A 72,089-nucleotide genomic window follows, 5' to 3' on the forward strand; every position below is an offset into this window, starting at 1 on the left:
TAAAGCCATATTTACTGAGTACATGATATATGCCAGGTATTGATGGGGAATGGGGATGGACACACAAAAATACTTGAGAATCTGCCCTCTAGAAGGCAGGACTTCAAAGGAAGTCAGGACTTCCTTCAAAGGAAGGTAGAGACTTGCAAAATAATAATCATAGTACACTACAATCACTAGAACAGAATTAATAAAAATACAGCACACAAATGATGTCAAGGATTCCAGCAATCTAATCACCCCACCAGCAGCTTTGAAAAACTGAATAAAAAATGGTATATATAATCCTGATTTACAAACTCTCTTTTCAGTCATCCTTCAGCCGCCCTTTTTTCCAGAATCCTACTTAAGGTCACATGACTGTCATCTTCCTGATGACCTAAAGATAGCTTTTTTTATTCCAAGTGATAAACAGTTTCTTTGTAACTTTCAAGTAATGTATTTCAAGGAATTACATAAAAGGAGAGATGAATTTTTAATCCAAGGGTCAGTTTTTTTTTGGAAAAAGTAAAACACCTAATTTTCTGAAGTATAAAATCTGAAATACCGTTTTCTATAAAACGATGATTTTCAACTAAGTTTAGCATTAACCCTCAACCATGACAGCTTCCTACTTCTGCTTTCAAATCAGTGTAAGAATGAATCATTGCCAATTATCATGAATGATGCCAGCTAAGGAGGGGAAATATTTGGTGGGATGAACAAGGGCTAACAGAGAATAAGAATCCAGAAATGAGCCAAAAGAGATTTCTTCTTTCATTCACTAAAGGTCCCAAATTCTTAGATCAGAATTTTAAAAATTTATACTCAAACTAATGGAATTGTAAAGGTCCCAGACCTTTTTTCCACTTACTTTTTCTTTATCTATCCAAATAAAATATACCCAATCAACAATATTATGTGCCACTTTGTTGTGTATAGACTTCATAAGGATTCCATGGCATTGTCTTCACATCTCTGATTATCCACATTTCTAAGTGATCTTTCTGAAAAGCCAAAAGTATCTGTGTAACTTCTTTTAGTAAAATTCTTCTTTGGTTCTCGTGAGGATGAAATCCTTGTTTTCTAAGGGTTTGAGAAATGACCTGTCTAGTTCTCCTGCTCCCTTCACTCTGCTCCCTCACCCACCCTTGCTAAAGCTATGCTATTCTGTACTGTCTCTACTAAACTGTGTCCCCTAAAGTGGTAATACCCTGAAACCAGCTGTGACTTAGATGCATCCACCCACATCCCTCTAGGAACTGAATTCTTAGCTCTACCCATACCCACACATTCCTTCATCTGAAATTCCTTTCTTTACTCTTCTCAGATGAAAGAATTAAACACTCCTATCCTAAATCCCACTGCATTTGAAGCCCAACTTTCCAGAATTTTTATCACAGTATATTGTAATTGTTAATTATCTCTATTTCCTCCTTGTATGAGATTTGTATTTTAATGACTAGCAGAAAGTAGGCATAAAATAGGCATGTACAAATAATGAATTAATAAATGAGTCAGACTTCATAAATTATCTGAAATATGCTTCCTGCTACAGAGATTGAAATTGAAATCTTAAAATTAATATGGTTTACCAAAAATGTTCTAATGAAGTTTTCCTGGAATTATTATTTTTTTATTTGCTGTCTTACTCCTGTGAATACTGTAAAATATTTTCTCCCTATGCTGTGATTTCTCCCTTTATGTGGCAGTTCCCTACATGTCTCCTCAGGCCACATGTATATTCTTGTATTTCAATGACAAAGATGACATTTAGGCTGATCTTTCTATTCTCAGACTTCTAAAGAAGATTTCAGCTTTTGTGTAATATATATTGCTCTTCTGTTTCCCTTGCACATGTCTCCACTGGCAGAACTGCCAATATTTATTTTAGGAGAACAATAGCTTTTTAAAATGAAGGAAAATAAAAATATGGGGCTTCCTTCAGCTGAATAGGATCTGTTCACCATAATAATACTAATACATTCCAAGCATTTCAAATACCGAAGAATGCTTCTCAGTGCTAGATTAAAAATCTATAGAAACTAGACTTCTAAGTAGTTCCATTCCATGAAATACCAAAATGTTTGTGTTTTTCTCAGAATACTCTGTGAAGCAAATGCCAAGATAGAATTTGATGTGCAAGTGATGTACTGGGGAGCTTGCCTATGAAGGCAAATAAGAAAGGAAAATAAGTAGGAAAAGAAGGCTAAGTAGGGAGCCGACTGACTTATATAAGTATCTTCCCTTTGTGACAGGGAAGAATGTAAATTTGGAAAAAAGATATTAAACTGCAGTACAGTTCTAAGAATATATGGCAAGGCCAATGGGAAGCCCTAGAGTCATAGTCACCATCAAAAACAATACCATACTTCCCAGGAAATAGCTTGCCTTAGTATTCCTGCTGAGTTCAGTGATTAGTTGGGAGCACTGGTAGGGAGTACTGCCTCAGCTTAAATACATGCTGGATGTCACAACGTAAACTATAAACTGGGGCAATTAGTTTCCCATTGTTAGATCTCAGGACCCATGTTCAAGGTTGCCATGGTATGTTTTATATTAAATGACTCAGGTCATTGAGGAATTACCATTTTGCGACAATCATTAAATCTTCTATCCATAGTTGGTATTTAATTTTACTTTCTGATGATAGAATTTAAAAAAATGGTTGATGCTACAATGAATGGACCATTTTCCTATGTATTTCCAATCAGAAAATGTGGTCGATCTTATTCTTAAATATATATCCTCACTGAATCTCACAGGTACTTAATATCAGCAATAATGGATATTAAAATAAACATTACCATGTGTGCATATCTATTTTTAATGAACTGTATACATATATATGTCTTTATCATTTTATGCATGCTAATTTGTAAAAACCACTGATGAGTAGATGAGAACATAATGATAAAATGTTTGATTAGATTTTATCACCACAATTAAGGTCATTTTAAAGATTTTTAATGAATTCAAAATTGTGAATTCAAAATCATATGCCAATTACATGTATTTTAAAATATGACTCAGATAAATAAGCATTTCTCCCTACTCATACTTTTTATCACATAAAGCATGAATCAGCCCTAATGAGTTCCCTGCATTTGTAAACGTGTCTAAATGTGTCTAGTTTTCAAAAGTGCTCATAATTTGAAACTTTCTGATAAGATTACTTGTGACGTTAAAAATTACCTCAAAATTTTAAAGGTTACATGAAAATACTGATGTTATGAATGCAATGAAATATAAAAGATGGCACTATTATGAAACCACTAATAGCCTTTGTTCATAAAGAATGTGGTCAAAGAGTGTTAGCCACTAAGAGAGAAAGGCATATTTAGGGGTTAACTCCTATATTAATGCAACTACCAAAGGTTCTTTCCTTTTGTTTCAGTTAAAAATTGGAGAAACTTACCAAGAACCAAACAAGATCACCAGGATCACCCAGCAACTCTCTTTTTTTTAGGCTACTGGAATAAACTTGACTCATTGTAATATCGAACTTAGCTTGCCAAGAGTGCTTTTGTCCTCCATTTTAATCTTTTTACCTGTGCTCTATGACCTTGAGCTGAGAATGCCCAGAAAAGTTCTGCCACCTTTCTTTCTTGAACTATGACCCTAAACTAATATGGTGAGAAATGTACATCCTAAACTGAGCATGCTCAGGAATGTACTCACTCCTAAAGTGCCTTTCTGTATGAATATGTATAGATTCCCTAAGTAAAATCTCTGTGCTTCTTCCTCAAAGGTAGTATTGATTTGCAGATAACTCAATAGGTCTCCATAATCTCTGTGGGTAAGGAGATTCTTCATTCTTTTATCTTTTGGTCATTCTCACAGGATGACTCACTCAGACAAGAACACATTGCATTCAGTAACAAGATGAAATTTGTTTGTGTTCTATAATTTTTTATGGATTGTTTTAAGACTTAACTGATATTTGTAAATTATTTGGCACTGCTTTCAAGATTTCTGTCCTTGTATTCTCCTTTATGAACTTCAAAGTTCTTCTGTCTCTTTCACCTTTCTTAGGATAACTATTGCAATTTACTACAAAAATTTATTTTCCTTTTTTTGCTTTGCATATCTCTAAAGATAATTGCATGCCTATAATAAGGCAGATTTGCAAATGATCATTGTGAATCTGAAGATTTCCTACTAACTTATATGTTTACTCTTCTTTTATGTATATCCTTACTTTGCAATTGTATTTTCATCTATAATGAAAATACAAACTGTAACAGGCATTTCCCTGAAAAACTGAAATGCTTTTATATTAGTATTATTATGTTTTTTGTTTTATTATATAGTTCTAATGCTTTCATTATAGAAAGAAAATTAAGGAACAAATATTTTCTTTACTAGAAAATTCCCATTAAGATATAATCTATGTTTTAGGTCAGAAATTTTATTAAAATTATACCACAATAATATTTTAAAAATTTTATATCAAATATACATATCATTATTAAATTAGCCTTTATATTTTATTTTATTTGAATATATCTTTAGAAATAAAGACTTCCCAAAATTCACAAGATAATTTTAGTAAAAATAATACTATCCTTTTTATTAATTTATAAGAATTTTTAAAGTAAGCATAAATTTACTATTCTGTTTTTCATTCCACATGCTTTACGGTCAGTCTGAAAAAAATATATATATACATGCTGTATACACACACACACACATATGCGCATACACACACACATAGATATATCTACACACTCATGTATTTATTTACTTATTAAGGGAGTTTAAAAAATTCATTGGTCTTGGATTACATAAGCCTGTGCATTTTTGACCAGGGTAAGCATTCTTGTTTTATATAATTGCTAACATATAGAAAGCTAAAATTACAATTTGTTCTTTGAACCATAGCTCACATTTCTTCTTTGTTCTTTGTGGATCTACCTCAGGATTCCTCTAATGAATTTACATTCATTCCCAAATCTCTTGCCATCTGAAACAGGAAGCACTTCCTCAAACCAATGATCCCCATTTCTTTAGAATTCTCTTTCTGTCTTCAAAGAAATATTTCCTGAAAGCTCCTTATGCTGGCTGTGATCACTTTTCTATTTCTATCCCACAGAAATCTTGCTTAACTTATTCACCTGGAACTGTCCTTATAAATCCCTGGCTTACCTCCTACTTGGCAATTCAGCATCTCACCTACCTACGTAACTAAATTAACTTTGGATCACTTCCCTTGTTTCTCATTTTAATGTCAATGCATATCTCTTTTTCTAATATTTTTTGTTTCTTTTAATAAGTAAACCAAATATATTCTTTATATCTGCATATTTTTCTACTATTACTTGCCCATTTCCTTCCCAATTAATTCCTTCAAAAAACTGGGTATTTTCTTAGACTCTGGTTTTAGATATCTCTAGGGATGTATTAATTAACAGTTGGGGAATCGAAAGTAGAGGAATTCTCTCTGTCACTTCATCGCTGTATTTTTAGGTTGTTGCTATTGGTGATGATGATTAGCATGCAGACCTTAAGTCATTTTGTTGTTGTTTTAAAATTCACTACAGATAGTACACTCTCTTTACTGCTTATACACAAGGTGGACTGATACTTGCCCTGTCACTGCTCCCTGGTGTCTGACCTCTTCCCTTCACTCTATCTTAATTGTCTTAGCAGTGTCAAGTACCCTCAGTGCTTCCACTATTATCTCTATGCCCTTGGCTTGCTAACCAATATACCCAGACTCAAACAATGTTCTAGACTCTAACCAGAGAAGAAATATCTACTCTGATTTCCCACATCAATCTAAATATGACCAATTTGCAAATAATATCATATGCTATATTATTATGTATTAAATAACATAATTTAATATTAATTGCTGAAAACTTCTGGGAGTAATTATGCTAAAGACTAAATGCTTTATATAAATTATTTCATTTAATCCTCATAGCAATACAATTTATTAAATATTATCTCCATTTTACCCATCTACATTCTAAGAGAGATTAGTGAAGTTGCATAGCTAGTAGATATCAGAAATCAGAAATCTAGTAAGTGGCAGAGTCAAGTTTTGAAAGGAAGCAGTATGACTGGCCAACATTTTCTCCTTCCTTCCTTTTTTCTTCCTTTTCTGTGTTTTTTTTTCTTTCTTTCTTTGTGGTTTTAGGGATTGAACTAGGCAAGCACTTTATCACTAATCTACACTCCAGCACTTTTTATTAATAAAAAAATTGATTTTGAGTCTTGCCATGTTGTCTAGGCTGGCCCTGCACCTGCAATCCTCCTGCTTCAGCCTCCTGAGTAGCTGGGATGTACCAACATGCCTGGCTTCTGTTCATTTTTTTAAAACTTTACTTTCAATTAATGTCTTTCCTTGGTTTCATCTGCCCTCATTATTTGCTATTTGAGCTATTGTAGAGTCCTAATTTTAATAGGAAGCTTATATAATTATTGAGAACGTTAGCCTGAAAGCCAAGCTCCCTTTATATTCTTAAGCATTGTTATCCTGTGCAAGTTACTCCATCTTTCTGGGCTTTGATTTTCTCATTAATAACAAGTACATAAAAATAGCACAACAACATAGGATTACAGTACTTGGACATATATTTTTATTTGTAGTATGTCTCATTGGTTTTTATAACCACTGGTTATATTTACCTGTCTGTCTATATATTGTAAGCTTCTAGTGTTATACTATTACGTGTTTCTCATAATGTTTCTGGTAGACAACTTTTGAAAATATTATGTAAATGGTTGTGTACTGGCTATTATGTTAGTGTCTTGCCATGCATCAAATCTGTGCAAAACATCCCTGTTCATTATTTTTTTTGGAAGAATACAGGTAACCAAATGAAAAAATACAAGGCCAAAATAATTGTTGGTTTATAAAAACTATATCTGAAAGATAATATGATAATCAAAATATTTGTTCATAGATAAAGAAGTACTCCCATCCCTAGTCCCAAATAGGCTGCTATATCTAAAAGACTGGTACATATGTTGATTATCATGTGCTAACCAGTGCAACTGTCCTCTTTTTTGTTTGTTTGTTTGTTGCCAGTACATGCTTTTTTAAAAAAAATATTTTATTTGTTCTTTTTAGTTATATGTGACAGTAGAATGACATATCATACTGTCCTCTTGATTTTCTTTCATCAGGTTATTTTGCCAGGTTTTAGGTAATGTTAATTGTTGTAAAGAATCCTTTTGATTTATTTAGATCTGCTGGAGGCATCAGTACAGTCTGCATGTGAGTCATATTCTCATTTTCAAAATTAAAATTTACTTCAAATTTTCATGGTTGTTCTTCTTAATCTAGATTGGCCCCAATAAAGTTTCCACAGTTTTCCAACTGACCCCAGTGTACTGGACTTTATAATTTTAGTTCATGAATTTGTCTACAGTTTACAAGTTCAAATAGATTAGGTTCTTGTTTAAGGCCAACTTCAAGTGAAAAATTGTCAAGTATTCTGGCCTATCCTTTTTTCTTTCTATTTTTGATGATACTGCCTGTAGATCCTATTTGGAGCTTGTGCTATTCTTGATCTTGGTTAAGCTATTTGGCTGAGAGCCTGAAGTGGGTAAAACTAGTTACAGCTAGTAGAACAGGATGCCAAGATGTGTGCACACCATCACTCACTTCTCTGGCCCCCCTGTGCTGGCAGCACACCCCGAAGGTTGCTGATGTTGTTATGCACTCAGCTGGGCTGAGTCAGATTTTCACTCCCACTGTTCCCATAGACTTCTCTTCTGTTTCCCTCTCAGTGTCCCTCCTTTCCTGCCCATGCACACTCTTCTCAAAGGAAAATTTCATGGATTCTTTTATTGAAAAAATATAAGCAATTTTTTACATGCAGTAAAATTCAAATCTGGACAAAAGTTGGATATTCACAGCCTTTCTCCCTAGCTCCAGCCATCAAAGGAGAACTTATTGGTTATTACTTATCAGGTATTATATCTTTGATGTTCAGGGAAGAATGAAGGAAGAATGTTGGTTGGACATTTCCCAGAGTATCTAAATTGATTTTCGTGTACAAGAAGCTACTTAAAGCAAAAGGAGAAATATCTTAAGATGTATGGTAGGCTTATGACCCTAGGGAAGGAGAGGTATTCAGAGGGGTTGGAGCTTGCAAGGGGACATGAATGGGGCCAGGACAGTGTCATTGTGTAAGACTTAGGAAAGAGAGGAATAAGGATGTATTCATGTCTTCTGAGATAGTACACCCCCCTGTGGTCTCCTCAAAAGCCTTTTACTAAAGACAGTATTTTGAAGAGGTTGTGAGTTAGGATTTTATTTCATTTGAATGTAATATTATTTGGGAATAAATCTTAATGTGGGTATCAATACATTCCAGTTTTATTCTAGTTACATGTGTTAATAACAACAAAACACTAAAATTCAATTAATGCTATTGAGTATTATCTGAGTTAATTTTTTCCTGTCCCATAGGTCCATGAGTAAATTCTTGAATTGTTTCAATAATAAAAAAAATTTACAAATATTGAACTGTTTTTTTTTTCCCTGTCTCTGACTGGTCAAATTTTCTCTTACCCTTTCATCACATTACTAATGATTACCCTGGTTATAATTTGGTCAGTCATTAATCAGAACACAATCATGTTTCTGAATATGATGGCTTTAGTGTCACTTGGTTTTTAGCTCTGCAAAATGTGCACTTTCTATATCCTATGGAAATCTAAACATTTAAAAGAAAAAACTTTTCCAGATAATATGCATCAGGTGTGCATGTATATGTGTACTTGAGATTGCAAACATTTCTAAAGTTAAATATTTCCATTTTCATTATCATATTTTCTTCAAAAGCAGATATAGTCCAGTCCAGTATTAGGTTTATTGTTTTTGTTGAAGTTAATAAAATATGTTTTTTTATTTATAAGAAAATTGTATCAATAATCCCATACATACCCATGTTTACCTGTAAATAATTTGAATCAATCTTTTTCTCACATATTTAAAAAGTTAAGTTTCACCATCAAACCTCAACACTGATGCTTATTCAAACTTCACCTAATATATCTGTCACAGCTGTGCTGCTGAGCTCCACAAATCTCAGAGGTTTCCCATATGATGTAGTTACATCACCGCAGTTGCAATCTTCTTTGCCCTAGGTAGTATTTTTGGTATGTGTTTAAGTAGTTAAGCCTTTCTGTCTTAGGTATAAACCTGCTATCCTATTTTAGAGTGGTAATACATTTTTGTGAAAAAAATTGTGCCATGGGAACCGACTTAATGTATTGAGCATATAATGCGTTTTTATTTAAAACTGAAATTCCAGAATTATTCCTTGCTCATTTATAACATTACCTTAGATTATTCTCTGCATGTTTCAGTTGTTCTTATTTTTGCATCATCTTTTGTAAATTTTTACATTTGCTTTCTTTGAAAGGTGTACTTACAAGTTCAAAGGGGTTGTTCATCCTTTATAAGGTTGTAGCTGTGATTAATGTAGCTGTTTTCTAATTCATGTGCCTTCTTAAATCTCCTGAACTCTGATCATCCACGCTGCCTCTTTCACATTTTCCCAGATTTTGGAACACACATGTGCACACACACACACATATACACATGCATTCAGCCTTCCATTTTCAATCTCCTGGTTGATAATGTTAGTGCTCTTCAGAATCATTCTTATCCACGTGTCTTTTTTTTGGAGTTTTAAGTAAAAACTTACCATTTCTGACTACTTCAGTGAGAGAACAGTGGTGGACTCTTGGAGAACATGTAGAAATTGATTGTGTTCCCTTTGTGGCTGTGCAGAGGTGACACTGGGGAAGGGGCTCTGGAGCAGCACTCAGCTAGCAGCCAGATGATGGGAAGTGGTGGAAGTGTGGGTGAGGGGCTTTTCAGAACCTCAGCTCAACCTGCTCTGAGTCATGTGTCTAACTCCTGGGATTGCCCCACTGCCTCTGCAGACCTGGCTGGGCACACATACATACTCATATACACTCAGCTGTTAAGAATACCTGAACTCTGTGCAGTTTTGCCAATCATGTTTGTATTTCAACATGCATTTTAAATGAGTTCTTTGTTCACTAATACTAATATTACATACTTTCTTTCCTCTGTTTCTTTGGATTCACAAAATGAAAAGTAAGACTAGTATTTCTACACAAATATTGGGACATAACTAACTGCTCACACCCCAGTGTATCTCAGACTGTCTAATTTTTGATCCAGATATTATCAACATTGGAAATTGAATCTAATATTTTATGCTGTATTTTAAATAATTTGATAATCTCAATATGACCTGGGCACAGTAGAAAGGTTTGGTACATGTGTGCCCTGTAACAATAAAATCAGAGAAATTCCCACATCCGTCTCACCAAGCATTTTTCCTTTCTCTATGGTAGAGCAACCAAAATTCCCTTTCCACTGTTATGAAATGCAGTGTACATGTGGCCAGGCATCACCCTCTGGACACACTCTGGGCATGTGGCTCTGACTTGGCATCTGCTGACTGCTGCAGTCCTGACTTGGATAGCACCACACCCATTCCTGGGAGGTCAACCTTGGGTTTGCCCACGATTTCACATGACAGTGTTCCCATTAACCTGACTTGTGTTGTTTAGCATGGTGTCCTACAGGTTTATCCAGATTGCCACAGATGGCAGGGCCTCTTGGTTTGTATGGATAAATAGTTTTCCTTCTGTTCATGTTCCACAGTTCCTGGGCCCATCCATTTGCTCTTTGCTATTAGGTTGCCTTCTGATCCTGTGTTGGAAAGTGTCTGATGGCACTGCATTACCTGGGAAGTGTGACCTCTCCTCAGCATCCTGGTCATCTTTCGTTGGGTGGCCTCACATTGGCATTGCTGGGTCCACAGTAGCTCCAGTTTTAACTTTCTGAGGAACTTCCACACCGTTGGCCATCAAGACTGTCCTGATTTATTTTCCATGCACCATGTACAAAGGGCCCCTTTCTCTGCATCCTCACCGGTTCTTATTTTTGGTTTAAGCTGTTCTAACAGATGAGGCAGCCCTGTGTGATGGTTTGGTCTATGTTTCCTGGAGCTTTTCCTGGAGCTGCAAATTTTCCACATGCCTGCTTGCCATTTGCAGTGCTGGAGTCCTTTAGGTGCCTGTGATCTCTGGGGTCCCCTCCAAATCATCTTTACCCAGTCTGTGGGATTTTTTAAAAGTATTTTTTTATTTTCATTATATTTTTGAGATGTGAATGAGCCACACACAGCCTGGATGTCCATTAACTTTCTGAGACTCTGGGAGGTTTCCTGATGCCGTCTGTTCTATAAGGTCCTTCAGACATTTTCACCAGCCACCATCTCTAGAGTTTATGACTGATAATACAGGAGTCTTGCGAGAGGGAAAATGTATGGGAAGAAAAGTCCAAGGACAGAAGGCACAGCCTGGATTACCCTGTGTCCCCAGATGTGTGTTTTCCTCTTGCAAACCTGTAAGAAACAACATGATGTAAGATTGGTAAAAACTTAATGGGCTCAAATGTACAAAAGGGACACATTTTTTTTTAAAGAGCAGAATGAACATATAGTAAAGGTTAAACCGATAGTTATAACTTTTGAGCTGCAACTTAATTCTGCTCACAGTACTTTAAAAAGCAGTTCTGATCTCCATGTCCTGCCTAGAAGAGCACCCCTGGCACTTCCTGTCCCTCACGTCCTACACATTTGTGCCCCTGCCATCCTGGCACCATTAAGCTCTGGCCATCAAATTCACCACTCACCCTTTAGAACACCATCCTGATCCCCCTCATGGTCATTTTATGTGATCCTGCACTGTCCAAACACAGCTGTCCCCACAGCCCTAACTGGTGCTCTGGAAAGCACATCCCCTGGCTACTTCCTGCTCTATTTCTCCCATAACAAAAACCTAAGGTGTGGAACATTCTCTACTACTCACTACACTATTGCCAGCAGTGTCTCATAAATGCAGGTTTGCAGTGATAGTGAATGTAACATAGATGAGTGAGTGAAGGAGGAGCTAACAACCATGGCCAAGGATTAGATAGATGAGGTCATCCTGTCCACTGACACTCACTGTGGTTTCTAGCTGTGACTAAAACTTAATGGTAATTTGCAGCTGAGGCATTTCAGTTTTAAAATTGTGTTGAAAATTCCCGATTTGATCAAACATCTGACTAAACTATTTGGCTATTTAACTCAATGTCCAGTCCTCTCCAGAACCCTAGTATTCTGTCTTAATAACTAAACTTTCTCACTCTGAGCAGCAATTGCAAAGTGTCCACTTGTCTCATTCCATCAAAACCAAACTTTCTAGTTGCTGCAAGTCCAGCTCACCAAAAATTGCCTGATGTCAATCATACAAATAATCATAACTTATTAGTGCTTTCTACATAGACAATTTCACATGGTCTGCCACACCACTGTGACTCTCATCAGCCCATGCATCTGTTTCCCAGATCAAACACAAGCCCATGGATTAAACATGACCTTCTCTGTCAACTTTATGCTGGTGAGCCTCTTTCCTCACAGTTGAACCTCAGGCCTCCTCTTTGCTGTCATCTCCATCATCTTCTCTGTGGCCATGAGAGCCAATGGGGCTGTGATTGACTGGATTCCTGATCTACGTGGACCCCAGCTGCACATACCCATGTATTTCCTCCTCAGCCAACTATGCTTCATCAACATGCTTTACATGTCTACCACTATCCCCAAGATGCTGGTGGACTACCTGGTTGGCAAGGGGACCATCTCCTTTTCTACCTGCACTGCCCAGTACTTTCTCTACCTGAGTTTGTGGAGGTCAAGTTCTTCCTGCTGGGACTCATGGCCTATAAAGCTACATGGCCATATGCAGACCACTGCACTACCCTGCTCTCATGAGCTGCTGCATTTGCTGTTTCGTCCTGGCCAGCTCCTGGTCTGGTGGTACTCTGGATAGTTTCCTCCTCATGCCCACCACCATGGGCCCCCCATTCTGAGTCTCCCACAAGATTAACCACCTTTTCTTCAATGTACCCATCATGCTGAGACTGCACTGTGATGACAAGGCCACCTATGTAAGGGTGATGTACATCTGCTGTGTCATGATGTTATTTATCCCTTTCTCCATGGTGTTCACAACTTATGCCCAGATCTTTCTCATGGTGAATCATATGATATCAGCAGAGAGGAAGAGAAAATCCTTCACCACTTGCTTATCACACATGATGGTGGTGACCTTATTTTATGGGAACACCTCCTATAGGTATATGCTTCCCCAGTCCTGCCACATCCCACTCAAAGATAAGATCTTCTCTGCCTCCTACATCATCCTCATGCCCCTGTTAAGCCCTCTCATCTACAGGCTGAGAAATAGGGATGTGATGGGGGCCTTGGGGAGGGTAAGATCCTGCCATGGAGGAGCCTGCTGTGTGATGAAGGATGGACTCTGACATAGAGAACCTGTATGTGTGTCCCAGGGCACCTAGGTTGCACCATGAATGGTGTAGGCCATGCTGGCAATGGTTTCCAAGGCCACTTCTGCAGAGTGCTCCTCAGGATCCCTCCCATCAGAGGCCTGGCACCTTGGGGATGTGCACACATGGGTGACACCAGGGTCCTGGGAAAAATGGCTTGCCCTTTTTTTGTTCCACTGATTCCAGTTTTTCTCTGATTCCAGTTCTCTGGTTCATGTGGAGAATGTCCCCAGATGTCCACTTGATATTGTATACCCTTCACATACTTGATGTCTTCATAATGACATTATAAACTGTCCATTGTTAGATTGCAAGGAACATTGAGGGATGTCACCATCTGAAGGTGACTGGGCATTGCAAAACCTCCAAGGGAACCCTACTCAGACTCACAAGGGGGTTTGAGGATCCAGTTAACTTTACTTTGAGTAGCAACTGAAAACTTTCCTCCTTTATCTAAATTTGGTTCTGGAAAATTGTGAATCATGAGTTCTTCAGGAAGTCAACAATTCATGAAAATATGTATTTTATATATTGCTTAAGACTAGAAAAAAATGCTAAAGCAGATATACTTGTCTGTTTCAATGAGAGGATTTCTGAGGGAGTAATTAATGCATACCTTTGAATAGTAGTTGATTTTAATGCAAATACTATTTGCAAAACCATTGTATAACTCTTTATATTTTTTGTACCTACCAGTCAGTCTCTGAGGCAGTGCACATTCAGATTACTTGGTGGTGTTGAAAATGGATTATGGAACCTGAAGCAGAAGCTACCCAAGTCATCTTACCAAAGTCACTGGAATCATCTGTTCTCATCTATTTACACCAAGTGTCAGGTCCTGAAGGAAAGGGCACAGCAAAATATTGCATGGAGTTTAACATATGTTAATATGTGTTATATTGTATTACCTATATATTATGCCTATAGAAGTAGTCTTAATTTTCACAGTTTTTGGGAGAAATCTCTCTTTAGTACCAGTTACACAACTTACCTAATTTATGGTTAACTGTCACTTAATATACTGTGAAATGTGAGCACTCAAAATAGATTGAAATTAACAAAGACCATTTGAGGGAAAGTCCTTGTTTTTTGACTGATGCACTAATATAGCAAAGAGAAATCCCAGAGCGATATGTCTTAACAGAAATGATCAGTACTAGGCCAAAAATAAAAGAGAAATTCAAGAATCCATGAAGAAAGGGTTTCTGTATATATAACCAATTGTAAGCAGAAGAAATGAAATATTGAGGTGTGATGTGGTGTGGTGAACAGGAATGAGAGCAGACCTTTTATATTTTATCTATGCTGTATGATTTCTTTGTAGAATGCAATAAACAAAAGCATCATTGCAATGTTGTGAATATTTTCCCATCACTAATATTCAGTCTGTTCTCTGTCCAGCTATATTACTTATGCCAGACTGTGCAGAACAATGCAGAAAAAAAAAACAGTCAGATGGAGAGGACAGGAGACAGAAAGCCACTATTTTGGTTTTGGAGAAGGTAATGTATAGCTTGCATTTGATTTTCATGAGGGAACTTTGTATTCCTGTCTTGGTTTGGTGATTTTAAACACTTTGATGTTCCACTTCTCCAAATTCATTTAGGTTTATTGCAAACCTAAACTTTCCTTCCTAACAATCAAATCTGCTGGATTCAGATCAAATCTACCCATTCATCTCCTGTACATTAGTCTGTGACTGTCCATCAATTATTACCTGTGCATCAGCAGAGTGCTGATTACTGAGTTGTCAATCAATTACAAATGGCTTTGTTCCTGTCATAAAATATCAGTTAATCTAATCTGACCTTGGTTGGTTGTAATTCATCCTCCAGCTTCAGTTTCTTCCTCAACCTTATTTCTCATCAATCTACAAAATATTAACCATTCCATGCATGCAGGTTATTTTCCCTATATACACCAAGATTTCTAGACTACTTACCTCCAAGGAAGAAACAAAGAGATGAGGGATGTATGGAAGAATGGAAAGAAGAAAGGAAGAAATGAAGGAAGACAAGCAAATGTCCCTTTTATCGATTTATTGAAATTATATCAAATTGCTGAAATTTTCCATTAAGACTCAAATGATAATTCAATGAAATTTTGACATTTAGTCAATAATACTATTAGGGAGTGTGTGTGTGTGTGTGTGTGTGTGTGTGTGTGTGTGTGTGTAAGAGGGAATCAAACAGGCCCTAATGTATGTATCAGTTATTGAACTATTTAAGGTCCATTCCTGGATAATTCACTTTTCACGGCTTGGCCTGCTTGCATGGCACTGGTCATCTGCATGTTCCTATCTGTGGTGATTGTCTATTATTGTGCATATTAACACCTGTGCTTTCTGAAGGTCTTTTCAGTGTCTTTGCCATCTCTTGCTTAGCTTAGGGACTTGTGCATCACTTTTTAGGCTCACCTTCCCCTCTGTGTCTGAGGGTTCCCTCCAGCTCTTAGCACGGATTATAAGCACTCTCCACCATGCTCAGAGATACATGGACAAGTAACTGCCAGGGTCTACTAAAATAAGGGCTGTTTCCCACATCTTATACTTGACTGTATTTCTTTCAGAAAATCCTGAGGAATCCCATGGATGTCTCCAGAAGCTTCCCTGGAGACAAAACCTGGTGCAAAAACCAGGTGCACCAGGGGGTGGGTGCAGGTCTAGATGAGGACTTAAGGGGTCCTCTAAGAAGCTGCAGAGAGCAGCAGGGAGCTCCACTGCCACCTGCTTTTGGCAATTCCTCCTCATCCAGAACTGTTGCCTAGATTCTGATCTGGGTCACTAAGAGTATTTATTATATGAAGGATAATCATATTGAGTTTGTTTTATTGCTTTTGTTTGTTTCAAATGTTTTCTTGGTTATTCATAACTTTTACTTAAGGAGAGGACAAACAGAATTTTTCCTTTCTTCATTTTTGTGTTACATTAAAATTAAATAATCGGGAATTTAAAGGCTTAAGAAACAAACTAGGTGGCATGTTGCTAGCACTGGGACAGAGTCTTTGCATGATGTTCTGTGGGAAAATCCCCTACATGAAAGCTGCTGGCTGCAGGGCACAGAGTTTCCAGCTTACCTGGAAAGAGCAAACTCCAAGTTCTGCCTTCTTCACACACTGCACATCTATAAAATGACTGTGATCATATCCTCCCAGAAACAACTCAGTGCTTTCCAGGCTTGGGAAAATAGAAAAAGATACATCAGGCAGTAAGGAGGAGTGGGATGTGAAAATCACTGTGGCAGTGTTTTAAACAAATCTAATGGAAACCATTAGTATACGTTTAAATAGAGCCATTCTCGTTGAAAACTGAAAAGTCTATTTTATAATTTTATATTTTATTTGTTCTAATTAGTTGTATATGACAGTAGAATGCATTTTTACATTTCGATAGATAAAACATAAATAGAACGTAATATATAGTTCCAACTACAATGATATTTACAAACACAAGGTATAATTCCATGGCTCCTAATGTGTTCACAGAATTGTTCAATAATGACATAATTTAATTTTAGGCATTGACTTTTTTACTGTTGCTGGAATTGAACCCAGAACCTCATGCATGCTAATCAAGCATTCTATCACTGAGCTACACCACAGGTCCTTGTTTTAAATTTTGGTTTTGAGACATGGTTGTGCTAAGTCACCCAGATTGAATTCAAACTTGTGATCCTCCCTCTTTAGTCTCCTAAGTACTTGGGATTACAGGTGTGTACCATCATGACCAGACATCATTAAAATATCCCTTATCAGCATCTTTCCTGGAATCTACATATAATTTAATATTACATTATATATTTTTCATTTATTTTAATATTAATATAACACAATTCCATGTGTTCGGTGTTCTGCTTTGTCATTCCTAATAATGATTTCTATCTAGATTTATGTAGATTTTACAGCATATCTTTCACCACATCAAGAAATTAAAATGGGGGAGGAGGCCGGAGATCCGCCATGGCGGCATGGGACCCTGTAAGCGGTGGTGGTGGCGGCTCCCAAGCGGGGCGGCGGGAGCTGCGTGCTGTGCTGCAGGGATTTGGAGGCCACAGCGCTGGGCCACTCTGACCATCTGGTGTGCTACTGCTGCTCCACCAAGATGCCAGTGCTGTGCGAGCCACAATCCCCATCCAGCAGCTGCTGCATGAGGAGAAATATGACATCGACTTTGCAGACGGAAAGGTTTGCATTGTACATGCAGCTGTTGCAGCTTGAGTGCCCGCAGTGCCCCCAGCTGCTGCCCTTCGGCCTCTTCGGGGACCTGGAGCAGCCCATGCGGAAGCAGCATGAGCTTTTCTGCTGCAAGCTGTGACTGAAGCACCTCAAGATCTTCACCTATGAGCGCGAGTACTACTCGCGCAAGGACCTGGCTCGGCACCGCATGCAAAGGGATCCTGATGACATATCACATCGTGGACACCCGCTCTGCAAGTTCTGCGATGAGCGGTACCTGGACAACGATAAGCTGTCGAAGCACTTGCACTGAGACCACTACTTCTGTCACTTCTATGACTCAGATGGGGCCCAGGACCACTGCAAAGTGCTTCCTGTGTGAGGAGGGCCGCTGCAGCACAGAGCAGTTCAGCCATTCCTTCTGCACCTAGATCGACCTCAAGGCAAACCCGACTGCCTGTCACAGTCGCAGCCATGCTGAGGCACGCCAGAACCTGGAGATTGACCTGAAGTTCAGTTTTGCACCACAGCACTCACGTCATAGTGAGGGGATAGTCAGCAGTGAGGACTACGAGGAGGTGGACAGGTACAACCGCCAGGGTCAATGGGGCTGGGCCAGCTGGCGTGGAGCCTAGTGGAGCCATCGAGGAAGCTGGAGGTACAACAGGGAAGAAGAGGACTGAGAAATGGCTGCTGCCATCCGGGCACCAGTGGCTGCACAGCACGAGGAGACTCCCAGGAAGGAGGACCGGGAGGAGGGTGGCAGTCCTAGGAAGGAAGAGGCCGCACCAATGAGCCCCGTGGCCCAGGTGCCTAACCGGGGTTCAGGGTGAAGGCCCAGGTCCCAGGGAGGCCTCAGCAAATAGTCCTGAAGGCCAAAAAGACTGCCTGGGCCTGGGCCCAGGGCTCACCCCCCAAAGCACCCTCCTCCCCACTCTAAAACTCAAGGATGAAGATTTCCCCTGTCTCTGTGCTTCTACTTCCTCCTGCTGCACAGTGGCAGCCCCAGGTCTTGAGGGGCTAGTGCTGGTGTACCCTGGTCCCACCAGGGGTAGAAACACCTTCCAGGAGGAGGACTTCCTTGCCCTGGTGTGCTCTGCATCCAAGCCCAGTACCACCCTGTCAAGACTCATTTCTGCCTGGAACAGCAGTTGCAGCAAGAAAGGGGCTCCACCCACTCCAGGGGTCCAGGCTGACCCTGGAGCAGCTAGATGTCCAGGAAGGCTGAGAGGGGAGCAGTGGTGGACAGAAGGGTGGCCTGCCCCCTGGGAAGGAGCAAGGCAGTGGCCAAATATCTCTTCTTCTTATGAAAATCTATGCAGTGTTTTTGCCTAGAATTAAGTATAGTATGCTTAATCCTCTCAACTACTCCCACTCAGTAGCAGAAGTGTGTGGATTAGAGATAGTCCCAACAAGTCTGAGGAGAGGACATTTTATGAGAGAGTGATTAAGGACCTTGGAGCTCCTAAGGGGCAGTTCTTGGTTGAGGTCACAGGCTGTGGCCTCCTGAGGGTTAATCTGAGAGAGGATTGGCCTGTGCCTACTGATGCTGAGGTGTCTCAGGGGGATGAGAGCTTGTAGGTACACCTCTGGTGAGGAAGGAGTGAGAAGAAAGGACATATTCAGAGCAACTATAGCCCGTGTCCATCAACAGCAGGACATGTTCCAGGATGCACACAGAGTTCTCAATTCAGGTTAAGTGAGACAGGACCATAGATCTACTTCTGTAGCCACAGACACCCACCCATTTCCACTTATAAAGGAATCACCAGGAAATGCCTCCCAGTCCTTGTCAGTTGAAGGTAAGTGATGATGGAAGCATTCCCCATAAGCTATAGATAACCACACACAGCAAAGGAGGAGAGGAGCCCTTCATCAACCCCTGTTGTTAACCACAGAGCTCCCTCCCTGGACACAGCAACTAGACAAAGTGGGATATGCTCCCAGATATTTAAAATTGAAGGACCTGATCCTTTATGATAAGCCAGGGTCTGGGGCTGTAACTCAGTGACAAAAAGCTGGCTAGCATGCATGAGGCACTAGGTTTGATCCTCAGCACCAAATTTTAAAAAATAAACAAATAAAATATGATGAGCCAGCCATTTATCCTGAAGTTTTACCTGAATTTGATTACATTCAGCCTCAAGATACCAATACGGAGGCACATTTCAGTGCTCAAAGGACAGTGCAGAGAACTGCAGAAACAGAATTGCATGACCTTCCCAGGTCCACGTGGGTCCACACTCATGTGAACCCAGGCCATCTGCACTGGCACCAAGGCCCAAGGCCCTCTGCTCTGATGGCTCTGCATTGTCTCATCTACATGAACATGGTTCCCACACACACCATCTGAGGTGTGTCGACAGTCCATCTCCATGATTTCCTTGAAGACTCGCTCTTATTCAGGAGGCACTATGGGGTAGCCAGTGAATAATGGGATCTAAATTCAAACTCTCAATCTCAGCAGCAATGCACCTTGGACTAAGAATTTTATTTGGACAGCGCAGGAGGAATGTGAGCCATGAGCCCTCCAGGAAAGGAGAGCACACAATATAGTGCCATCTGTTGACTGAACATTTCAAGCTGAAAATAGGGTCCTTCAACTACAGAGTGAAGGACCTGAGTCTCATTTCTCTGCTGTCCTCTCCTCTCCAGGCTTTTTCCATCCATGACAGTGGTCCAGCAGCAGCTCAGTCCAGGCTAGTGAAGCAAACTCCTCTGTCATTCTTGTCCTATGTCCACATGGGCCCACTCCCTTAGTAATTTATGAGCAATCACACCAATATGATGATAATTACTCTGTGTCATACTGACCTCCTGGAGCTCTGCTGGAGGAAGAGACCCCTCTAGTGCCAAGGTAAGATGCCCCACCTGATGGGAAATAGTTTGTTGTTTTATCTTATTTTCAAATGAAATTTTTTATGAAAATGTGACATCATACGTGACAGATGACATGGAACTTTCCTTGGGGATGGGCATGGATTTCCTCTTCCAGTAGGTGACACTGGGTCAAAGAGGGCATGTCATTGGCAGTACTAGCCTGTTAACTGTGTGGTAATAGGGGCCAGTTCTCAGCACCATATTCCCCCTGGATCAAGAGGCTTGTAATTTCCCACCAAGACCGACATGAGAAATAGCAACTCAAGGAACATCATACACTTTCACTGGGTGTGTGGCCCCTGCCTTGGGGCCTTTCACTGGATGTCAATCCTCAAAAAAGTAAGGGGAGAAGAGAAGCCTCAGTCCACAGTTCACACCATCCTATACTGCCATGGTCTCAATATCAACTAACAACAGGAAGAGATCTGTAACCATCCTCACTGAAGGAAGCCCTAGTTGAGGAGAAATGTTGGCTTTCCTGCTTGCTCAGCCCTGGGAGCCTCTCTCCTGTCTCCTGCTGGGGAGCACAAGAGAGCGTAGGGACCAAATTCACCTTTCACGTGACAAAACCTGGCCCCTTGTGAATAGGCAATTGGAACTCTGTCATGTGGCTTGCTTGGCCATTTCCACATGTGGATCTGTGTGGTGTGTTGTTAGTATAATGGATGTGGTACTTTCTAGACTCAAATATCCTTTAATAGCAAAATTAGTAGATTCTACCCCTGACCTCAAAGAGTGATGGGCAGTTATGCATGTGCTTAGGAAATAGATGCTATGTGACTTTCACTGGGCCATGGATAATCACCGAGTTAAAGCAGAGCAGGGAAAGTCCCATTTTCCTTAATTTTGTCTTCTCAGAGTAGCCTTATTCCGACAGGTGGACATAAGCCAGTTATATGTGTAGAAATTACATTAATTACCACGAAGCAAAAAAAGCAATCATCCCAGTCCCTCCCCACACTTCTGAATTCCACAATCCCAAGAGTGCTGTTTCCAGTAAAGAGGAAAGTTCCACTCTCTCAGAATCATCTGGTGGGCAGAGGTCTGAGCCTGGCCTGGGTTCCCTGCCCAGGAGTTATTAACACAATGTGTGCATTACAGCTGCAACTCCAGCTCCACAGGACTGATGCTGAGGGCTGCAATGATCCTACTCATGTGGGAAGTGACAACCTGAGTATATGAGGTTTTACAGATGTGAGTGATGACTGCTGAATCTCTGATCCCACAGAACCTAGGTAAGTTCTGAGAAATGAGAGGAGGAATAGGATGTGGTGTGGGCAGCATGGCAAGCAAGAAACTAATGACTTTATCATTGACCATTGTGTCTCTAAAGACTCCACAATAATGAGAAAGTATGATACCAGTTGTGACCATGAAGAATCTCCAGGTAGATTCCAACACTGAGGCAGCACCCAAGGGAAGAACATTCCTGGGAGTCATTGAGTTATAACTGCACAGCTGGAGATAGAGAAAGGGGTATGAAATCAGAAAGAAAAAAAAAGAAATGTGTCTTTTCAACTGCTAAGTTTAATAAAAAGTTTTATGCTTATGGGCTTTGAGTTCTTCATTCCCAGTCAACTTACTTTACTGCTGAGGTTGACTTTCCTGCAGATCAGCTGTCTCCTGAATCTGTCCCTGACACACCATATCCTGGGTTTGTTTGGGTAATGTCTTTTGAGAATGGAGCATAAAGACTTTGGGGTGTCTGGTGCTGGCCTCCAGAGCAGGTGTTTGATAGACTTCAATCTCTCATGGGCTTCTCCGATCTTGGATATGGGCAGGATGATGTCCCAGGGAACTCAAGTGAGACTTGGTATGCTGACTCTGCTGGACTTCCAGGTCTTGCTCAGCAACCTCATGGTTTTATCCTGGCTGTTTTTTCCTGGTGCACTGATGCCCTCATGGTCAGGTAACCTGAAGAATCCCCAAAGTGTAGATTTAGCATTTACATTCAGTATTTACATTTAAAGAGTCAACCTTTTTTTAAAACTGTTATCATGCTTTATTTTGCTTTAAACTTCTCTAAAATATCAGTGAGAGAGAAAAGTAATGACCCCCATTTCTGTTATGCTTGTGTTTCACTTAAGCATTTTGTTGCTGCTTCTATCTTTATGTATGAAATTACAGATGTATCAGGTCATGATTTTAGGATGATCCCATGGTAACTGATGCTGGTTGCATGCATTTGGACTTGAGTGTGGGTGTAGTTTTCTTCTGTCAGTCCTGTCATTTACTTGTGGAATCACTGATGTCTCCTTGTGCTGGTTTTATCATCACAGTATTGGCATAAATGTAAATTGACCAAAAAGAAACAGAGATCAGCACAATGAACTTGACCTTTTGCCTTTGTCATGAACAGCAGTCTCCTGAGCCCCTGCATACCCCTCCCCAATAAGTTACAAGCAGCCTCTGAAAAGAAGTCGGGAGATCCTAGGAGCAAAGGGCAAGTCTGAGCCAGGTTGTGTGTGTCACTCAGCAACCTGTGTTTCTGTGGATGTGACTGCTGTACTGCAGAGCACAGGAAGAACTGGCTTTGGACTCAGGCTGGGCCTAAAACTCGTGCTGGCAGCCTGATTCCAAACAGGGAGGCTGAGACTCAGACAGGAACAAAGATCCAAGTGCCAGTGATCTGTTAGTCATGGAGGTACCAGGGAGTGGTGATGCTGATCCCAATTGGGTGCAGCACTGGGTTGCAGGGGAGGGTGATGGTCCCCTAGAAGTCATCTGGTATGGAAAGTGACCCCTGGAAATAGGCAAGGGGTGAAGCTTCAGCATTGCTCTCCCACCCAGCCCCACAGTCTAAGGCCTGTGAAGAGGAACCTGCCTTGCTGCATTATGCGATGCTGTGTTCTGCTGGAGAGCACGGGGCAGGCCTCAGCTCTCCTGTCACTCCAAAGCAAGGGACATGGCTCTCATGAAGGTGAGATGCCATCTAATGGAGCAATCATGGGGTCAGGGCTAGGCTGCACTTCCTGGCAGATGTTCTCACTTTCCTGCATACCATGATAACACCACTCCAGGCCAGACTTGCTCTCATGCTTCATCCCCTGGGGTCTCCTCATCTGGTCTTCAAGTTTACTTCCTGCACCAGGTCACTTTTGGTAGTTTTTGTAAATGAACCCGTGGAAATTGTTAATTTATGTTTTCAACAAAGCCACCCCTTACTTCACACTAAGATGTCAAGCCATTCATATTTTAACAGCTTATTAACTACAAACTTCATCCACAAACTATGTTCAGTTCCATGGTTTGTGACATATAAAGAGAGTTGTGTAAAAATCGCACAATTTACTTTTAGGCTTGACCTCCTTGCATACATATTTTATATGTATATAATTTAATAATTCACTTAATATAATTTCCTTAATATAATAATTTAAATACAGTTCAGTGTATCTTTCATTTTGTCTTTCTGAAAGAAGATCTCTGGTTACATATAAATGCATTTAAAATGGACCTTTCACCAACTCAAGAAATTAAACTGTTTTAAATAAGGAATACATCAACCAAATATCATTTATTTTTAGAAAAACTGAAACAATACTTTGGTCTGTACAATTAATATTGCACCATCCATGGAGGTACACCCTCTGGTCTACCATTAAGTACACACACACACACAGACACACCTGCACATATTTTTATACTTATAATAAGATGAAAAACTATACTTTAGAATATATCCCCTATGCAGTGTGTAAAGCAACTACCAAATAAGAACAAATAATGCAGACAATACTCCATAACCCAATAACGCACAATGTCTATGGACACTCTGGGTTCTCCTGGGTTCTGTCAGATATTTTGAATGGAAAGTGCCTGTTTATTTGCAGACAATCCCAGAGATGAGTCAGAGGGGACACCCACTGCTTCATTTGATCAGAAGAATCATGATCCTCACAAAAAGCCAGACAGAAAATGGGCATTAAAAGCCAAATTTTTCTGAAAGATGTTGACAGATGCAGTGCACATCTTGACTCAGAGGTTTTTAAGAAAGAAGACAGGGGTCATGCGGTGGGAAATTTGTCAGACTGATGAGGACAGAAGCCCTGATTTTTGGGTGCTGCCAAGGATGGTGTAGAGGGACAGCAGTGCCATCGGGTAACTGGAGTGAACATGTGGTGACAGAGGGAAGGAGGCCTGTGTGACATCAGGGAGAGTGCCAAGGTGGGTCCCAGGTTGTAGCTATTAAGGAACAACCAGAGGAAATGGGACATCACTTCGTGTCAACAAGCATTTTAAGAGAGATGAGGGCAGTGTGGAGATAGGCCTCTGATGAGGGAGTAGAGAGCAGGGTGAGTGCCCAATGCTGGGTAATCATGGTCATTTCATCGTTGCTTGGGCAGGCTGCAGGCTGAAGCCTCCATCAATAAGGAGACAGGGTTTTTTCAGACTTACTTCATTAGTCACCATATCAGCAGCCTAGTGGTCCTCTTCAGTTAATCAGCAGTAACTGATCATGAGGGCCTTCCCAGAAGAGAGAAGCTATTCTTGGCAGAACTGTCCAGGGGCAACTGTCTTGGAATGCCCTGAATTCTGATATGTGGAAAACCAGGCAGAGAATGTTCACCATGGTTCTCAACTGGTCATCAAGGACAGCGGACAGTGTGAACTTGCTGGAGAGGGATGATCCCAAGTTTGAACCTAACCCAGTCCTTCAGAAGGGTTTGAGGTAAATTGCTTTGCATTTTGGGGTCAGAGAAGCAGAAGGTTGGTCATGGACTGAGTCCTTCTCTTGGCCCTGCCACCTCTTCTAGGGCAGCTGCTCTCCCTGCAGAAGTTTTGCTCTTTTAGGGAGCGAGAGGAGCTCCTGGTTTTGTTGTCCAGGGTATATACCTGGGCTCTCAGGATTTCAGGGATATCTGGTGCCACAGAATCTACTATATTCCTGATCCTAGGAGTGGAACTCTGGTACATCACTCATATTCTCTAAATGTCAGTGTTCTCCACTGATGTGGTTGAACATGCCCCTCAGAGGCTCATGGGATGGAATTTTGGTCTCCAGCATGTCACTTCTGAGTTGAAGGGCCTTTCAGGATCTGGGCTCCACTGCAGTCCTTATTGCACAGGGTGCCACAACTTGCCTGCAAGCTTGTCTGCAAGTGGGTAGGTGATGGGATTACAGAGTCAGTTGGTTCCCACAGAAAAGGCTTTGTGCACAGTGAGGCCACCCCATAGCATGCACCCTTATGTGTGTGGCTGGCTCCCTTTCTGATTCTCTACCATGTGCTGATGCCATCAGGGGATCCTCACCAGAGGGCACACAGATGAGGTTGCCTGATATTGGGCTTTGAGACAAAAAATAAATAAATCAACATTTTTCTTTACAAATCATCAAGACTCAGATATCTTATTATAGCTATTCATTGACCCAATTCTCTTTCCCTTCAAGGCTGCCTGTAGTGTTTAAGAGTACCAAAGGCCTGTGCAGATAGTTCCTAGGGTGGTCTGGACCTCAGAGAATTTTCCTTTCCCTAACTGCAGATGCCCTCAAGAAAATCAGAAAATTATATTCCAGAACCAAAGGCTCTTTGACTCAAACCATGTAAGACCTGTGGAGTTGCTGCCTGCTGTCATATGGAGCACCACCATGAGGCCAGTCAGCTGTGGGAATCAGAATTGGGAATTCACTAGAGAAACACTTCTGCCAAGTCACATGCCTGGCCACCTGCCCATGTTCCCAGAGTTAGTGGTGTTACAATTAGGGTCTGGGAATGAGTGTGCCTCAGGGTGTATGTGTGTTTGGTTCCCCTAGATAATCCTCTGGGTACCTAGCACAATTCTCAATGTCCAATGTCAAATTCCACAGTAAAAGTCAGAACACATTCTCTTCTGCATGGACTAGGGCCAGCATCATCCAACAGTATATGATAGGCTTTTTTGTCTGCTGTGCCCACTCTACAAGTGGATAGGCCATGACCAAGAAGAGTGATGCAGGCCTGAGGCAGGATATTGAGTGGAAGAAACAGATGTGTGCCGGCACCCCAGGTCCATTGTGGATGCTCTAAACCCAAACCTGGACTTGCCATTCAGTCACTCCTGAGGCAATATGCCAGGGGAATCCAGCATTGTCAAGTCATCTTGGAATGTGTCAGCCTAGAGATAGCTCAATTACTACCCATCATCTGAGAGTCTCAGAGATCTCAAAACTGAAGGTAGTTTGTGCACATAGGTCTGAGAACATTTCCAATGCACCAGTGTGAAAAAGACTTTTGAAGCCCATGAGCTTCTGGTCAGATCACAGATTCTGAGGCTGGGAGACACAACTTATGAAGAATTTCCAGGAGGTAGAGGTTTGGTATACTTAACCATCTCCAGTACACCACACATCTCCAAATCCCAATAAAAACTGAGGAGATGCTTCTTGTATTCTGGACATTTAGGTGTGAGCCCTATTAGCTACAAGCTACAGACATGATTACTGAGACTACTAAGAACTGAAATGTTTACTGAATGTTAGCCTGGGGTCTGTCACATTGGTGCAACACACACTCAAATGTGATGAAGAGAGGCTCCATGTTCAAAGAACATCTCTCCTTGTGACTCTCTCCCTCTACACTGGATTGGGAGTGCTGGCAGTGGGAACTGGCTCACTCAACAAATTCACACTCAGTACTGAAAATAGAACCAGAGTTTATTGTTTTTGATTTTCAGCAATTTCATGTTTGTGACTAAGGAAGGGTTCATCTAAGAGGAGGTAATATGCTCCATGGTCCTCACAGTGCTAGGTGAAGTGTTTGTGGCATGGAAGGAAGTGCTTCTGCAGTATCATCCCTTTCCATCAGGCTGGTGAGTCAAGCAGATAGCAAGACCACAAAGCCAGAAACATAGATCCTTAGACGACCATCATCATCAACCATTGGGAATCAGCCCAGTGGACACTTCTCCAGTCAATTCTCATGGACTTCCTGCAGGGTGTTTCAGTGAAGGGAAGTTCCTTCTCTACAGGATGATCCTGTGACAGTTGGTTTGGAGGGTTCTGGGTTCTGAGCAACTTGGGAGACAAGGTTCCCAGGTGGTCATCTGGTCTCCCAAACACACAAAGAGACAACCGACAGTGTGAAGATGGTAGAAAGGGAAAGATACAGAGTTTCTCTTCTCAAAGACACTCTGAGAACTTTCTTGATAGGAAACTGAGTCATGTTTGGTTTTTGATTGGAGTCAGAGGAAAAGGAAGGACTTGTGATTCAGGAACTGCCTTCCCTTACCTCTTCCACAGCATTAACTTTGTCCTACCATGAAGCTTGGGCAGGAGGATTGAGAAAGGGAATGCTGGATGTATTAGGGCCAGAGGTCATGACATGATTCAAAGGTCTCAGTTACTCAGGAGTCCTGTCCTCAGGAAATTGAATGCATCCACCCTCCCAGGTCCATCTCTCAACTGTGCTATGATCCTGCAAGTCAACCACCATTTGTGATTTTCATAGCCACAGGAGAATAAGAGGAGGCACAGTCCTTGCCCAGTTCACAACACTGTGTTGCTGTCATATCTCAGAAGATGAGGCCCAAAGTTCTACATGAGCTGTGAATCATCAAACTCAGGTAAGGAATGAAAAGCAAACAATAATCTCCAATTCCCTGGACTTGTCCTTGCCTGTCTCAGTTCAAATCTCCCAAAGGTCTCCCTCAGTCCTTTTACTCTGAGTGTACAGGTAGAGCTCCTCTGAAGGACCTGCCCATCCTCTTAAGGTATTAACTGCACTTGGTTACTTTTTGTAATACAACCTAATTTGTCAAAATATAAAACAGCAGTAGGAAATGAGGAGGAGAGAGGGATCATATGACCTCCCCAAGTTCTTGGCACCCGAGTAGGGATCCAGCCCAGGAATCATCCCCTGTACCACCTGTCACTCACACACATCTTCTATGCATAAAGGCACTGCTCACACAGTCTTTCTGGTGTTTAAAGTCTACCCCATAATCCATGATCATCCTGAAGCTCAGTTCTGGTTTAGCTGGCTCTGCTGGGCAGCTTGTGAATAATTGGATCAATTTTTTAAACTTTGTACTAAGCAGCAATTTCACTTTGGTTAAGAATTTCCTAATATACAGACAAAATGAACTTGATGGACATGTCCTCCAGGAAAAGCATGTAACTTCTGCACACATGTCACCTATGCTGGATTTGGGGCCTCTGAACTGAGTACTGTTTCCCATTCAACATTTGATCCTCTCCAAGAGAAAGGAAAACCCAAGAAACACTGCAGGACATGACCTGCCCCAGAAAAGATTTTCTTCCTCTTGCTGAATGCTCTGTACCCTGATCACTCACTACTTAGGAAATCTAGATGAAAGGGAAGGAGGGAATTCCCTGCTGGCATTCACCTGGAGAGATTCCCAGGCCCAGCTTCCTGCTGGGAGTCATGACTGGGCAGTTGTGTATGGAGCTCTTTCTCCAGGTAATGTCTAGTTCTGATATACACAATAGGATGGAGGTGATTCATAACTAGGAAAGAAACCCCCACTCTTAGAGATTATTTCTCTACTGCTAGACTTAAATTATCAAAACCCTCCATCTCAGCCATGTTGGGCACTTCTGATGTATACTTGGCACTAAAGACACATAGAATTTTCTTAGAAGCTTTACTGGTCTCATGTGCTTTGACCCCCTTTCTTGCCTATGGCAGCCCCCTTCTTACTCTCCAGGATCCTCTTCATTGCAGAATAGATACCTCTTCTCTCCTCTCCCTACCTTTATTCAGGCAGTGAATGAAATTATGAGTAATGGCTCTGGCAAATGCAATGAGTTAATCCACTGGGACACTGATTTCACTTTTCTTCTCAGTTTTGAACTGCATGCCTAGGCCCAGAGCACTCTCATCAGTCACTCCTACCAAGGCAAAAAGCATGTCAACCCAAGGACATGGATTGCTATTGCAGCATCTTTCCCTCTGCTGTTTTGTGTGATCATTCTTAAATGTAGACATGGGAAAGTCCCCTGGTGGGTGGGGTCTACTCAGTGGACCTACAGGGTAGGGCATGTGCATGTCATGATGGGGCTTTCTTTACGGAATCTGAGGAGAGAACTGTGGGAGGCCTTCTGGCACAGACTCAGTCAGTGGTGTGCCAGTGAGGAGCCTGGAGTGCCTGCCTTCTGTCATGGAAATGACCAGAAATCTTCCTCCCATCCCTGTACCTTAGTCCCACACCCTCTTCCTGTGCCTCCAACCTCTGGCCCTATCACGCACCTCCCTCCCCTGACCCAGCAGGCTTCAAGGCCTCAGCCTTTTTCCCAGACAAGCCCTCCCCTTCTGGCTTCTGCTCTGTACTTTCCCTTCTATCCCTGGTAAATCCCCTTTGCAACACTCTGTCTACACGGGCTCTGTGCCCAGCTCTTCCTTTCTAACCCCCAGAACACCCACTTGACACCCTCCTGTTTATCTGCCTCCCTTTCCTGTCACTCCCCCATCTTCACCCCTTCTCCTCCTCAAAGTCCTCCATTCCAGTTCCCCATTCTCCAGTCCCACCCACAATCCAACCTCCTCAACCAGGTGGCATGATGGAAAAATCTCATCCAGGGGAGATGGTCACCTTACTATGAGTAGAAGTCACAGTCCCAGGGATTGATGGTCTTGACAGATTCCTGGGCAGGTGTACACAGGGAACACAGGGGGATGGTTACCCAAAACTGAAGCTTGAGCATTTCTGTGGTCAGTTTCAAGACCCCTGGTACCACAACGAGATCCTGCTTGTCCTACTATTGTCTGTGTTTCCCTTCATTCTGTCTTAGTAGATTGGAAGAAAGAGCTTCAGCATGTCCTTTATCCAGAGAGTCAGTTCCTCCCCTCTACTGCTGATCAGCCAGCTTCAGGAGCTAGGAGAAGCAACAGGCACTGAGGCAAGGAGCCCTGGAACAGCTGGTTGCACCCAAGAACCTGCAAAACATCCATACAGTCAATGTGTCTAAACGTGTGTTTCTTTCCTAAGTACTCCTGGGATAACCCATGTTACAAATTCATGAATGGACCAAGGGAAAAGGTCCAAAGTGTGGATAGCTCAGGCTTTGGAGTCAGGGTGGGGTGCTTAATGGACCAGAGGAGACCCAGAGAGTGAGGCCACATTGGGCTCTTTTAAAGTGAACTCTGTTATATGAAACATCCAGTGAGGTGACTGTACAAATAGGAAGTTGAGAGGTGGTGACCAGGGACTGGAGGAGGGGTCAAGGAGAGCAGTTCAGGAATATGAAGCAGCTCTGAGCATGGGCTTCACAGGGTGTGTATGCACTCACCAGCCCTCAACAGTATGCTCAGGATGGGTCAATATGGAAAATTTCCTTCCATGCATATGTCACCACAGTTAGAAATCTGAAGTCCTAAACCTACAATAGGGAAAGGGTGGTTCTGTCTATAATCACACTGGACAGAAAGTTTTCTCTGGAAACCTCTGGTGTGTGTGTGTGTGTGAGTGAGCAAGTCATAAGTCTTGATTAAGTGCATCTGCTTCAAATTGTGAGAGGTTCCTGACTCCTCTGCATATCTTTTCTAGGAAATGACTGCCAGGTTGAGTTCCAGCCATCAGTCCCTTTCTTGGGTCTGCCTCTGGATGGTGAGCACTTTCCTGATGATGTCCAAGAACAGCTACAGTTTTGGGGTTTAGATAAGAGAAGTTGGGACCAGTGAGTCTAGTGCCAGCCTGGGGTCCTGAGAAAAGGGAAGTGGGAACAGTAGCTGGAGGCTGGGGACTGGGCAGCCCAGGTTAGGCCTAAGTCTAGAAACTGCAGCATTCTAAACAGAACTCTGTTGCCAGGAGACAACCTTGGAAGGTGTTCCCTGGAGACTGCAGAGGACCTGGCACCTCTCCAAACAGAGGAGGCCTGGACAGCCTCACAGCACACAGTGTGGTCAGGCCATGGCAGACACCAGAGAGAGAAGGTGATCCAGGATGAGGTTCATCAGAACCAGTGCCTGTGGGAAGAGTACCTGTGAGAGCTGTGCACACAGAAGCTCTACACAGTACCACAAAAATCCCCCAAATCTGGGTGAGGACTGTGGGGTCAGAAAGGCAAGGACAGAGTCATTGCCTGGGGCCACTCAGGCTAGTCAGGGGGAGTTGGGGGCCTGCCCTGGTCTTTGATCTCCAGAGAGGTTATTTCCAGGGATGGCTGGCATCTTGAGACACATCAGATGCCTTGAAAGGCATCCACATTGAGATCAGATTAAGAATATTCCATGTGAAAAGGAATATTCCATTCTTTAGGTTTTTGTTTCTTTGTTTTCTCTGTGATTGTGTGTGCGTGTGTGTGTGTGTGTGTGTGTGTGTGTGTGTGTGTGTGTTTGAATGTATGTTTACCACAGATTGAATTCAGGGGCATTCAGCCACATACCTAGCACATTTTCCTTTCCCTTTGAGAGGGGGCCTTGCTAAGTTGTTGAGGTTGACTTTGAACTTATAATCCTCCTGCCTCAGCCTCCCTAGCAGCTGGAATTTTGGCATGTACCACCCCATGGAGCTAGGAGCACCTTTCAATACATTTGCTTCAGAAGTAATTATATTTTTCAGTGTTCTTAGGTTTTTGACTGTGTTTACATTTTTGTTTCATTTTCATACACTAAAGGCATTTAGGCTTTTAATATTGTCCTAGTCCTTCATTTGGAAAGTTCAGGGAAGTGGACTCTGGCGCAGTGCTCCCCGGCCTGTAGGATGAAAGTAGGCACCCTCCCCTCCACTCTTCTCAGCATGCACACTCATGTGAGGTTCATCTGGTCCTGTAGCAACAGCACCCCCAAAATGACACTGAGCCTCAAATGAGGTCCTGATCCACCACTTGACCATCTCCCAGCTACCTTCCCTTGTCCCATCTGTAGGGACCTCGAACTGACCCACTGAAAAGCTAGGAGCTCAGAATCCCTTGCTACCCTCTGCTTCTCCAGAATGCCCTGTGGCCAAACAAGGCTGCTGGGGCATTCCTTCCCCTAATTAGAAACCAGGAGTCAGTCCCCAGTCTCGCTCCTTCAGTCCATACACCTGGCAGTCACTCATGCTGCCTGCTACTTCACATTTCCCAGATCCTCTCTGTTCTTCCCTGAGGGAAAGACTCCATAGTACACTGGGAGGCATCTCCACTCCTCACTTAAATTCAACCTCTTAACAGCCACTGGACATGCCCATCTCCAGCCTTACTCCCCAAGACCCTTAACGGCCATCACTGCTGCCTGTTGCTCTGTGTGTTCTAGCCATGCCTCTTTCCCTCAAACCAGTCACCCCAACCCAAGTCCTACCCCACTGGTAGGTAACAGTCCTGTTGGGTTAAGTCCATCCTTCTTTGGAACACTCTGTAGTCTCTGTCACTTCTGAAATAGCTTAAATCAGTCAGTACTTGAGGTCTCTTTGGACTTGGTTCCTCTCTAGCTTCATCCCAATCTGCATTCCCAGCCCACCTGAGATCCTTCTACAAATAGTGTCCTACCTATTCTCCCATAGATGCTTGCCTCCTTACCATATTCCTCTCTCCTCAACCTCTGAATGCCTCATGCTACACCCATGTGGTACCTGTCCACCTCTCCTCCTCTCTGAGCTTCTATCTAACTCCATGCCTCTGTAACAGTGCCCCTGCAGCCTGGCCGTCTGCAGGGCACTTGGTGACATTGTTTTTCTTAGAACTCTCCTAGTTTTATTGTAGAGACCTGACCACTGATTTGAGGAGAAAATTTACTGTTTCTTCTGCTAAGGTTGGTTCATCTAAACAATTTGAATAATCCCTCAGACCATGTCCAGAGTTCTGGGGAAAGTGATTTCTTCCAGTTCTTTCCCTTGGACACAGGATAAATATGGCATTGGGGTAAAGTGAGAAAATACTGTAGCTTGTATTCTGTTTACTTGTACTATAAAGAAAAATATTATGTTTTCTTAATATGCAGATAATATTACAAACACATGATGTAAGTAAACAATTCAAATGTTAGGAGCATGTGCTCAGAAACTTTATTTCCAGACATGGTGTTGCACACCTGTATCCTGGCAGCAGGGAGGCTAGGGCAGGGAGATTGCAACTTTAAGGATCACCTCAGTAGCTAATTGAGATTCTGTCTCAAAAGTAAATGGATCTGGAAGTGGAGCTCACAGCAGTAAATAAACAAATGAATGAATTACCAAAAGTAAATCCTGTTACCATTGTGACTGGTGATCATGGTCCTGCACAGTGTCAGGCCAGACCCTGAGGTTCTTGAGGGTTTGAGGGGCCTTGTTCCCAGCACCCAACACAGAAATTTACAAGACAAGTTGCTCAGTGCCTATGGAATAGGAGCCTGGTCTAGGATGGGTGGTGAAGAGGGCAGGGGTTGTTCAGTAACCTGAGCTGTATTGCTGCTCTTCACCAGTCCACAAAATCACCAGAAAGCACATGCTGTGCCATGATAACTTGGAGGAACCTGTGGTTCTGGGGTTGGCGACTGAGGTGAGATGGGGCAGAGAGAGAAAGACTGATTCAGAGATCACACAGGAAATGTCTTCAGACAATGTCTTGGGGTCCTCTGGTGTGTCAATGGAAACTGGAATGGACTGACAAGGCTCACAAGACACTGATGTGCAACCATTATGTCAGTGCATTACCATCATCCAGCAAAAACTCCCTAATGGCCTGAACATTTCATTCATTCATTCACACATTTTCAGACATAACACATGGTTTCTGAATGCCTATGATCTGGATCCAAGGCCTGTGACCTGGATCTAAGACCTGGGGCCTCCACTCATTATCTGCTGAACTTTGCCTGGGTTTTACCTTCCCAGCCTATTTCTTAGAGTTCTTAGGAAGAGAAAGTAAAGTACTATACATGGCTAGATCTGTACCTGCCTCATTTTTACCACAGGACAGGCAGTGGTATGGGCCTGGGAGGTCCCAGCAAAATGAGGCACATTCAAGGTAGCAGACTTCTAAGTACCTAGAGAACCACATGGGGACAGAATTGGTAGGTGATTGTGTGGAGAACAGGTGCCTCCATCAGGCAGAGGATGTGGAACTGTTAGGGCTGGTAGGCACAGTTGGTTTAGGGCCTCAGGTTGGAAGCCTGTGGAAAGTCCCTTTGTACTGGAGATGTGCAGATGAGCATCACCCACACCATCTGAGAATTCAGGAGTTTGCTGCTGCTTCTTTCTGGTCTGGGCTTCTCCTTTCTCTTCCAGGGTTGGCTCCTATTAAAGTGGCTTCCTCAACCCAGAGCAGCTACCCTTGCCATTGTGCCCCCCTGCCCACTCCTTCACAGTGTGAAGATCAGTTCTATTTATATTCTTGCCTATTGTGCCCCTATACTTCTTCTTGACCAGAAGCTCCAGGGGAGCAGGGTCCAGGTCAGTTTGCTCAGTGCTCTGTCCCCAGGATCCACAGGAGTGCCAGGCATTGTTTACATTTGGCACATTTGCTGAGAGATGGCTGAGAACCAGATACCTCCATATCAAGCCCTGGCTCTACACACAGGATGCTCTGGCCCTGAGGAGCCAAGTGGCCAGGGAAAAGGATATGGACAAGTTGTTGGTTCCCGATTTTGGTAGTTTTTAATTAATCCTCCTATCTCAGTCAAGTTTCTGAATCTCAATCACCGTGCTGCTCAGAGACCACAAAAGAAATATGCAGAGACACAGGTGGAGAGCCAGGAGATCAGCTGGGAGGCAGAGCCCTTGTTAAGCAAGGCCCCTGCTTCAGGAAGCAGCAGTAGGAATCACAAGTTGGTGCAAGAAGTAGCTGAGAGGATAGTGGAAACCCAGTTGGCCTGACTTTCCTTTCCAGTTGAGAGACCTGGGTGAGTTACTAAGCCATCTGCGATGGTGGTCCTTGTCATATTGGTGACACTAAAGAAACTGTTTCACAGGGAACATAGCCTAAATAGTATTAAGTGTGCAGTACTTGCTCAGCAAACATGACTGGGCTTCTGTGATGCTAATGGGGAAGAGTAGAAAGGAGATGCCAAGCCCAGCCTGGGACAGTCAGGTACTGATCCAGGCAGTGTGATGTCTGCAGAGGGAGCCCTGCCACTCACACAGAAAAGGGCATCCCCAAAGCAGGAGAGAAATATGGTTCAGAGCTAGACAAGCAAGGGCCTCATGGAGAGAAGGAACTGCCAGGGAGGTCTACCTTGCTGTGAATGAGGAAACTACTCATGACTTTGAGCATGAAAAATAAATCAGGGATCCCCTGATTTCTAAAGACCACAAAGAATTCCTTATAAATGGGAGGCTGTGGTTGGGGTAGAGGCACCAGAAGGGTGGGGAGAGCTTGGGCAGCTAGATGAGCAAGGTCTGTTGCTAAGGATGGAGCTGTGGGTTCAACAGATGGAAAGTCACTGTGGGAAATGTCAGGTGAGGATTCTTGGCTAAACTGACCCACATGGATTCTTGTGAATGCAAGGCAGAGACCAGACATGCTCTGGGGGGTAGAGAATGAAGAACCCACCAGACACACAGGGCAGTAGAAACCCTGTGTGATAACTGTGGTTACATGCCTAGTTGGAGTTTTGCTGAAACTGGATGATGCATACATGAGCACTGAAGGTTCTAAATCAGGCCTGGTTAGAAAAGAGCCACGTACAGACTGAATGGAGTTTGGTCCAAGTCTCCTTGTCCAGTGAGATGGAGTTGTGAAGGAAGGGAGCAGGGTGACATCAGTGAGTTCAGGGGAGGCTGGGCAATTTAGACAAGGACCACAGAGTTTGTGCTTTGTGCACCATCCATTCCTCCCTAGTTGACAGCCAAGCCCATGGTCCACAGAGTCTGTGGGAAGGTTTCTCCCTGCACCTTAGGTTTTCTCCTTCAATTAGCACATGTGACAGGAAGGATGAGTGTGGGGCCCAACCAGGCCTCCCACACTCAGACCCTTCCAAGTCTTGAGTTTAGAATGCTGGGTCTGAGTACAAAGGGGGTCAGTAGGCACTCAGTGTCTGTCCATCTCACATTAGGGGGCAGTGCCATCAGGTGGTGCAGGTAGCAAGGTAGGAAGTAAGCTCCAGATTAGATCCAGGTATTGTGGGAATGCCAAAGGTAAATAAACTGGGTTTTCAGAGTGATGTGCTTGGGCAGAGGGTGGATGTGCTGAAGTGCTCACTCTCCCTCGGTTCCCTGTGAATGTGTCACCACACTCACCTTTCATTCAGCAAGTATGTGGCAAATGCCTAGTGTGTGCCAATGCTGTCCTAGGACAGACAAAGCACTGCCCTCCCAACTGTCCCTGGCACTCAAGCATAGAGGCCCCATTGGCTTCTGGCAGCCTGGATTTGGTTGCTTGCCTGCATCAGTAGGAAGAGAATATGATATAGAAAGGGAAATGAACTTAATCACAGATTGGCCAAAATTGAGAAAGCAGCTGAGCCTCCTCCATTGATTCTGCAGGATTTTACAATTTACAGGATCCAAACCAGAAAAATATTTTTCCATATGTATACTTAACCAGGTGCACTAGACAGAGATGTGCTGCAATCTGGATTCCTTTGATTCATGGGGTGGAGTTGGGGAGATGTTTCTCATTTTCCATTTTGCCTGAAGAAAGCTGGAGTGGAAAAACACCAGTCACCAGGAAATGAGAGAAAAAAATGGTGGTGTTTGATGCAGAAGACCCTATGACCTAGGACTTCTCTTGGGGGAATCCATAGGCATGTCCTTCATGTAGAAAGCATGCGGGGCTCAGTCCCAGCTCTGTGAAGGTGACACATCTAGCTCTCCTGACAGGCTAAGTGCTGACTTCCCAGTTCCACAAGCACTCTTGAGCAGAAAAAGCCCTGAGGCCACCCCTCTGTGAGGCCTGATTGAGTCCAGGTCTTCCCCTTCCTGTTCAACTTCTGCTGCCCCTGCCGACTCCTCTTGGGTCAACCCAGAGCACCAGTACCAAATATGAACCACTTCAGGGTCTACAAGTACATCAGTCTGTACAAGGCCAAACTGTTGCTCCTGGGGAAGGAGGACCACTACAAGTAGCACTCCATGGTGAAATCGGCCTTTGGGCTGAGTGCTGGAGGGTGCACTTTCCAGAGAAGTAAACACTGTTTTGCTAAGAAACTGCAGCCAATTTTATTTTACAGGTCACAATCACCTTTAATTACAATCCACTTTGGGCAGCAGTCTGGAACAAGTATGGTCAGGAGGCCACACTCCATCTTCTGGGTGGTGGTGTTTGAAGTCAGGGAGGGCAGTGCCCACAAGAAAGGGAAGTGAGGCTGGAGGCAGCTCTTTGGGTTCAGTTGCTGCCCTTTTGATTTGAATAAGTGAGGAATGGTAGCCACTGATATTGGCAGAACCACAGCTAGATATTAGGAGATTAAGTTCCAGGGTTTGCACATGAGGTTAGGCTGCAACTCATTACACAAGCAGAAATGTTTAAACCAACTTACCCTGCCCTGGGGCCACTTAAGTCCACACAACACATTAAAGCACAAATCTTCCTTCTGCTGAGTCCCACATTCTCATTTTGCCCAAGTCCACAGGTACACCAGTGAGAGAATTCCAGGTGCAGAAGGCAGACTAAGGGCACACAGTGATCTCTCTGCCTTCACAGACACCAAGAAAGGGTGATAAAGGGATTGTAAAATATGGCACAAGTCCACAGTACAGAGAATGGGGCACATGGGCCATCTCAAAATCTGAAGACATACAGGGCAGAAAGCATGTTGGAGGAGGATGGAGGAGACCTCCTTGCAAGCTCAAAGTGTTGTCTCTGTGCACAGAGCAGGGACAACAAAGAAAATGGTAAGAGATAATTCACATGACTTGTGTGGCTGTCCCCACCTCTAGAAAGCTTTGCACTTCAACCCGACCTTGTTAAGCACCCTCAGTTTCTCGAGTTCCTATGCAGGATATGTACATGCAGTGAACATTTGAATGTGCTACATTTTGACCCCTACACATTCAGCATCTTCACATGGAGTCACCTTGTTCCTGGATTACTTCCATCTCTGTATGCATTCTCTCATTTGGGCGGATGCTCCTGCCTTCTGCCAGCCTCCAGCTGGAGGCCTGGGGTCCAGCTGTGAGTCCACATGCAGTCATGCTTAAACCCAATTCCATTATGAGTCCTGCTGATCGAGGATCTTCAGTACATCAGTCTGTCTGCTCTCCCAGCCTCTAAACCTTCAGAGCATTACCACTGCTCCTCTGGACTTGTGTAGTATTCACTAAGTTGTCCCAGTTGCCTCAAGTTCATCAGTTACAGTAGAGCTGTCATAATCTTTAAACCACAAGTGTGAGTTTGTGAGAGTGAGTGAGCACCTGAATGCCCCCCACTGCCCACTGGTAAAGTGCCAGCTCCTCTCCAGGCAGGTAAGCATCCCAGGTCGGCCTCTTCTCCTCACTCACTGACTGGCACTGATCACCTGTGATGCCATGGTGACCAGGTACTCCCTCAGCGCCAACCCTCACTCAGCTCTGTGCCTCTGCATAGTCCACTTCTTGTTTCTCCTGAAGGCAGCTTTCCTCCTGCTCTCCTGTCTCCTCTTGCTCATTCCTAACCATAGGCTCAACTCAGGAGACTAAAGTGGGAGGATGCAAGTTTTAGGCCAGCCCTGGCCACCTATCAAGATCCTGTCCCAATTAACAAAAAATGATGGAGCTCAGTGGTGAATTGCTCTACTATGGCAGAAACAAACAATGAAAACAATAATAAATAAACATCTTTCAAGTTAGGCGGTCACCAAGGATTGGGTCAATTCTTGAGAGCAGTTTTTTTCACTGGAAAAATAAGTACATCAAGCTCCTTGCTATTGGATCCACTACTGATAGAGAGGAGAGGTGAGGAGAGCTGGGAAGAGGTGCCAGCAGGTGGCTGTCACTGTTGGTGCATTTTGCCTAAGGCCGACCTAACAGTCACCTGAGTCTTGGAACTACATCTGTCATATTTCTCAAATGCAAGTTGGGTGAGAAGTGACTTCTCATGATGTCATATTTCATATCCACAGAGAGATAGAAGCCCCTGTACATCACTCACGTGAACTCATTCTTCTGGCAGAACTAGACGTTAGGTCTCATTGGCTTGATCTTAAGGATAAATATCCTTGACCTTACAGAGAACTCAGAGTTTCACAGTCCTCAAGAATGATGAAAGAATTTCTCAAGGATTTAAAATATTGCATATATCTGGAAGCATGACAACTGAATTAAAATAGAATTGTATATTAATCAAGTATCTACATGGGGAATAAATTTCTCAAATGAACACAGAGTAAAAAGTGACACAGCAAATGTTTTAACTACATAAATATTTAGAACTTTTCTGGCCTAATATCAAAAAAGTCAAAATAAAGTAAAATTTGGGTAAAGCAGTTGCAACAAATATTACACTTAGAAGAATGTTGTTATTCTCTAAAATTGCTTGCCAATTTTGAGAAAATCCTAATATATAAAATGGCAAATGTCATGAACAATTAAAGCCTAAAATAAATGATTAAAACAAAAAATATACTATGAAAACATGCTCAAATTTCTTAGATGCAAAAAATTATATCAATGTACATATAGATGATCTTTCTAAGTGCTGGGCAAGCACAGAGCCCTGAGTGTGCTCTGTGGTTAGTTGGCATCACTGATCAACAACTTGTATAGCATGTTGGTGATGGGCTTCTAAAGTCCATTAACTCACCTTCCATGGCCTACCCAGAGAAGCAAATGCATGATACAGTGTTTCATAAGAAAACTTAAAAGCCATATGCTTGTCAACCAACCAAGCATCACTTGAAAATATATGTGACATCATTCATCACTCAGAGTATTCTGAGCAGACACTCCACATCTACACAGTTAAAGTATCTTAAACACCATTAACTAAATATCAAATTGAAAGAATGCTAAAGAGTGATGAGCAGTGGCACACACCTGTAATCTCACTAGTGTGGGAGGCTGAGGCAGGAGAATCTCCATTTCAAAGCCAGCCTCAGCAACTTAGTAATAGAATAAGTAATTTAGCAAGACCCTGTCTCAAAATAAAAATTAAAAAGGCCTGGATGTGGTTCAGTGGTAAAACACCTCTGGGTTCAGTCCCTGGTACCAAGCTATATAAATAAATAAAGCATAATAAAGTATTAAATCATGCATTTAACTCTGGTGTACTCCCACGAGTGTTTGCACAGCATGTAGAGGGCCCTTCCTGAAATCCCCAGCATTGCCTAAGTAGATAAATGAAGAATAGACATAATAATAGTTTTTGTACATGGCCATCAAGTATTTCAAGTGGTTTCTTTCATTTTTCTAGTGTTTCATATATTCCTCAGTGTTGTTATACTCCTTTGTGTTTGTTTAGACACATGACATGAGACTACACTGTCAGAGAGATAGGAAGATGCTCTTAAAATCTGAGGAATTATGGAGTCTCCCAATATCCTTTCCCTTCATGAGGAAGACTGGGAAGTCTTCATGTCTCATGAGCAAGGACAACTCCAGGAATGTTCATGGTCCAGGCTGGGGACAATAACCTGATAGGAAGACATCTGTGCCCATTTGTCCCTCCTGTGTTTTGACATTCCCCATGGCCTGATGGCAGTTACTGTGTCTAGTCTCCAATGACCACCAGTCATCCCCTCCATTTATAGTGCAATAATAAACACAGCCCTCCATGGAGTTTGTCATTAAATTGCTGGAGGGTCAGAGGTAGGAGGCAATTCTCTCTCCTCTCTCTCTCTCTCTCTCTCTCTCTCCTCTCCTCTCCATTATTTGGATTCATTATTTGGATTGCTGCTGAATGTTTGACTTTAATTTCACCAGGAGTTTAGCAGAGTGCTGAGGAAGAAGACAAGATTAGAATGGGACACACCTCAGGAAAACAGCTAGAGAGCAGCTCTGCTGGGAAGTGGGCAATGTCTCAGGAGTGAAGCCAGCAATTTCTCAGGAGTGTGGAAGTTGGACTGTGTACAAGGAGCAGATATCCTTGGTACGGATAGGCTGAGGTTCACTCTCCATGACTGACATCCATCCTTGGTGGCTTTGGCAAAATGCATAGAGGGTCATGATCTGAACTCCTGTGTGCATCCCTGGACTCCATTTTGCATTTCTGCCACTGCCCTGTTCTCTTTCTTGTCCTACCTTCTTTTCTCTTGTGCACCAATCAGAAAGAAGTTGAAACCCTGGAGATTCTGATCAATTTGACCTATGGCTTGCAAGCTCATAGGTCAAATGGGCTTAAGGTGATCAAGTCCTAATCACCCTTCACACAGTAAAGAGTAGGTTTGAAGTGAAGAATGGAGGAAAGATATTCCAAATAAAGTCTAACCTGAAGGAGTTGATTCAGACAAAATAGGCAAAAACAAATCCAGAAAAAGAATTTTACTAAAAATATAAATTATATACTGGCAGCTATTGCAGCACTCTATCAAAGAAGTGATGGGGACTGAAGAGCAGCTGGAAGCTGGTGGAAGATTGGACCAGAGACACTATCAGCCAGGGTAAGAAAACCAGCTTCCAATACGGTGGACTGAGCATCAGGACACATAGGTGGCAGATGGCAAAATAGCAAATTCCATCTCCACCAGCAGCATGGTTTCCAGAGGAGCACACATAGCTAGGTGACACACCTGTGTAGATGATGCTCTTTTCTGGCCCCCAAATATGGGACAACATTTGGAACACACTGGCCAAGGTTAAGAGGAGATGCAAGAAGGAAAGATTGCTAATAAAGAAGTACATGGGAATGAAGAAGCTGTGCTTAGCCAGTGTCAAACCGATAATTATCTCAGACAGTGGTTCATATTTATGCTTATTGAAGTATATATTTAAAACTTATTCATTTTATATAAAAAACAAAAAATTTAACAAATCCAAATACTTTTCTGCAGAGTTCATTATAATCTTCAAGTAACCTAGCTAGTCTCCCAGGGTCTCCAAACGGCAACTGGGCCACTTTCTTCCTCCACTTACAGAGGGAAGAACGTGGCCTCAGAACAGCTGAGAGGTCTGCTGCAGACCTCAGAAGTTAGTGTGAGTTCAGGGGCATAGAATCTACTGACCCCAAGTCCAAACACCTCATTGCCCTCTGTGCTTAAAGCCAAAATAATCCTAAAAAATGTAAGTCACACTCTACGTTTCCCCCCCTTCTCCGGTCTCCCTTTAGCGTCCAGCTAAGGCACATTCCACATGGTTCTGGCACTGGTTCTGTCTTCAGTACCAAAGACAGGCAGGAGCTCAGTACTGTCCACCAAGTGAGCAGCGGGCAGCAGGAGGAGTGGAGACCCTCACACACTGGTGGTAAACTCATGCTTCAGGTGTGGGACCCTCTACCTGGAGGACCTCACTGGTCCTAGTCAAACCTTCAAAAACAACCCAATGGGAACGTTCCACTCACGCATCTATGACCATTGGAGAAACCGAGGCACAGAAATGCTGCAGGGATTGCCCATTAGCAAGGAGTAAGGCCAGGATCCAGGCCTGGGAGGACTGACCCCTGATCATGTCTCCACACTCAGGTGATGGGACAGGGGTCCTGTGATCTGGGTGTGCTTCCCCACAGTGCTCTAATGGGCTGTGTGAGCTCAGGACAGTGAGGCAACCTCTCTGAAGCTCCATCTCCCAGATGAACTAGATGGTCCTGGCTGAACCTTCCAGCTCCAGGGCCTTCAATTCTGAGGATACCCTTGAGCTGCCATTTGTGCGACTCTAGGAAACACTGATCCAATAGTGCTATCCCACACCACGCCAGGAGTGAGAAGGACAACAAAGAACCACAGCTGGCCTGACAGGCTCAGAGCCACCTGACATTGAGACACTGCTAGGGTGCACCTCTAAAACCAAGTCACATGGGCATCAGTGCTTCACCAGGTGCTCCAGGGCCCCTGGCCATGCTACCTGCTTAGATCTGGGCCTCTCCACTGCTGTGGCTGTCCTCCTACCTAGGGACAGTCACAGCATGGAGGCAGGGTCAGTGGACACTGCCTCTTCTCTTGAACCCTCTATAGAATTTTAAAGCTCAGGAGACCTTTTGAAAGGAAGGGGAATTAGAGATTTCCATCTTCTGGTCATCTCCCTTCCAGGACAAGTTCATGGCTGTGAGCTGTGTCACTCATCCATTAAGCAGGAAATCTGGTGAGCGTCTGTTCTGTGCCACGCTTGATTCACCGAAATCAGCACCTCTGCTGGGGAGTCCTATTTGGGGAGGCGGGGAGTTTCCATACCCCATCCTTTGAGCGGGAGGGGCCCCTTGCCCATCCTGGCCCTGCAGTCCATGGGCTGCCATGCTCACTGGGCATCTGCCAAACCCCTGCCTGGAGCTCCCTACCCTGCCCCTCCTGCTCTCCGCCCACAGGTGCAGACTCACCCCATCCAGATATGCCAGGTGGGGACACCCTCACTGACGAGTCTCCTGCAGGCTCCATCAGGCCATGCACAGTGGTGGCATTGACTTCTGGGCCACTCACCATATAAGCAGTTGGGGAACTGTTTTCAAGCATGCTTGGAACGTGGAACCCAACAGAAGGGATGGTGTGCGGTAGGGCGGGCTGTCTACCACCTGAGCCGTGCCAGACCCAGAGTAGATGCACTGCCCGCATCGCAGCCTGGAGTGTCCCCCATGTCTTGTGGATAATCACTTCCCTCAGCATCTCCTCTGTGGTGTTGAAGTTGAGATTTTTAATAAGCAGAGTGTATCCTGGAAGGCTCTTGTCTTCCTCCTCCTCCTTGTCCTCTTCTTTTGCCCTTGGCTGTCGGGGCCTCTGCTCCTTCCCCTGCTGGCTTCTCACCTTCTGGGGTCTCACTGTCAGCCAACAACCCCATTAAGTAACATCTACCCACCAAAGCCAGGGCCTAAAGCACAGAATGCTGTACCAAGGGGCTCTGCCTCCATGGCACAGTCAGGAGGGACTGCAGGTGTCAGCAGCGAGAGAGCCAGGGAGAGAGACAAAGTCTCTCTGTCTGCCCCTGTTGTATTTTATTTTTTGTACTAGGGATTGAACCCAGGGGCACTTACCCATGAAGCCACACCCCCAGCCCTATTTTGTATTTTATTTAAGAGACCAGGTCTCGCTGAGTTGCTTAGCATCTCCCTTTTGCTGAGGCTGGCTTTGAACTCAAGATCATCCTGCATCAACCTCCCGAGCTGCTGGGATTCTAGACATGCAACACCACACCCAGATCCTCCTCTGTTTTAAAGAGAATATGACAGAGATCCAAACCTACAAGCCCCAGATAGGACTAGGCCACACTCATTTTAACTTCAATATAAATTATGGAAACTGTGTTCTTGAACCATGAACCTAAGCAAAATGTTATTTTTCCTTAAAAAACAGCACTTAGTGAAGTTTCAAACTGAAATGAATCTTAGAGTTTTGCAAAAATTACAGAATGGGAAAACTTAGAGCATTCTAAAACCCCTTAAATATGGATTTTAAATACCCTTTGAACATGCACATGTGTCAAAGTGGTTTTGTCTATACACAAGGAAGTCATAGTATTTCATAATATTGGAAACTGGGAAAACCCACCAGAGTCACAGACAGAACAGCAAGGCCACCGGAGGCTGGGATGTCAGGTTGTTACTGAAATAATGTGCTGAGGAACGCTGAAGGGCGCTGACGGACCTGGGGAGCTGAAGGTGAAGACGAGGAGGTTTGAAAGAATAAAAATAACCTTTCCCTAAGTTGAATCAGGACACTGACCTATCAGCTCATATAATTTCCAGAGAGAGGCTTTAGAATGGCTTTTTGCTGTAATTACACTCCAAACACACACACACACACACACACACACACACACACACACACACAAACACAGAGTCCCAACTTTGGCTTATACTGTTTTGGGAAGGGAGAAGAGAGTATTAAAATAGCATGATATAATAACATGCATTCATTACAAATTATCACCTGATATCACAGAAATAGTGTATGTTCCCAGAATTATATTTGTAGTAATATTTCAAAGATGTCTATTATAATTTCATTGAATTATAAATAATTGAATTAATTATAATAATTGAATTATAAATTTCATTGAATTAAGTATTGAATACTTATGTATGCAAATATTTACAATAAAAAGTCAGAAAGAACACAAAATATAATTATTCTTAGTTGTAAAGAGTGATATTTTTAAGTTGCAAATTTCTTACCCTATTTAATGTTTTATTTACTATAATTTCTCAAATCATCAAACAAGATCTGAAAGTAAAAATTAATAATTTTGAAAGAAAAACACCCAAAAAGATCAAATAATGAGTGGCATATTTAAATACGTAAGTATTTTATTCAAAATTATAGAATAAAATTCATAAATTTATCTATCATCTGTCTTTATGTATCTATGATCATTTGCCCTACAGAGGCACAATGCATTCTTTTAAGTGAATTGAGATATTATTTAATTTTATCAAATCATGAGCCTTATAAAACAAGTCTCAGTAACATTGAATAAGTTGAATTAATTTTCCATATTTTATTTGACTATAAAGATAAAATTTAATAAGAAAAGTCACCAGAAAATCCTGAAATATTTCAGTGTTATTCAGTATATTTATAATTTAAATGACTCAGTGTCATTTAAAATGCTAGTTATTCAGCTTCAAACCCAGTAGAAAATATCAGCACACTACATATCTGCTCTGCTAAACTCCAGAGAAGTAGAAATACAGCAGTTGAGGAACTTTTCCATCAAATCCTTTGAGTAAATAATTATATTTTGTGTGGGTATTAAGAAGTTGCCATTTAGCCTTTTAACTAAAGCTTAAAAAGTATGAAAAAACCCTACTGCCCAAGATTTCATCCTCTAAATGCTTTTCAATGTTTACAATCTTTATGTGTGTCCTTGCTAGGAATTGTGGCACATACCTGTAATCCTAGTGACTTGGGAGGATGAGGCAGGTAGATCACAAGTTCAAGGTCAGCCTCAGCATTTTAGGAAGACTCAGTCTCAAAATGACAAAGAGGATGGGGGATATGGCTCAGTGGTTACCCCTGAGGAAGAAGGAAGGATGGACAGAAGGATGGAAAGACAGAGGGACGGAAGGAATGAAAGAAAATTATTATCCTTGAAAACTGCCATTTTCCTCAAAGATGAGGTTTTTGGCTTAAGTAGATTAGCAAATATTATGTTTTTTGGTTAAAACTATGATTGCACTCCAAAAAGAAAAAAAAATTACTGAAAGAGTTAAAATTGATTTATGTTTTTATGATTTTCTTGAAACTAACTGAAAGGCATCTGCTTCTTCACTGAATTTGTTGCAACATGCTGGTTTTGTTAAAATGAAAATACTGGGTCTCACACAAATATGTTGCTGAAAAAATATAAGATGATTTTAATATCCTTTGCAGAAAACTGTAGACATTCTTTGAAACAACACTAAACAGCATGAGATAATTTGTTAGAAGTTACTTGTAATTTGTTATTAGTGAGCACTGTACTCTCTGTTACACTGAAATCCACTAATCTCTTCTGAACTTTCAAGGGATGTTTTGCCATTCATGATGTCATTTTCAACAACAAAGATAAATCTGGAGGGCTTGTGTTAAATGCAATAAGTCAAGCACTGAAAGACAAATAGTATGTTTACACTTTTATAAGTCCACATTGGTTATTTGGACAATTTTGGCTAAGTTGTGCAGGTTTTCCAAGTGTTAACAGTTTTCAGTGAAAAATATTTTTATCAACTTTATTATTATCACCAATGTTCTCACAAGGAAAGTTTTAAGAGCAGATCTATTCTGATTATAATATATATATATATATATAAAATGATATACATATATAAAGCTAATTTTCAATTGAAAGTTCACATTTTATAATTGGCAACAAATATTGTCATATATTTGCTTTCAAATTACCACTTTGCTGCATTAAATGTAATGGAAATATCTGGTAAAGTCTTAATTTGCTGGTCATTCTTGCAAGTAAAAATTATGTTCCCTAAATCACTGGATAATTCATCTTGCAACTCAAAGTGTGCTGAATAACATGAACTGCTACTACAGTCTGGGGACATTGCTTTTTTTTTTTTTTTTTTACAATTTAGTGCCAACACTGTTTACCCACATTACTTTTGCACCATCAGTATAAATACCAACAAATCTTAAGTAAAATAAATTTCCTGATATAAACATGAAAATAGCTTTAAACTCATGAAGCCCCTAAAAATGTCCTGAGGATCCTTGAGTAGAAAGGCTACTTTGAGAACCACTATTTTTTAACATACTCTTGTTCCCATTTTTCATTAGTAAATTTTAATCAGACAAAATAATGAATTTCATTCAGACATGTATATGTGTATATATATATATATATATATATACGCATATATATATAATTTCAAAGTTACAAAATTGTGCTTAAATATTTTGTTTTTAAAAGAGATTATATACTAATTTATATTACTTTCCTGGTCCTAATGGGTGAGCATTACAATGTAGTAAATTCCCAGTGGTTGCTTCTACTAAATCAAAATGTATACCCACCTACATTGTTTTATGTTATTTCTTTGTCTTTTTCTGGTTTTGTACTGGGGATTGAAACCAGGAGCCCTTTACATCTGAATTGTATCCGTTGTTCTTTTTATTTTTAAGACAGTGCCTCACTATGTTGTTGAGGCTGGCCTTAAACTTGTGATCCTTCTGACTCAGCCTGCCCAGTCCCTAGGAATACAGTTGTGCACTACCTATATTTTTGTTAGATAATATCAAACTATCTTCAGAAAATTACATTTTCAGTGTTTGAGTGCTGTTATGATGACTTATCTGTTTTCTTTCAGTGAGTAAGGCAGGAAAATAATTTTTTAAAAATATATGAATTCATATTGCTGTCTTAAAATCAAATTTAGCATTATAGTACATTTAGCTACTTTTCAACTTTATATTTCCTATTTTTTTCTTTAAAGTGAGACCTTGGTTTCTAGCAGTGCTAACTCATTTACTGAAGTGCTCTGACCTTCAATATTTAATTTACAATAATCATAAAACTCTTAACAAAAAGCCTTCTGAGTGGAATCTAATATTTATTTGCAGTTTATATTATCCTTGAAATATATCCTTAAGAATGAGCATTATGCTTGTTTCATTTCCTTAAAATAATTCTTTTCTATGGGAGAACATACTGCTAATTTGATGTACCATTAGGCTCATTTGTTTCTGCTTTATTTCAAGACATGCTGTTTTACATTTTGGGAAGTAAATCTGCATAGTGCAAAAGAAAAAATTCTATTAATTGACACATATATAAGTTTGACTTATATGTCTTATGACTCTATTTCACCCCTCTCCACTAAGTAATTATTTATATTTTAGTTTTTTAAAAATCTGCATTGATTTTCTCAAATATAAGTGAATAGTTGTCATTACTTTGCATATAAGGTAAAAGTCTCTCTACCTTTATTGTATTCCACCCCTTGTCTAACTCAATTTCATATTCTACATATCCTGCATAGAAGTATTTCTCATAATTTTGAAGACTGTTCTGTTGTATAGATATGCAAGATTCATTCATTCATTCATTCATTCATTCATTCAGTTCTTTATGGACAGTCTTTCAGGTCATTTCCCAGTAATAACTATTACAAATAGTTACTGCAGTGGAGACATCCTGCAGATTTTGTCATTCAGTTGAAAGTATCCTGAGTTAACTGAATTATTTCTACATGGAGGTGCCCATGTGAGGACTTTATGGGCAGCTTTCTGTGCATTGTGTCCCTTTGTAGCAGAAATCGCTGTATTCCTCAACAATGAGACTACTGGTCTTATGGTTGAAAATTAGCTGCAATCCTCCAAATATAATTGGGCTTATTTCTCATGATTAGTTTTTTTTTAATAAAAATAATACACCAGATATTCATAGTATCTTCATAATTCTTACTTTAAAAATAAACATCTTCCTGACTCACGTGGAGACTTTTGAATTGAGTGCATTTTAGTATTAAAATCATTTTATCATGCATTTAGAAAATAATCTTACTAAACTAGATTTATAAAGCATTATAAGTCAGTATTGTAACTTTCTCAGCTTGTACACTCACTTACTGTTCCTTTGCTCTTTGGAACACCTGGGTCTTCATTCATTATAATGTTATCTACATGGACCTATTTGACCATAATAATTCTAGGAAAATGCAGATGTATTTCTCATTACAAAAAAAATAAGTTCTGTTCCCTTCCTCTTTTCACTGAAAATTCATTTGAATACATGTTGTGTGGCTAGAATGTGTATTCAACCTATTCTCTATTTTAATACTTTTATGTAGAACTTTTTCTCATTTGTTAGAAATTGTCCTCAGAGATTACAGACAAGTTGCGAGAAATCTAGCTTGGAATGAAAATTTCATATTGTAACATCTTTTATTCAGCAATTTCTAGAAATCTATCCTGAATATTATTGCTTATGTATACAAAGATATATGCACAAGGATACTAAGGACTTCTTTATATGTAATAGCAAAGCACTAGAAACCACCTAAACATCTATCACTAAAGACATAGATAAATGCACTGAACAAAGCAAGTAGTATACCAACACATATCAAGGGACCCTGTTTATACATTTCACACACTCATAAGCAAATACATATTAAAAGCTATTATGGTTTTCTAAATATGCAAGGAGACAAATGGAAAGATGCAGCTCATATTATTGACAGTTGACAAATACAAGGGCAGGGAACACAAATGTGTGTGTGTATGCCCATGATATATCAGGGTACAAAGAAATGTGGACTGAAGTAAAGTGTCTGTATGGGAGTTCTATAGTTATTTTATTATTTAAATCTTATATAAGAATATAATCATATATTATTTATGAAGTATTTAAAATACAAAACATGAAAAAAAATTCACATATTTGAAAAAGATATCCCATAACTGTGGAAAGTGTTGGATGAGTCTCCCCTGGTGCCCCTTTCTTCCATGCCCTATACTGGACCTTCCAGGATCATGTGAGCATGTCCAACCATAAAGAGGAAAAATGGTTTCCTCCTCCAAGTATTTTTTACTCGACACCCCATAGTATGTATACAGGTGGCTCAAAACAAATTTGATGGGTAAAAACATAAATACTCCAAAAGCCCTATCAATTATGTGATCACTTTTTGGCCTCCAAAAGGAACAAATTTCTTCCCATGACAACTGGCCTTCTAAAGGGACAATGAAGTTCTCTGGGTAGAGTGATCTAAGTAGAACCTATTGTCCCAGATTCCACAACATCCTGAGGTTATGGCAGAACTAGTCAGAAGTAGCTCAGGAATGGTAATAGCCTCACAAAATGCCAGCGTGATTATTTGGCAGGTGTCATTTCACCCAAAACCAGAGAAGTAGCTGGAATTAAATGCAGGTAGAATCAGGTGAGCTACTGTTTCCTCTTTCCCCATATCAAAGACATTCTGGGCCTAGGGTTTCAGTTGCATCACTGAAAGAATATGCTCTGAGGAGTTGAACATTAACTCTACAGTTACCTGACAAACTCACACCCTATTACTAACTTAAAAGATGTGGACTGGGGCTGGGGTTGTGGCTCAGTGGTAGAGCACTTGCCTGGCACATGTGAGGTACTGGGTTTGATCCTCAGCAATGAACGTATTGTATCCATCTACAACTACAAAACAACAACAACAACAAAAAGACTTGGATAACACATAATCAGTCACTAAGACTCAGCTATTTTCCTGTAAATTACAAGGTTGGATTCCATATTACAGCCTTCCTCTCTTCAGGGGACTTATGCCAAAATCTCTGGAAAACTATAGCAAAGCTATGTGTGTACCTGAAAAGGAGAGATGAGGAGCACCTTCCCATTACTATTTGTGGAACTTCCCCGGCTTCTATTAGGTGTATTCTAGGATATCAGATTTCATTCAAGTATTACAGAACTTATCACTAAGTCATATTTTGCAATGTGAAGAGTCTAAATTGTTGAATTAAACAGAAAACATACTGGAAAAAATTCATTCACATTTCAGCCAAAAGATCAGTCATGACTTTCATGCATATTACATGACTTTTCATTAGCAAAACTGAAAATTGCCAGTGTAGGTCATTGGCTTAATATATCACTTTACATAGTAAAAAAAAAATCGTGTTTTTTTTTTTGTTGTTGTTGTTTGTTTTTTGCTTTGGGGATGAAATTAAGAATTCTTTAAATACTAAGCAAAAAAGGTACTAAAACAGACAATCATCTTTCAGTGTGAGTAGAAACAATCCTTGCATGTACCTAACATCTTATTCTTTCAACTTTATCTACCAAGCACCTACTGAATCCTGAAACAGATATAAAGACGGGAGGCAGAATGGGAAATGAGAAAGAGACTCTCAAGAATTATCTTGATGGTAGTACTGCTATACAGTTATGTGATCTTCTGCAAAATACTTAATATCTTTGACCCTTAGGTTTCTTACCAGTAAAATGGAGATACCACTTTCTACTGTATAGGACTACAGAAAAAAAGAAGTGCACCTAAGAGTGGACTATGCAAAGAGCATACTCAAAGAATGGCAGTTATTACCTGGTAACCCTCCACCATCATTTTCACCATCTTGCTTAAAACTCAAGTACAGTATATAACCTTCTAATGTAATTAGATATATATGTAAACACTGGCCTCACACATTCACATATTTGTCTCAGGGTAACCGCAGACACTCCCCCAACACTGTCACAGTGTCTTTGACACTTATATAATATCCCCACTGAGGCATCTGGCATGCAAGACAGACCATCACTTTGACCTCTGGCACTCACATAATGTCCTCATTGGAGTTTCTGACACTCACATAATATCCTCAAAGGGCCTCTGACACTTACATAAAAACTCACTGTAACCTTAGACATTCAAAAATAGCATCACTGTGACCTCTGACTCTCACATGATGCCATCAATGTGGCCTCTGAAGCTCACATAATATTGTCACTGGAGTCACTGACACTTACCTTATACCTCACTATGGCATGTGAGACTCACAGAATATCCTGTGACCCTGATAGTCACATCATATCCTAGTATCTTTTTCTGATGCCAATACTAGACAAAACTGCATCAAGGAAAGAAAACGTTAGACCAATATCCCTGATGAATATAGTCACAAAAAATCTTAACACAATTCTGGCAAAATGCATACAAAAGCATATTAAAAAGACAGTGTACCATGATCAAATGGGGTTTATCCCAGGGATGCAAACTTGGTTCAACATCTGGAAATCAACAAACATATTTCATCACATCAATAGACTTAAAGAATCATGATTATTTCAATAGATGCTGAGAAAGCATTTGATAAAATACAGTATCCCTTCATGCTCAAAACACTAGAAAAAATAGGGATAGTAGAAAACAAACCTCAACATTTTAAACCCAAAACCAACATCATTCTAAGTAAAGAAAAACTGAAAGCATTCCCTCTAAAAACTGGAACAAGGCAAGGATGCCCTCTTTCACAACTCCTATTCAACATCATCTTTGAAACACTAGCCAGAGAAAGCAGACAGACCAAAGAAATTAAAGGGATATGCATAGAAAAAGAAGAATTCAAGCAATCTCCATTTGATGACAAGAAGATTCTATATATAAAGGATCCAAAAAACTCCACCAGAACACTTCTAGAAATAATAAATGAATTCAGCAAAGTAGTAGGATATAAAATAAACACATATAAATCTAATGCATTTCTATTTATAAGTGATGAATCCTCTAAAAGAGAAATGAATAAAACCACTCCATTCAAAATAGCCTCAAAAAATATAATTGGGAATCAATGTAGCAAAAGAACTGAAAATCTCTACAATAAAAATTATAGAACACTAAAGAGAGAAATTAATGAAACCTTAGAAGATGAAAAGATCTCCCATTGTCTTGGATAGGCAGAATTAATAATGTCAAGGTGACCATACTACTAAAAGCACTATACAAATTCAATGCAATTTCAATTAAAATCCCAATGATGTTCCTCATATAAATAGGGAAAGAAAGTATGAACTTCATCTGGAAGAATAAGAAACCTCGAATAGCCAAAGCAATCCTGAACAGGAAGAGTGAAGCAGGAGTTATCACAATACCAGAACTCAAGCTATACTACAGAGCAATAGGAACAAAAACAGCATGGTATTTGCACTCAAATGGACAGACCAATGGTACAGAATAGAGGACATGGAGACAAAGCCACAAAAATACAATTATCTCATACTAGACAAAGGTACCAAAAACATACAATGGAGAAAAGCCCTGTTCAACAAATGGTGCTAGGAAAATTGGAAATCTATATGCAGTCAAATGAAATGAAACCTCTCTTTCTCACCCCACAAAAATTCAACTCAAAATGGTTGAAGGACCTATAAATTAGACCAGAGACCCTACACCAAATAGAAGAAAAAGTAGGCCCAAATCTTCATCATGTTGGCTTAGGACCAGACTTCCTTAACAAGACTCCTAAAGCACAAGAAATAAATGTGAGTATCAGTACATTTGATGGATTCACACTAAAAAGATTTTCTCAGCAAAGGATATAATCAAAATTGTGAAGAGAGAGACTACAGAGTGGGAAAGAATCTCCTCATGCACCTCAGATAGAGCACTTGTCTCCAAAATTTATAAAGAAGTTACAAAACTTTACAAACAAAAATACAAAGAACCAAATCAATAAATGGGCCAAGGAATTGTACAGATACTTTACAGATGAAGATATGCAGGGAATTAACAAATATATAAAAAACTCTTCAACATCGCTACTAATTAGAGAAATGCAAATTAAAACCACCATAAGATTTTTTCTCATTCCAACCAGAATGGCTATTATCAAATACACAAGCAATAATAGGATTTGGGGTGGTTGTGGGGGAAAAGGCACACTGCACACTTTTACATTGCTGGTGTAGTTACAAATTGGTGCAGCCACTCTGGGAAGCAGTATGGAGATTCCTCAGAAAATTTGGAATAAACCCACCTTTTGACCCAGTTATCCCACTGCTCGTTTTATACCCAAAAGAATTAAAATCAACATATTACAGTAACACATCAATGTTTAACAAATCAATGTTTAAAGCAGCTCAATTCACAATAGCTAGATTGTGGAACAAAAGTAGATGCCCTTAAGTAGGTGAATGGATAAAGAAACTGGTAAATATACATAATGGAATATTGGTCAGTTGTAAAGAAGAATAAAATTATGGTATTTGCAGGTAAATGGATGGAACTGGAAACTATCATGCTAAGTGAAATAAACCAATCCCAGAAAACCAAAGATCGAAAGTTTTCACTTAAGTGGATGATAAAACATAATAATGTTGGTGGGGGGTTGGGAGGAAGAGAAGAATGAAGTAACTTTCGATTACATAGAGGGAAATGAGAGGGGGGAGGGTGTTGGGTATGAAAGAGTGGAGTGAGAGACGTCACTATGCTATGTACATATGATTACAAGAACGGTATGAATCTACATTATGTGCAACCATAGAAATGAAAAGTTGTACTCCATTTGTGAACAATAAATAAAAATGAAGTCTGTAAAAGTAAAAAGAAAATAATCTAAAAATTCACTATTATATTAAGTAAAAAAACAGACATAAAATGTCACAAACCATATAATTCCATTTACATGATCTATTCAAAACAGACAAATCCATACAAAATAATCTATAGAAACTAAAGCTCAATTAGAAAATAGAGAGGTGGTACACTCGAGTAATAAAGCATAGGGTATTTGTAGTGTTCTAAAATTAGTGGCAATAACTGCACAAATCTGAATATACAAAAAATTATTTCTTATATTAAAAACAAAGTATTTTTATACTCTTACTCTTTTGTTCCCTTTCTTAAAAATTGAACTTATCACTTTGAAGTATATTTTCAATTATCAAGGATCACAACACCTGCCACCTCCATATCTGGACCAAACAGAGGAGACACAAAGTAACATCCGCTTTCAAAATCAAAAACAAACTGAAGGGTACTAGGGATACAGTTGCAGTATAACATGCTGAAGACTCTGGGCCTGACTCCTATCATGGCAAAAGGAAAAAAAAAAAGGAAGAGGGAAAAATGTTTAGTCCTTTACCTAAGACAACCAAATTAATGATAACCATCAGTATGATAAACAAGTTATTGAAAATCCATAAAATCTAGCAATTCTGGTCATGATCCAAAATATAGAAGGGAGAGCTGGGGTATAGCAGCACACACATACACACACAATGGAAATTAAGAAAACAATTTCAAGTACAGTGACATCAAAAAAGAGCAAACATTTAAGTATAAAGTTAACTGAAGCAGCAAAAAGACTAATACATTTCTTACTATGAAATGCTACCCAAAAGTGAATAAACAAATATATAAATCAAGAGATATTAATGGAAGATATTGATACTACCCAAACTGATCTACAGATTCAATATAATAACTATCAAAATTTCAATCATTTCTCGTTTTTGCAGAAATAGACAATTTCCTCCTAAATTTCACACAGAATTTCAAAGGACCCTATGGTCAGAACAACCTTGAAGATCAAGAAGAATTTTAGAGAACTCATGTTTCTTGATTCCAAAATAAAGAAAGTTATAGTCATTGGAGCAATATTGAAGTTCATTGGTAGACCAGTTGACTAGCATAAGGAAGGACCCTAGGTTCTCTCCCCAGCAGCACAAAAAAGTAAAACCAAACTAAAGAAAAAAAGCCGTAGAAGGCGGTGGAGACATATAAATTAATGGAATAAAATATGAAGTCGAGAAATAATCACTTATACACTAGTCCTCCTTGCCCAGTTTCACTCTCTGTGGTTCAGTTACCTGAGGTCAAACATGGCACAAAAATATTAAATATCAGTATTAGAATTACAGTAACAATTTACAAATTTTAAATTGCATGCTCTTGTGAGTATCATAATAAAATATCATCTGTGCAATGACATGAATCCCTTTGTTCATAACATAAATTTCCTGTCCCCTCGTTACTTAGTAGCCATATCAACCATCCAATCAACTATTGCAGTATCACCATGCTTGTGTTCAACTAACACTTATTCATAGCCTAACACAAAGACTGTCACTCACCTCACTTCATCTCATCACAAGTATTGTATTATGACAGGAAGGATTTAAGAGGACATTTTGAGAAAGAGAAATCCACATTCACATAACATTTATACAGTATATTGTTATTAACTGTTCTATTTTATCATATCATTGTTACTTTTTATTATTATCAGTAATCTCTTACTGTGGCTATTTTATAAATTATCATAGAAACTTTGCAAAAAATATGTAAAAACAGTGTATGTACAGGGTTTAGTACTATCCACAGTTCCAGGCATCCACGGGTCTTGGAACATCCTATTCATGGATAAAAGTGACTACTCTATGATCATACTATTTTTAACAAAGATACCAAGTATATTCAGTAGGGGAAGAACAATCTTTTTGATAGTCTGGGAAAATTGTATAAAGAATAAAAAAGAATAAAGTTGGACCCTTCCCTTATACTAAATATAAAACTTAAATCAAAATGGATAAAAGCACAAAAGCTAGAATTATAAAATTCTTACAAGGAAACAGGGGAATGCTTCATGAAAATGCAGTTAGCAATTATTTCTTGAGTATGAAAACCAAAGACACAAAATATTGTAATAAAAGTAAAATTCTGTAACAAGAGGTATGTGAATGTGGTTTCACCTCTCAAAATATCTTCTTGTACTGCACTTATATTTCCTGTCATGATATGAGCTGACACAATATGTATATGATGAGAAGAAGAGAGGTAAAAGATAGCCTTTGTGAAGTAATGTTAGGCTATGGGTTAGGGGTTACTTGAACATAAGTACGGTGATACTGCAACAGTTGATTTGCTGGTTGACATGGATGTTAAGTGACTAAAGGACAAAGAAAAATACACTACTCTACATCAAAGTGAAAAGTTTTTGTGTCTCAAAGAGCACTATCAAAGAATACAAAGGAAATCCACAAGAGAAAATGTGCATAAAGCATGTACCTGATAAATGATTAGTATCCAGAATATATTTAAAATTTTTTATACCTCTACAAAACAACAAATAGAACTCAAATGTGGGTAGAGTACTTTTTTATGGACTCTGTGTCCCCTCAAATTTCAAATCTTCAAGCCCTATTCCCTAATGTGACAATATATTTGGAAGTGAGATCTTTACAGTTGCAATGAGGATTAAGTAAGATCTTCAGTTGTCATGATTCAACAGGATTATTGAGTTTTTCAGAGACACCAGAGGCTCATCAAGAAGAGAGCCCTCACCCAAAACTGAACACTGTCTGAAGGTTGACTTTGGACTTTTCAAACTCCAGAACTATGAGAAAATAAAGTGATTGCTTAAGTTACCCAGCCTGTAGTATTTTGTTATGGTTGCCTGGAAAAACTAGCATACACTTGAGCAGACATTATAACAAAGACATACAAAAGGCCAATATGTACCACAAAAGATGTTCAACATCACAGTCAGTAGAGTCATGCAAATCAAACACAATGGAATACTACTTCAACTCCATTAGCATTGCTGCTATTTAAAATTTTTTAAAGAATTTTTTGAAATATTGCTCAGGATATAAAGAAAACAGAACCCTTGAACATTGTGGTGGAAATCTAGAATATAGACACTAAGGAAATAACAAGATTTCTCATAAAATTAAAAACAGGGGAAGTCTTACCCTAATGAAAGATGGTGATCTGTCTGGCTATGGAATCAAGCAAAAGCAGAAACTTTCTCAACCATGGGTGTTGGATTTGCTGAAGCAATCCGGCCTGGTTCTGAAGAGTTTTCCCAGACACTAGTTCAGGGGTCTCTTGTGAGGACATGGCAGCAAGTGCAGTTGACTAAGGAAAAAAGTGAGGGAAGGCAGGTGGGTCTTCAAACTTCTGAAGTTTAGCTCTCAGTCCCTTAAATAAGTATAAACTTTTGTCACTGTTTAATAAACATGAAGAGTCTCAAAAACCTGATGCTAAGGAAGACCCTGTGGAATGCAGTCTGCGTGGAGCCCTTGAGATATGTGAGATGAACTTTTTCCTTTGCACCTACCTATGGCTACCAGATTTGTGGATTTTGTTGGCCTAGATGTTGCACTGATGAAAATGGTCTTTGTCCTGCACATAGAAAGCCACATCCAGAAGATCCAGAAGTTTGTAAACCACTCTGACAGGAAGAACTGCAAAGGATAAAAAATGAGAACAAAATGAGAGAAAACAGAAAAATTACCTTCCACTATGTTTTTTTATTTTTAATGTGCCCTGCAAACAAACCTCAACATTTTTGTAAGTCTGTTCCAGTGCCTAACTGACCCAGAGGTTTTAAAACAACCAGAATAATTTGGGAAGTTTGGTAAAGCACATAAATTTTGTCATCAATAATAGCACATCATATGCAGGCTCACAGGGTCCTAGTGTCAATGCTTATATCTGACCTATATCTGGTCAGAAAATATTTTAAGAGCTATACAGTGTGTCAACAATGTGATGGTAGGTGGCAGAACTCTTCTTAAGACATCTGTAGGTACAAAAATACTGCAGTTACTTCTTACAGAATATACAGTGTCCAAAACCTGACTGCATGTATCCACATGAATTGGGAGATGAGGCAGGAAAGTCCACAAAAGAGGAAATTCTCATGGGTAAATACCAATAATATGAACAGAAATTATTTCAAGAATTGTATAAGTTAATTACAATTTTATTTAATTATCTATGGGTTCAGTCAATAAAAATAAGAACCAAGTGACACCACTGCAGAGCCCCATTGATACACCTTCAGATTCTCTCAGTATAGGAAATTGTGGTAATTCTCAGCAGAATCTAACAGTGATACACCTTCACCACCACCTGGTTTAACAAAACCCAATCCAGGCATCCCCACAAGTTCATCCAATCACAGTACAAGGTCCCCATTTGAAGAGGCAGTAACAGAGTCACAATCATTATTCTCTTGACAATTTTTGCCATTCCAACCCTATCCCAAGTAGGCCTCCTCCTTTTCCAAGTTCCCCATGGACATCAAGTGATTGGCCTATGGCACCAGTCACAGAGTCTCTTCACATCAGAAAAAAATCCCAGTACCATCCTCTACAGATTGGCAAGCAGCATTTGGCTTTGGTTCTAATAAACAACCAGAGGATGACTCGGGGTTTAATCCTTTTGATGTTACTCAAAAAGCCTTAGCAGACCTGAGTGAGCAGGAATTGTTCATCCAAGACAAACTTTCCCTTTCACCCACATCTCTTCAGAACTCCTCTTCAAATACAATACCTGCCAAAGCTCTAGGCTTTGGATTCCTAAATCTGCTGCATGGACAAACTCTTAATTGTACATTTCCAGTCATGCCACAAAGGTTCCCTCATTTGCAGAAGCACTGGGCAATTTACAATTCCTTCAGTTTTACAGCCTAGGCAGCCTACTATTCTTGGATGGCCTTTCCATGCAACAGCATCATGCCCTTGAAACACACAGCAAACTCCACCTCAAATAGTACTTCCTTGGACTTGAATCTCCCACCACAGCACAACACATGTCTGGGAGGGATCCCAATAGCAGGTAGGTTCACTTAAAGCCTCTGAAGATTCTTAACTAACTCATGCTTCTCTTTGTTGAGGGAGAGGACTGTTGAATAACAAAAGGTACTTATTACTCATGGAAATTTATGTAAAAAAGTCTTTGTCATAATTAAAATATTTTCACTTAGGTGGCTTGTAATATTGTGCATTGTAAGGGAGGTGGAGTATTATACCAAGTCACTGTTTGGAAGCATTTTGCTTAATAGGGTAACTACCAAGCTTTAATATGGTATATATGTGTATAAAGAAAAATAAATATATGAACACTGAATCTAAGATTCTGTAAAATCCAACACCATAGTCAAAAAATTTTATTTTACATTACAAAAGTAAAGTGGTTAAAAAATTTTTTAAAGTGATAATGAGAACAGGAGGGATTAAAGTTACTGTAACTTGTAGGGAATTTACTTATTTTGTTCACCAACATGATGCTATAAATAAAGTTTGAGACTATTTGAGAGATCTGATTATTAATGTTTTGTAACATGTTCAGACATGCATTGTGTGGAAAAGAAATTATTCAAGTAGACACATTTACCTTTTTAGTCTTGTTTTTAGTTCCAGGGGAAATATGTATAAGAACACAAGTTTAATACCAGAATATTTATGATTTTGTTCTTCTACCCTTGAAGGTTTCAGAACATTTGTGTCTAAGATTCTTTGTAACATTTATTAGAGGTGGCGTTTTCTAAGGAAGTCATTCTTCTTATTAGTGTTCTCATTTAATTTGGGTTTTTGTGATGATGTGTAAAAGAGAGTTTGTTCCTCTACTGATTCTCTCAAGTAGAATAAAATAATGCCACACTCTGATACATAATTTATATAATTAAAATTTATCTCTTGACCTTTAAGGTATGGCACAACACAAGTGTTTTCATATTAGAATACTTTAACATTAAGACATTCATTCTTTAACTTTAGCAAGATAGATACAATTTACAGAGCTCCCTCTAATTCTTTGGCTATATTCCCTTCAGAACAATAACATTTCATGATCTAGACAAATATCTAGGCCTTAGTTTGTGGCTGTGGATAAGGGAAGTTAATTTACAATTTACAAAAGTTTAAGAGCACCTGATGTCATGATTTAGACATTGATGAGATTTCTGATATTAGCTCATTTAATTATGGTAGATAGTAGGTAATCCAGAGCAAAATTTTTTATGTAATACTTGTTTATGAAACAGTAAGTGTTCAATTTCTGTACTTTTCTTCTATTCAAGACAGCCTATTAGAATGCAATTATGTTTTCTTTTGCTTTGTTTTAATCATTTAGAAAGGTGTCATTTTAATTATTAGTTAATAGTGTAATTGGTTATAACTTTAAAAACTAAAGTGCCCATAAATACTTTAAAATAAATATTAGCCCAATTACAATTACTATTTCAAGTGGGGATACAAAGAAATATAAAAATATGAATACTATTTCTAAGCAGTGTAGAGTAATACTTGAAGAGATAAAGTTATGTATGAAAATAGTAACCATATGTATGGTACTGGAATCTGAGAGACATCAAGGTAGCCTTTGCTCATTGAGGAGACTTCATTGAAGATGTAGGAATTGATCTGTACTACACTGTCTTGAATTTGGGTTAGTGGCAGGGGAAAAGACCTTTCATGTTGATGGAAAACTCCAGAGTAAAGGCACAGAGGCAGGCATTAGTGTATCATTATATTAAGAAGCATTTGAATTGCCTTTTATAACAGGAAGTGCTTCTTAAACCATAGTAATACAATGGTTGAGAAGATGAGACTCTCTGACAGCAAGACACAATAGTGTAGGTTTGACAGGGAACTCTAGTCTTGGCTGCCTTTGTGATGTACTTTCATTTGACTTTCTACATGTCCATCTTCAATAAATTATGTTCTTCCAATTTCTTAGTTATCAAATTGCCCATTAGTATCTAAGATCAAATTTAATCCAAATATTTCAAGTAAGAAGATATTTTGGAATGCCACACTGGTAATGAGAAACCACTGATGAGTGAGTATAGTTGGCCTATGTTAGTTGTTAGAAATCTTCAGCTGAATTAGATACTTTAATGTTAAAATGTGGCATTAAGTGATAGTTCTGTCTCTGTGTTTTTTTCCTTTCACTGTATACTCAAGCATAGAACACTAAAAACTTATTTTTCAGAGATGCTTAAAATAAATGGCCAACTTTAAAACAATTTAAATACATAATAACCATATGATTCAGCAATTTCACTTCAGGATATATACCCAAAAGTCATAAAATCAGGAACACGAATAGATATATGTACACTGATGTTCACATCAGCATTATTCCCAATGGCTAAATGGTTTCAACTATCAATCAATGGATGAATAAATCAACAAAATGTGGTACAAATATATAATGGTTGCTATTCAGTCTTTAAAAGGAAGGCAATTCTGATTCATGTCACAATATAGATGAAGCTTGAGGATTTTAAGCCAAATGAAATAAATGAATCACAAAACAGATACTCTATTGTTTGTACTTATATTCAAGTACTTACAGTAGCAAAGTTCATAGAACATGTGAAGAGTGGTTGCCAGGAACTAGTGGGAGGTGAAGAATGGGAAATTAGAGTTTAATGAATACAGAGTTTTGGGTAAAAAAGTTCTGAAAATGAATGGTGGCAAGAGTTGCAAAATACGATAACTTACTTACATGCCACAGAAATATAACTTTAAAATACATAATAAAGTGAAACAAGAATTTCAGAAAATAAACAAACAATTCATTAAAAATAATTAAATCCAAAGCCTTCTCAAAAGAAATTTCCCAAGACAAAACAGAATATTCATTAAGATATTGTAACATTTTTTAAAAAGTTATTTTAAATTACTACCATGTACCACCCATGCACCTCAAAAAATAAACAGAAATAAGAGTTTTTGTTGCAACTCTGACATAATAAATTTGTAAGCCTTGTTTGTGTGTGTGACATAGAGAGCATGCATATGCGCTAGGAATGAAATCTAAGGCCTTACACATCCTAAGCATGCTCTCTACAACTAGGCTACATCAATAAAACTGTAAGCTTTAAAAAAATCTTTAAAATAAACAAAACTGATGGTGTGGGGATATAGCTCAGTACTTGCTCAGCATAAACCTGGCCCCAGATTCACTGCTCAGCACTGGAAAACAACTTAGCAAATCTTCATGAAAGTAAGCATCCATTCAGATATATTCAAAGAAGACTATTAAATGGCAACAACAATTAGAAGGAAAAGCAAAATCCTTGAAATTTATCTTTGCATTTGGTTAGCATCAATCATTAAGCCAAATGTGATTTAAGCCTATGCATGCTTTACATAATGTTTGAGCAATTTCTACTGTAGAGAATTATTTATACATAAATAATAAGAAAAAGATGAGTCAGTGGCACATGCCTTGATACCAGCAATTCCAATAGCTGAGGCAAGAGGATCACAAGTTCAAAGCCAATCCAAACATCTCATGAGACTCCATCTCAAAAGAAAAACTAGAAAGGTTGTTTGTTATGTAGGAGAGCATCCCTGTTCTAAATACCCAGTATTGCAAAGACATAAAAAAATAAAGCTCTGTGGGGTAGGGTGGCCTGCAAACCCAGGAGCTTGGGAGGGAAAAGGATGGCAAGTTAACAGTTGGCTTAGGCATCTTAACAAAGCCCTAAGCAACTTAGCTAGACTCTGTTGTCTCAAAATAAAGGAATTAAAGGCCAGGGATGTGTCATAGTGGTTGAGTGCCCCTGAGTCCAATACCTGATACAAAGAAACCTTATCCATGATAGGTCTACACTATTCTTCCCATGGTTTCCTTTGCCTAAGATTCTCTTCTAACCTTTCAAAAAGTTTAAATATTTTTTTAAAAAGGATAAATATCAACCATATCATTTTTGTTATGTAGGTGCAAAATCTACGTACCCAACAACTATAGCACAACATTTAAATAGTCTACATATCAGTAATCTTTCAGGTACAAAAACTGAATGTGCAAATTTAGCAAGACACTGTTTATTAAAATTCCACATCCAGTTGGATACTGTGGCCCATGCCTGTAATCCCAGAGGCTTAGGAAGCTGAAGCAATAGGAAGCAGAGTTCAAAGCCAGCCTTAGCAACTCAGCAAGGCCCTAAGCAACTTAGTGAAGCCCCCTATCAAAAATTTTAAAAAAAGACCTCTCATGCATCAGGCTACTGAACTCTGGGAGGTTTCATTACTATATGACTGTTATACTATAGATTTTCTTTTTTATCCTTATTGAAAAAATTTAAGTTTTTATTTCTTTATTTTTCTTGCTCTTTTCCTTTTGTTTACCTGTTGAATCTCTTTCTCCCATTTTTGCATGCTAACATCCAATTTCTTTTGATTACACTCTCACCCTTTCTATTATCAAGAACTTCTGTATATTCTTTTCTTTTCCCATTAACAGCCACATTCTACATCCCTCTGCATCCTCTTTGTCCTCCATTTGAAACTGCAGAACTTATTGCAAATCTGTTCATTTTACTGAAGATAATATTTGAACTCATTTTGTTTATTATGAATTTTGTTATTGTCCTCATAGGGGATATTTGGTCTAGGATTGCAGCTTAGTGTCTGAATTGGGCACTGCTAATATTGATTTCCCCTTAAAGAAAGTGTTTTGGAAACCTATAGGGCCACTATAAGCCTATAGGGGGAAATCTGTAATACCCCACATCTGCACTGATAGAGGGGAAGATACATGAACAACATGAAAAACAAGGGAAGAAAATAATCCAAACAAATCTAGATTCTATATTCATAGAATCCAATGACAGTATGTTAGAAGAAATGTCAGAAAAGGACTTCAGATAATACATGATTACCCAGAAGTACCTCTTAAGGAAAAAGAAAAGTTCAAGACAACAGAACTTGGTTCCTTTGTGATCTCCCAACGCTGAGGCACAGGATGGCCTAAAGTGACATCTTTGGGTCATCACCAAAGCCAGTCTGTCAGCACTGGAAGGCTGTCCCTGTCTCTCTCCACCCACGTCTCTATTCCTAGGTAACCAAGAGGACGTGACCAGAGACCTTCTCACCTCCCATCTTGCTCTTTAAGAATCCAGGAACCTAAGCGGCAACCCACTTGAAACTTAGAAGGAGCTACCACTGGGGAGAGTGGTCAGGATGTTCTTCAACTACTAGGTAAGCTTTCTTCAAACTACTGTAGGTTGCTCCTCAATATCTATAAGGGATGGGTTTTTGAACCCTTCAAAGATACCAGAATCCTAGGATGGTCAGGCTCCTAAGATAAAATGGTATGTAGTATTGATGTATAACCTGGGCCCATCCACCCGTACACTTCCAGTTATTTCTAGATTACTCATTAACCTCATACAATGTAAATGATACATAAACAACTGTTATACTATCTTATGTGGGGAATAATGACAATAACAGGAAACTACATGTTGAGTACAGAAGCAATTTTTTTCTGAATACTTTTGATATGCAGTTAATTGACTCTGCAGAAACTGAACCCCAGATACCCAGGCTGAAGACACATACCGCCTCCCACTATGCAGACATGCTCCTGCACACCACTTCACAATCACGTCTCCTCTGCTTCAACATCCTGCACACCAGCCCATGAACTCCAGCTCCTGACCCTCCCACGACAATAGAGCTCCTTCCTTTTTCCCTCTTTTCCTGTTTCTCTCATTTGCCTCCAGTCCATGCCACAGATCCTGCTAGCAATGGGAAAACCCTGCACTTAGGCTGCTACAAGCAAATCCAAAACTACTTTGAAGATCAGAAATCCAAACTCAGGTCTGTAAAGGCATGACTGTTATTATCTCTACAAAAGGTCTGGCGAGTTTCTCAGAGCCTTTTAACCTTCAGCCATGTTCCATGGAGGACTCCTCTCCTGGCTGTGCCTCTAAGTCCTCTTTTGGGAATCAGAAAAGTCCACCTAAGCCTTCAATCTACAGCAACAGGAATCAAATGACTACATAAGCAAATCCATTCTTGGAATGATTCTAAGCAGATAATTCAAAATCCTGCAGTTCCTGCCAATGTTATTTTTGCTTCCTGGAAAACAGGCAGAGACAACAAGGTGTTTAGTGTTCCAGGTCATGGTGAAGAATACAGCGAGTGTTTCAACAACACAGCAATACCACTGAGAACCAGCTATGTCTCACATGGGAACTCATAAGTCCTACCATGGCCTGGACTTCTCAAAAGCAGAACAGGACCATGACTAACCAAGACCACCAGGCACACAGAACCAGGATCAAAGCCTCCTTGTCCTTCCAGGGCCCCCAGAGAGTTTGTCACGGTTTAGGGTCAATTCAGCAGGGTTTGGGTCCTTTCATCAATCCAGCTCCTCTCCACCTTCTTCTCCTGGCCCCAAAATGAGTGGGGATTACCTCCTGGTATTCGGCCCTCCTGCTTCCATGTACAGTGTCCTTAACTCTACTCACGGGACAACCATTATATATGATTCTAAAACGCAGGCAGACGTACAATGGAGTCTTGTCCAGTCTTCACAGGGAAGGAAATTCTGACATATACAGCAACATGGATGAAACTTTAAGACTATGCCAAGTGAACCGAACCAGTCACAGGATAAGGCAGTATGAGTCCACCATATGAGGTTCCCCGCCAAATGAAGAGGCAGGAAGTGCAATGGCAGCTCCAAGGGACTTTGCCAGGGAGCAGAGACTTTAATGGGTGCAGAGATTCAGTTTGAGAACTTGAGGAGTGTTCTGGAGATGGATGGTGGTGATGCCCATATGTCACTGTGAAAGTACTTTATGCAACTAACTAAAAATAATTAGGATAGTAAATTTTGTATTGTACCATTGAGAAGAAAAATTTGTGTTGAAAGCAAAAAACACAACCTCTATCTTGAAGTTGTCTGATTGCTCATTGTTCATGAGCAGGCCTGTGCCCTGCCTTTTCACAAAGGACCCAAGAAATCTTCATTGTGACTACACATGTTCCTCAACTGACAACCGGGTTGCATCCTAATAAACTCATCGTGAGATTGAGATTGCTATCAAAAAAGCCCGCATTTAATACCGAATCCACCAAGTATCATAGCTTAGCCTCCTGGGCAGGGATCCTTTGTCAATGCTCAGCACACAACCAAGTATGAGGGCGAGTCAACGACATGGAAGATGCCTAAGTAATGCCTGCACAAGTACAAGTATCTCAGTTAACAGCACAATCGCCACACCAGAACATACCCATGCCTCCCATCCTCACTCCCCACAAGAGAACCCTGAAAAGAACAATTCACTACTCAGGACCATCTGAGGGCAGGACGATGGTAGAAATCAAGCCACTGGCAAACCTAACCTGTGTTGGCCCAAGGAAAACTTCCTCAGCACCCGGAAGTCCAGTGATGCAATCTCTTGGTACAGACATGCAACATGGGGTGGAGACTGGCTAAGTCGGACACAGCCCTTGCACTTTGCCCCTGGCTACTAACACACATGCACACACCTGGGAAAACCCTGTTAATCAGACAACAAGACCGTAAAAAAAAGGCCACTTCATACCCAACAACATGTCAGTGTCCTGAAACACACTCCTCAGAAGACTGGTTCACTCACGCTCACAGCTCAGTGTGCTTCTGATCACTAAGAAAGAGACAGACATGTGGAAGAGAGCACAGAGCTCCTGAAAGCAGGTGAGGTTCCCTGGGTGTTACCTGCAGGCTCGACAACAAGCAGATGCTCCGCATGCTCAGACCTCAGGGTTTGGAACATTCCAACGGGAACAAGACTCACCAGTGGCTATGGCCTAGTGAACGTTGCATCCATCCAGGAACTCTCCACATGCTATGGGAGAGTACACCTGTGAGCCGGGAACTTGAAGCAGAACTCGAAAGGGAGCGACCTCAGTGTTGGAATCCAGCACTGCCTCCAGAGCACCCACTGTGCCACCTACAAGGCAAAAGAGAAGCAAACACACCTGTGAGCTCAGGGACGGGCAGAAACACAGCCAGTGTGCAGTTGTCACTCCCACATGCGGAGGCAGCATGGTCACTGGTGAGTGCCCAGGCACAGCTCCGACACCCCATAGAGTCAGAGCTCCATGGGGTCCAGAGCTCTAGCTTCCTCACACCCATTTCCCCAGCATCTGTTGTTGGAGCCAGACTGCCCGATTTGAACCCCAGTTCTACCACTTTCAAGCTGTGTGGCCTTAGGAAAGTTACCTGATGTCTCTGTGCCCTGGTGTCTTTGGAAGATAAACCAAACACCATATGCCTCCAAAGGTAATTATGGAAATTAAGTCATCTTTCAAAGTACCTAGACTATTGCCAGACCCTTCAAGCACGAGGTAAGTGTTGCCTGTTAGGATCCTCATCATATCCACATGTCACATGGAAGAATAATCCCTTTCTACTCCAGAAAGGTACCCTGAGAAATATGACAACACATCCAAGACCCCAAAGGACAGAAGGCACACGTAGCAGGTGAAGGATTGGCATTCTTCTGTGATGAATGGCATCCTGAATCACTGGCAGGTGAACAAACCCACTCCCTCCTCCCTGGAGGAGCTGAAGCCCTACACCTTCCTTTGCCCATGCTCCTTCACTACTAGGCCCCGAGAGGGCCCTGAGTGGCCCGAGGAGTTTATTTTGGTTTAAGACCCCAATGTTAAAGGAAGTTGAATCATTAAGGAGTATGTCATTGACCTGCCACCCCATCACCCCAGAGTGTGCAGCATGTTTCACACCAGCAGGGACATGTGCCCACACAACAGTACACCCCACAATTCAGAAAGTTAACACTGGGACATTCCTACCCTCTGCTCCTCAGATCCCGCCAGTTTCCAAGTGCCTCACAAACCCGTCCTAAGGGGACAAAAACACATGACTTACAAATGCATGGGATGTATGCACTTGTTCCTCCTGCCTTGGCAGCGGGGCACACTCTGTCACTGGATGGCCCTCATGATAGCAGGCTGGCTGGGGCCTGCAGCTCTCTGCAACTGCCCCACATCACAGAGGACTAGGGCACATCCCCAGGAAAAGATCCAAATTCAAAACTACATATACGGGGCTTCCGGCTGGGCCTCAGTGACACAGGAGCTGCCTGGTATGTGGGAGGCACTGGGTTCCAACCTCAACACCCTATAAAAGTGAACAAATAAAATAAAAATCTATTAACATCCAAAAAAAATTTTTAAAAAAATGCTTGTATGGTTTCTACTGAACACAGGTTGCTTTTGCACCACTGTAGAAACAAAGGCACTAATCCAACCCACAGGAGTTGAGAACTGCTTGTGTTGTGACTCTACCACATTGGACCTGTTCAGAATCACCCACTGCCTTCAGCCGTCACATCTCCCAACACACCTCTGACTTTCGAGAGCTTGACGGCTTCAAAGATTACTGGCCAGTTCTTCAGCAGCAAATCCCAGTTTTGGCTTTCCTGACGCTGATTAGATTCAGTTTAAAGTCTCTGGCCAGTCTCACAGAAGGAATGCTATGCATCACATCCTCTCAGGTGGACACAATTTCAACTTGTTCCACTCCTGGTGATGTTCACTTGGTCTCTTAAGTTAGTGGCTGCTTGGGCTCTGCACCATCAACTTACTCCTTTTTCCCTTGTAACTCACAAGCCTCCTACAGACAAATAATGAAGTTATGTAAATTTCCCATTCCTCAAACTTTCAATTTATTCACATTTATCAGTATGGTCTCATCTTTCCTGCTTTTCTTCAAAGAGTAAGAACTCATTACTATTATTTACTCGGATGATTTAATTGTCCCAGGTTTGGCAGGTAGGAATCCCTTCAAGCTGGGTTCTGTGTCCTTTGGACATGTACTCATGGTTTTTCATAGTCTCTGCCACAATAAAATATTCCAACATCATCTCATACTTTCCCTGCACCAGCCATGAAATGGGACACTTTTCCCAGAAATTCTCTTTCCTTTCATGAGAATTGCTACACAAAAGCCACCTGGCATTCCAGTGGCTTGGGAGGCTGAGGCAGGAGGATTGTGAGTTCAACGACAGCCTCAGCAACTTAGCGAGGCCCTATGCAACTTAGCACAACAGTGGCTCAAAATAAAAAAAAAATAAAAAGGGCTGGGGATGTGGATCAGTGGGTATGTGGCCCTAGGTTCCATCCCTGCTATAAAATAAAAATAAAAAGCTGGTATCTGGAAGCTCATTGGTAACGGGGTCTATGTGTATACATATGACGCATGTATTTGCACACAGGCATACACATCTCTAATGCAATGTGTGTATGTATACATAATCTACATACAGAGAAACTGAGTTCACACTGATGCCTCCTGCGACCCACTCCCCAATGTTCATTCTTACTTTTTCCTTGTTCACAGCTCTCTTCTCCAACAGAGAAGCCCAGGCTCTACCACCCTTGATAGACTTACTTGCACATCAAGCCTCTCTTGCTGCCAACCTCCACACCCAAGAGACACCTTGCTCACTCTGTGCAACCTCTTCCTAGATGACTGGCACCTACACCACCCTCACCTGCCCTACGGGATGACTTTCTCCAGCAGAAGGAAGGACGTGTGTTTTTACAGCAATTATTCTTTGGCTAGTCCCCTGACCCTTTAAGGGTTTGTTATTTGGTGTCATATAATGGAGTGGGGGACAGGAAGGCTGTCCTGTCTGCTAGATGGAGAGCTGACACTTAATACAGAACCCACAGGCAGCTTAGCAGAGCTCAGTGGAAGAAAACAGCAGGCTGGGGTAAGGGCACTTAAGGCTGTGTTTTCAAAAGACCAGTGAAACGTCATGTATGTCTAGCAAAGATAAAAAATCCTGGTGGAGACACCAAGGAAGACTAGAAAGGAGCCCATCCCAGGAGGTACTTCTCAGACATCTCTGACAGAACCCATGCAGACTTTGTAACAGTAGCCTGGGGGACTCTAGGTGACATGGAATGAAGAGAACAGGGAGGGTGTGCAGCACCTGGACAGCCACAGAGGGGTGTCAAGTTTTGAGGCAGAGTGGGGATTTCTCTCACATGCTTCTGAAAAGGTCAGGAGGTCTGTGTCAACCGGAACCTTCATTTGGTGGGCAGGTGGGCAGGACAGCAATCAAAAAAGCCACAAGGGGACTTCCAGCTTCAGTTCCAGCATGCAAAGAGCTTGGGAAGCACCCCTCCCATAAATACAAGCAGAGGCCAAGCAGACTGCAAATCACAGGCTTTTCTTGGACTCATCAGAGAACTGAGGTCACAGGTCAAAACACAACCCCCAAAGCTAAAGTGGCACAGGTAATCCAAGGGACACAGCTGGGACCTGCTCCCCCAGTTCTGAGGTCATGAACTGCAGGACACTTGAGTCCTGAGTCTGACTGTGCGGGGGCCTGACTGAAAGAGAGTAAGAAAGCCCTGGTGCTGCGATCTTAAGGAACCCCAAGGCAGCACAGGTGTTCTCACCAGAACCCCACCAGTTCCCACTGAAAGACCCCAGGGACACCTGCCCAGCTCTCTGGACAAGGGAAGAATAAGGCCATGCGGCATCCCAGGGCTCCACCCCAGCTGGGAAAGGGCCTTCTCTGGCTCCTGTGTCCCATCTGGCTTTCCTGTCCCCACAGGGGTGGGAGGAAGTGGCTAGAAAACACTTGGGAAGGTCACAGGCCAGGGTCACACGTCCACTGATGACTGATATTGATTGATTATTCTAGGACCCTCCCCCTTGCCAACACCAAAAGCTCCAGGATAAATGAGAGCACATGACAGCTCAAAAAGCAAGGAGACTAGGAAGTTCTTAACCCAGGGACAGAGGGGAGACCCAACCAGGGACATGGAGGAATGTGAGGCCTCTGGTACCTTCAGCTACAGTAAACTGCAAAGAGCCAAGTCCCAGCAGAGTAGCAAAACACACACGGAAGATGATTTCCTCACTTGTTAATATTTATATATATGTATAAATAAGTTGTTTATATACCATAATAAGTTTTCTCTATATATTTATAGAAATACATGCCAGTAACCAAGAAAATACACATGATTAAAAGATAGGGCTTGGCAGATAGCTCAGTCGGTAGAGTGCTTGCCTTATAAGCACAAGGCCGTGGGTTTGATCCCCAGAACCCAAAAAGAAAAAGATAAAGCATGCATCAAAATGACACACAGATATGACAGATCTTGGTACTTTGAGAGAACTTTTAAAATAAGTGTGATTTATAGGTGAAGGGCTATAAAGAAAAGGTATGTGGATCAGTGGGTATGTGGCCCTGGGTTCCATCCCACTATAAAATAAAAATAAAAAGCTGGTATCTGGAAGCTCATTGGTAACGGGGTCTGTGTGTATACAGACAGTATG

At 40.9% G+C, this 72,089-nt stretch overlaps 3 pseudogenes; all 3 read left to right on the forward strand.

Moving 5' to 3' along the window:
- Positions 1–12,402: 12,402 nt before the first annotated feature.
- Positions 12,403–13,351, forward strand: LOC124973691 (olfactory receptor 2T6-like; annotated as a pseudogene).
- Positions 13,352–13,395: 44 nt separating this feature from the next.
- On the forward strand, positions 13,396–42,451 carry LOC124973692 (E3 ubiquitin-protein ligase ZNF598-like; annotated as a pseudogene).
- Positions 42,452–58,000: 15,549 nt separating this feature from the next.
- LOC124973693 (CCR4-NOT transcription complex subunit 4-like) lies at positions 58,001–59,172 on the forward strand (annotated as a pseudogene).
- The last annotated feature ends 12,917 nt before the right edge of the window (positions 59,173–72,089 follow it).

This window comes from Sciurus carolinensis, unplaced genomic scaffold, assembly GCF_902686445.1.
Source record: "Sciurus carolinensis unplaced genomic scaffold, mSciCar1.2, whole genome shotgun sequence".
Lineage (NCBI taxonomy): Eukaryota > Metazoa > Chordata > Mammalia > Rodentia > Sciuridae > Sciurus > Sciurus carolinensis.